At 43.2% G+C, this 72,089-nt stretch overlaps 1 protein-coding gene across 1 annotated transcript; it reads right to left on the bottom strand.

Annotated features, from left to right (window-relative positions):
* Nucleotides 1–39,362: 39,362 nt before the first annotated feature.
* HHIPL2 (HHIP like 2) lies at nucleotides 39,363–64,609 on the bottom strand. Its single transcript, XM_069767890.1, has 9 exons — nucleotides 64,250–64,609; nucleotides 60,724–61,373; nucleotides 60,339–60,482; nucleotides 51,535–51,866; nucleotides 48,105–48,231; nucleotides 47,263–47,408; nucleotides 46,676–46,757; nucleotides 42,010–42,092; nucleotides 39,363–40,849 (listed from the first exon to the last, which is right to left on the bottom strand). The coding sequence occupies exons 1-9, from the start codon at nucleotides 64,550–64,552 to the stop codon at nucleotides 39,696–39,698; spliced, it is 3,021 nt and encodes a 1,006-aa protein (XP_069623991.1). The 5' UTR covers nucleotides 64,553–64,609; the 3' UTR covers nucleotides 39,363–39,695.
* Between the last annotated feature and the right edge of the window lie 7,480 nt (nucleotides 64,610–72,089).

The following is a 72,089-nucleotide window of genomic DNA, read 5'->3' as shown; positions in this document are numbered from 1 at the left end:
TAAATTAAAAAAAGTAAAAAAACAATGCTTCATCATCATACTGCCGAACAAAAGTGCAATATAATGTGATCAAAAACACGGATATAAATAACCATCGCACCGCTGAAAACGTCATCTTGTCCCGCAAAAAAAAAAGCTGCCATACAGCATCATCAGCAGAAAAATAAAAAAGTTATAGCTCTCAGAATAAAACGATGCAAAAACAATTAATTTTATATAAAATAGCTTTTATTGTGTAAAAGTGCCAAAACATAAAAAAAAGATATAAATGAGGTATCGCTGTAATCGTACTGACCCGAAGAATAAAGCTGCTTTATTAATTTTACCAAAACAAAAAGAGGGGGAAGCCAGCCTATGGTTAAAACGCAATACATAAAGTGCAAATGCACATATTGATTTCTAACTGTATTTTCAAAATGAGACATTTAGAAAAACAATTGATCAATTCTTTGAGCTACCCCGCGTTTTTTATCAATTTTACCACACGCGGAACGGTATAAATGACCCCCTAAAAGAAATTCAGGATTTGCTGGTTGTTGTTCATTCTGCCTCGGAATAAAAAGTGATCAAAAAATGTCATGTGCCCGAAAATGGTACCAATAAAAACGTCAAATCGTCCCGCAAAAAACAAGACCTCACATGACTCTGTGGGTCAAAATATGGATAAAATATAGCTCTCAAAATGTGGTGATGCAAAAACTATTTTTTGCAATAAAAAGCTTCTTTTAGTGTGTGACGGCTGCCAATCATAAAAATCTGCCAAAAAAAAAATGCTATAAAAGTAAATCAAACCCCCCTTCATCACCCCCTTAGTTAGGGAAAAATAATAAAATTTAAAAAAATGTATTTATTTCCATTTTCCCATTAGGGTTAGAGTTAGGGTTGGGGCTAAAGTTAGGGTTTGGATTACATTTACGTTTGGGATTAGGGTTGGGATTAGGGTTAGGGGAAACTAGACCCCCCAAGGAACTTATCTAGATGTGTGGTGAGAACTTTGAATGCCAAAGTGCTCACCACACATCTAGATAAGTTCCTTAAGGGGTCTAGTTTCCAAAATGGTGTCACTTGTGGGGGGTTTCCACTGTTTAGGCACATCAGGGGCTCTCCAAACGCGACATGGCGTCCAATCTCAATTCCAGCCAATTCTGCGTTGAAAAAGTAAAACAATGCTCTTTCCCTTCTGAGCTCTCCCGTGTGCCCACACAGGGGTTTACCCCAACATATGGGGTATCAGCGTACTCAGGACAAATTGGACAACAACTTTTGGGGTGCAATTTCTCCTGTTACCCTTGGGAAAATACAAAACCAGGGGCTAAGATATAATTTTTGTGGAAAAAAAAAAGATTTTTTATTTTCACGGCTCTGTGTTATAAACTGTAGTGAAACACTTGGGGGTTCAAAGTTCTCACAACACATCTAGATAAGTTCCTTGGGGGTCTAGTTTCCAATATGGGGTCACTTGTGGGGGGTTTCTACTGTTTAGGTACATCAGGGGCTCTGCAAACGCAACGTGACGCCCGCAGACCATTCCATGAAAGTCTGCATTCCAAAACAGCGCTCCTTCGCTTCCGAGCTCTGTCATGCGCCCAAACGGTGGTCCCCCACATTTGGGATATCAGCGTGCTCAGGACAAATTGGACCACAACTTTTGTGGTCCAATTTCTCCTGTTACCCTTGGTAAAATAAAACAAATTGGGTCTGAAGTAAAAATTTTGTGAAAAAAAGTTAAATGTTCAATTTTTTTTAAACATTCCAAAAATTCCTGTGAAGCACCTGAAGGGTTAATAAACTTTTTGAATGTGGTTTTGAGTACCTTGAAAGGTGCAGTTTTTAGAATGGTGTCACTTTTGGGGATTTTCTGTCATATAGACCCCTCAAAGTAACTTCAGGTGTGAGGTGGTCCCTAAAAAAATGGTTTTGCAAATTTTGTTGTAAAAATTAAAAATCGCTGGTCAACTTTTCACCCTTATAACTTCCTAACAAAAAAAATTATGTTTCCAAAATTGTGCTAATGTAAAGCAGACATGTGGATAATGTTATTTATTAACTATTTTGTATGATATGACTTTCTAATTTAAGGGCATAAAAACTTAAAGTTTAAAAATTGCTAAATTTTCAACATTTTCACCAAATTTCCGTTTTTCACAAATAAACGCAAGTCAAATCAAAGAAATTTTACCACTATCATAAAGTACAATATGTCACGAGAAAACATTCTCAGAATCACCAGGATCCGTTGAAGCGTTTCAGAGTTATAAAGTGACAGTGGTCAGAATTGAAAAAAATGGCCTGGTTAGGAAGTTGAAAACAGGCTTCGGAGTGAAGGGGTTAAGGACCGAATTCCCCGCTCTGACCTCCTCTCATGTAAAGTTGTGTGATCAACCGGAGGAGCAGCAGCAGAGGTCCCCTTGATGCTGTATAGCTCACCTCGGATGTCCCGAATCTCTTGGCGTATCTCTTGTACCCAGTCGGACACAGTGCGGGTTGACTCAGGGGTGACCACTTCATGACTCCAGACAGCGATGGTGAGAACAGGGGTCTCCCTTTCCAAGACTCTAGCTTCAGTCCTGATCTGAAAGAAGCCCAGTTCGGTATTCAGGCTTATCCGCTTCTTTAAGATCTGCTTCAGAGAGGGAGCCTTCAGTCCAGCAAAGAGTTGGCCCAGCAGCACCTCCTCCGTCCAATGGATCCAGTCCTTGGTGCCTGTCTTAGGTCTTCTTGGCAAAATGGGCCATCGCTTCCTGCAATGCATTAACATACTGAGCTATAGTCTCACTTTCCCTTTGGACCTGCTGGAATAAACGCATATGTTAGTGCACTAGGTCCATGGTGTCACCATGCATGTCCTGCAAGATTTTTATCACCTTTTCCACAGTGTCACGATCCCTTGGAGGGTGGTACATAAACCCGTCAAGGGTCAGGAGGGCTAACTCAACCTGAACAGAAGGGGATACATGCGTAGCATGCTTTTCAGCCTCTCTACCCAGTTCTAACATGACATGCTGCTCCCCGTGAACTTGGGAAGATTGCTCAGCATAGCCCTCAAGGTCTTGGTCACAATCTGGTCCGCGATCTCTGTGTCTGAATGTTGCTTCCTGCCGACTACGTAAAATGTGATGGAGGTGTCTGGATGCAACGTAGAGAGATCACGAGGTGGGAAACAGTCAGGGATTGATATAATTCTTTTTATATACAGCAGTGACTTTAAACAATTAGTGTTAGTAACTATGCAATTCAACAGTAGAATGAAAACAATAAGGTTAGAATAACCAAGAGCCTCCCATGCTCCAACCGGCCTCCTCCCAACCTGTAATCCTAGTCCTAGCTGACCGCGGTACCGTAGTTGATAGCTGGACGTGACGGCCCTGCTCACTAGTGCTGTTCCTCCATAGTTGCAGGCAGGCCTCGCCTGTCGCAGTCTCTTCACGAATCTTCTTGGCTTGACCGTCGGTGGAAGCCTCTTATACTCGGAGCGGAGAGGACTCGGCAGCAGCTTCTGACAGGCGACGTTGGGCCTCAGAGACTTGACCAGTGCAGAGCGCAGATCCTGGTTCTGACCAGATTAGAAGGTACTTGGAGGTCTCCTGCGGTGAATGTGGACCTTGCCAGCTAGCAACTGGCACCTGGGTGGCGTAGACTTCCTGCTGAGGCCTGTCATGCTGGTCTCAGAAGTGTCTCTGGAGCACGTCTGCTCCACTCTCTTCCCTGGCACCAAATCTCCTCATTGTTTGGCATGCAGGGCTTTTATATCAGGGAAGTCCTTTCTGTGGGTTACTTGATCCAGTCCAGGACCCGTGATCGCACCCCCTGCAAATCTTCCAGCACAATTTGGTTCCGCTTGATTTCTGCTGGCCAGCAGATGGAAGTCTCTCCTCACTAATGGCACATTCTGCAAGAGTTTTGCAGAGGCATCATGGCTTCTTATTACACTACCTTACCCCATTTTGGAGAGCCTATGGTGATCTGGATAAATGCGCTCTATGCTTGGAAAGCCAAGACAATGTAAATAGGGCCACAGTGACTCACAGGGGCCCACACACACATAGTCTCTTCTCTTCACAAAAGTGTTAGATGTTGCTAAACTCTGAAGATCTCTATGATGGTCTCAGGCTTCATACAATATTGTGAAGCTGCTGTTGAAGTCAGCACTTTCCCTACTGAGAAAATCCACATTTTATCTAATACATATGTAAATGAATTCCAGTCTGTGACTTTTTCATTAAACGATTGCATCATTGCTGTTCCTAATCTTCAAAAGGATTTCCAACTCTCTGGATTTTAAAAAGCTTGTCAGCACTGCTTCCCCTTATCAGCGCACAGCTGCAAACAGCACATCACAGAGGCGATCACAGTCACATTTATATTTAAAGTGTTTCTCCAATAAGTCAAGATTAATTCATTGTAGTACACACATAACCTCACTGCTAACTAGTCCTCCCTGACTGTACACATAACTTCAATGCTAACTAGTCCCCCCTAACTGTAACACATAACCTCACTGCTAACTAGTCCTCCCTGACTGACTATACACATAACATCACTGCTAACTAGTCCTCCCTGACTGACTATACACATAACATCACTGCTAACTAGTCCTCCCTGACTGACTATACACATAACATCACTGCTAACTAGTCCTCCCTGACTGACTATACACATAACATCACTGCTAACTAGTCCTCCCTGACTGACTATACACATAACATCACTGCTAACTAGTCCTACCTCACTGTGCTCAACCTCACTGTTAACTAGTCCTCCCTGACTGTTCACATAACATCGTTGCTAACTAGTCCTCTCTCATTGCTAACAGGACCTCTGACTGCATACATAACATCACTGGTAACTAGTCCTCCCTGACTGCACAAACTCCCTGCTAGCTAGTCTTCTCTGACGATACACATAACATCACTTCTAACTAGTTCTCCCTAACAGTGCACCTAACTTCTTAGTAACATAGTAACATAGTTAGTAAGGCCGAAAAAAGACATTTGTCCATCCAGTTCAGCTTATATTCCATCATAATAAATACCCAGATCTACGTCCTTCTACAGAACCTAATAATTGTATGATACAATATTGTTCTGCTCCAGGAAGACATCCAGGCCTCTCTTGAACCCCTCGACTGAGTTCGCCATCACCACCTCCTCAGGCAAGCAATTCCAGATTCTCACTGCCCTAACAGTAAAGAATCCTCTTCTATGTTGGTGGAAAAACCTTCTCTCCTCCAGACTCAAAGAATGCCCCCTTGTGCCCGTCACCTTCCTTGGTATAAACAGATCCTCAGCGAGATATTTGTATTGTCCCCTTATATACTTATACATGGTTATTAGATCGCCCCTCAGTAGAGTTGAGCGACCTTGACCTTTTTAGAGTCGAGCCGGGTTTTGCGAAACCCGACTATGTCCAAAGTCGGGTCGAGTGAAATCGGCCGATTATGACGTAAAGTCGGGATCGACCGAAACACGAAACCCAATGCAAGTCAATGGGGCAGCATAGTCGGCAGTGAGTGGGGGCCAGGAAAACACCTAGAGTGGCCATTTTAATGTCAAAACCATCCATTCTTCTTAATGAAGCTTGTCAAGCGTAATTTACCTTATAATAATTGGAAGGCATTTGAAATTGGGGGTCATTTGGCTAAAGTTGTGGGGGGTAGGGCTGGTTCAAGTAATTAGTGGGCCCAGGAAATCTGGACCACGTCACGGCAGTGGAGCAGGGAGAGGTAAGTATTTCAACTTTGCAAGTGCTGTGAACCTGAGCAAGCAGGGGGGGCCCACTCGTTGGCATTGGCACTGGCACAGGGCCCCTCAAAGTACAGCGGTGTGTTTGCACGGCGGGGGCGCCTCCCACCGGCAGCAACACTTTTGCGTACTATGAGAGGCCCTGTGCCAGTGACGTCGCCAACTAGTATTCCTCCCCCCACCTGATGAAGGAACCTGCACTTTCATCTGCACCTTCCTCTTTGTCCCCGTGTAAGGTGGTATGGTATGCGGGAAGAGCAACCTGACTTTCAGCAGGGTCACAATGTTGTTGTGTAGCGTGCACGGGGAATGTTGCGTTATGGGTCAATGTACCAGCAGACTCATCTATCACTGGCTGGGCAATGGGCACGATGAAGTGGAAACACAGATATAGGCCCAAAGAAGAAAGTGGGCTAAATGCAGTTCAAAATTGGTAACACAGGAATAACCAGGGGGCATTGCAGTGGAGGACAACTGGAATGAGAGGCTGACACAGAGAGTAGGGCCAAATCAGTAAGTAGTCGAAATGCAGTTCAAAATTGGCAACCGTAGTAAACAGGCGGCACAGCTTTGTTCAGTGGAGGAGAACAGCAAGGAGTGGCAGACACCGATAGTAGGCCCCAAACCAACTAGTACGCCAAATGCAGTTGTTCCATTTAACCACAATTTAATGAGAGCCTGAAGATAGAAGCTCAGGAAAGGCAACCTGGGGAACACCTTGGAGTGTAACACACCATCTCTCTCCACCCCATACCCATTTTGTATGGCCTAATGCAGTGTACTTTTCTACAACTACTAAACGAGAGTCGGAAGACCGAAGCAATGGCAAGGAAACCTGGGGAACACCTTAGAGTGTAACACACCCTCTCTCTACACCCCATACCCAATTTGAAGGCCTAATGCAGTGTAGTTTCCAAGAACTACTAAACGAGAGCCGGAAGATCGAAGCTCAGGAAAGGCAACCTGGGGAACACCTTGGAGTGTAACACACCCTCTCGCTACACCCCATACCCAATTTGAAGGCCTAATGCAGCGTAGTTTCCAACAACTACTAAACGAGAGCCGGAAGATCGAAGCTCAGGAAAGGCAACCTGGGGAACACCTTGGAGTGTAACACACCCTCTCGCTACACCCCATACCCAATTTGAAGGCCTAATGCAGCGTAGTTTCCAACAACTACTAAACGAGAGCCGGAAGATCGAAGCTCAGGAAAGGCAACCTGGGGAACACCTTGGAGTGTAACAAACCCTCTCTCTACACCCCATACCCAATTTGTAGGCCTAATGCAGCGTAGTTTCCGACAACTACTAAACGAGAGCATGAAGATCGAAGCTCAGGAAAGGCAACCTGGGGAACACCTTGGAGTGTAACACACCCTCTCTCTACACCCCATACCCAATTTGTAGGCCTAATGCAGCGTAGTTTCCGACAACTACTAAACGAGAGCCGGAATATCGAAGCTCAGGAAAGGCAACCTGGGGAACACCTTGGAGTGTAACACACCCTCTCTCTACGCCCCATACCCAATTTGTAGGCCTAATGCAGCGTAGTTTCCGACAACTACTAAACGAGAGCCGGAATATCGAAGCTCAGGAAAGGCAACCTGGGGAACACCTTGGAGTGTAACACACCCTCTCTCTACGCCCCATACCCAATTTGTAGGCCTAATGCAGCGTAGTTTCCGACAACTACTAAACGAGAGCCGGAATATCGAAGCTCAGGAAAGGCAACCTGGGGAACACCTTGGAGTGTAACACACCCTCTCTCTACACCCCATACCCAATTTGAAGGCCTAATGCAGTGTAGTTTCCAAGAACTACTAAACGAGAGCCGGAAGATCGAAGCTCAGGAAAGGCAACCTGGGGAACACCTTGGAGTGTAACACACCCTCTCGCTACACCCCATACCCAATTTGAAGGCCTAATGCAGCGTAGTTTCCAACAACTACTAAACGAGAGCCGGAAGATCGAAGCTCAGGAAAGGCAACCTGGGGAACACCTTGGAGTGGAACACACCATCTCTCTACACCCCATACCCAATTTGAAGGCCTAATGCAGAGTAGTTTCCAAGAACTACTAAACGAGAGCCGGAAGATCGAAGCTCAGGAAAGGCAACCTGGGGAACACCTTGGAGTGTAACACAACGTCTCTCTACACGACGGAAGGGCTGATTCTTAGGAAGGAAGGCTGTTGGAAATAAGCATTGCGCGTCCGAGGGTGATTATATTCTTATTAGGTATATACTCACCCTCGGACGCGCCCTGCTTCTTTATTTGGAATGAATGTTTATTTGCAATGTGGTGTTGACTTTCTCTATTATTTTGGTAATTAATGATTTTATTATTTTCATTATTTTGCATCTTCTCGGCAATAATATAAAGAAGACGCGACAGGACAACACTCGGTGGATGCCATATGTGTGTTTTCAATTTAAAAAAACTTTCAGTTAACTACTTGCAGGAGAAAGTAATTGTAGCTGGTGGCCATTTTTAGTACTGTACCAGATTAGAGTTGTGTGTTTGTTTTTAATGTTAAAATGTCTGCATTTGATATCTCACCAGTATTTTCTTTTTTATAAGCAAAATACTTATTTTTATATTTTCTGATGTTGGTTCCAGGGGTACACGGCCAGCAGTGCCCTGGTCAGTGTAGTAGTAGTTGAAAGAATGGACCGCAGACAGGCATCGAAGGCCTAAAATAATAACACATGGCTGTAGGCAATTTTAAATTGGTTCCAGGGGTACACGGACAGCAGTGGTGTGGTCAGTGGAGGCCTAGTGGAAGGAGTGACCGCAGACAGGCATCGAAGGCCTAAAATAATAACACATGGCTGTAGGCAATTTTAAATTGGTTCCAGGGGTACACGGGCAGCAGTGACCTGGTCAGTGTAGTAGTAGTTGAAAGAATGGACCGCAGACAGGCATCGAAGGCCTAAAATAAAAAAATTGGGCTGGCTGTAGGCAATTTTAAATTGGTTCCAGGGGTACACGGGCAGCAGTGGTGTGGTCAGTGGAGGCCTAGTGGAAGGAGTGACCGCAGACAGGCATCGAAGGCCTAAAATAATAACACATGGCTGTAGGCAATTTTAAATTGGTTCCAGGGGTACACGGGCAGCAGTGACCTGGTCAGTGTAGTAGTAGTTGAAAAAATGGACCGCAGACAGGCATCGAATGCCTAAAATAATAACACATGGCTGTAGGCAATTTTAAATTGGTTACAGGGGTACACGGACAGCAGTGACCTGGTCAGTGTAGTAGTAGTTGAAAGAATGGACCGCAGACAGGCATCGAAGGCCTAAAATAAAAAAATTGGGCTGGCTGTAGGCAATTTTAAATTGGTTCCAGGGGTACACGGACAGCAGTGGTGTGGTCAGTGGAGGCCTAGTGGAAGGAGTGACCGCAGACAGGCATCGAAGGCCTAAAATAATAACACATGGCTGTAGGCAATTTTAAATTGGTTCCAGGGGTACACGGACAGCAGTGGTGTGGTCAGTGGAGGCCTAGTGGAAGGAGTGACCGCAGACAGGCATCGAAGGCCTAAAATAATAACACATGGCTGTAGGCAATTTTAAATTGGTTCCAGGGGTACACGGACAGCAGTGACCTGGTCAGTGTAGTAGTAGTTGAAAGAATGGACCGCAGACAGGCATCGAAGGCCTAAAATAAAAAAATTGGGCTGGCTGTAGGCAATTTTAAATTGGTTCCAGGGGTACACGGGCAGCAGTGGTGTGGTCAGTGGAGGCCTAGTGGAAGGAGTGACCGCAGACAGGCATCGAAGGCCTAAAATAATAACACATGGCTGTAGGCAATTTTAAATTGGTTCCAGGGGTACACGGACAGCAGTGACCTGGTCAGTGTAGTAGTAGTTGAAAGAATGGACCGCAGACAGGCATCGAAGGCCTAAAATAAAAAAATTGGGCTGGCTGTAGGCAATTTTAAATTGGTTCCAGGGGTACACGGGCAGCAGTGGTGTGGTCAGTGGAGGCCTAGTGGAAGGAGTGACCGCAGACAGGCATCGAAGGCCTAAAATAATAACACATGGCTGTAGGCAATTTTAAATTGGTTCCAGGGGTACACGGGCAGCAGTGACCTGGTCAGTGTAGTAGTAGTTGAAAGAATGGACCGCAGACAGGCATCGAAGGCCTAAAATAAAAAAATTGGGCTGGCTGTAGGCAATTTTAAATTGGTTCCAGGGGTACACGGGCAGCAGTGGTGTGGTCAGTGGAGGCCTAGTGGAAGGAGTGACCGCAGACAGGCATCGAAGGCCTAACATAACAAACTTGGGCTGGCTGTATGCACTTTTAAATTGGTTCCAGGGGTACACGGGCAGCAGTGGTCTGGTCAGTGGAAGTCTAGTGGAAGGAGTGACCGCAGACAGGCATCGAAGGCCTAAAATAATAACACATGGCTGTAGGCAATTTTAAATTGGTTCCAGGGGTACACGGACAGCAGTGGCCTGGTCAGTGTAGTAGTTGTAGAAAGAAGGGACCGCAGACAGGCTTCGAAGGCCTAACATAACAAAAATGTCAAAACAATGGTATTGTCAGTGCCAGGCATTGAAGGATGTCAGCGGCTAGACTACACATTGGTGAAGCTGTGAGAGATAATTTTGCTAGTGGTAGAGCACTGTTTGAGCTGGGGGGGGGAACTGTCTTGTGGCCGGCGGTACAGGCACAGGGCCCCTCATATTACAACGGTGTGTCTGACGTTGGGTGCGCACCACCACCGCCAGAGACACTTTATTGTACTATGAGGGACCCAGTGGCAGTGCCGTCGACCAAAAGCGGCCACACCCACCTCTTCAGACAAACAGCACTCTCAAGGGTCCAAGCGCAAAGTGGCGATAGCACGGCCCCGTGTGGGGAGTTTGGCCATTTCGTGAGGTGGAAACATGTCGTATGCTGGATAATCAGGTGAAGAAAATTACGAGATTGGAAAAGTCATTCAGAATAGTCCACAGGCAAGACCTTTTCATAGGAAAGCTAGGTGTCAGCCGGGCAGGGTGGGGCAAAAGATTTTGAAATCCAGTTGTGGTTCATTTTAATGAAGGTTAGATCATCTACATTTTGGGTAGCCAGACGAGTCCTTTTTTCTGTTAGTATTGAACCTGCAGCACTGAATACTCTTTCTGATAGGACACTAGCTGCCGGGCAAGCAAGCTCCTGCAATGCATATTCTGCCAATTCTGGCCAGGTGTCTAATTTGGATGCCCAGTAATCAAATGGGAATGACGGTTGAGGGAGAACGTCGATAAGGGATGAAAAATAGTTTGTAACCATACTGGACAAATGTTGTCTCCTGTCACTTTGAATTGATGCTGCAGTACCTGTCCTGTCTGCGGTCATAGAAAAATCACTCCACAACCTGGTCAGAAAACCCCTCTGTCCAACACCACTTCTGATTTCTGCCCCTCTAACACCTCTGGTCTGCTGGCCCCTGGAGCTCGTGTGAGAACGATCACGGGCGCTGTGTGCAGGGAATGCCAGAAGCAAACGGTCAACAAGAGTTGATTGTTTTGTTGCTAATATTAGTTCCAAGTTCTCATGTGGCATAATATTTTGCAATTTGCCTTTATAGCGAGGATCAAGGAGGCAGGCCAACCAGTAATCGTCATCGTTCATCATTTTTGTAATGCGTGTGTCCCTTTTGAGGATACGCAAGGCATAATCCGCCATGTGGGCCAAAGTTCCCGTTGTCAAATCTGCGGTTGTGCTTGGTTGAGGGGCAGTTGCAGGCAAATCTACGTCACTTGTGTCCCTCAAAAAACCAGAACCCGGCCTTGCCACGCCACCAATTTCCCGTGCCCCCGGGAAAGCTTCCTCATTAAAAATATACTCATCCCCATCATCCTCCTCATCCTCCACCTCCTCTTCGCCCGGTACCTCGTCATGTACACTGCCCTGACCAGACAATCGCTGACTGTCATCAAGGCTTTCCTCTTCCTCTGGTGCAGACGCCTGATCCTTTATGTGCGTCAAACTTTGCATCAGCAGACGCATTAGGGGGATGCTCATGCTTATTATGGCGTTGTCTGCACTAACCAGCCGTGTGCATTCCTCAAAACACTGAAGGACTTGACACATGTCTTGAATCTTCGACCACTGCACACCTGACAACTCCATGTCTGCCATCCTACTGCCTGCCCGTGTATGTGTATCCTCCCACAAAAACATAACAGCCCGCCTCTGTTCGCACAGTCTCTGAAGCATGTGCAGTGTTGAGTTCCACCTTGTTGCAACGTCTATGATTAGGCGATGCTGGGGAAGGTTCAAAGAACGCTGATAGGTCTGCATACGGCTGGAGTGTACAGGCGAACGGCGGATATGTGCGCAAAGTCCACGCACTTTGAGGAGCAGGTCGGATAACCCCGGATAACTTTTCAGGAAGCACTGCACCACCAGGTTTAAGGTGTGAGCCAGGCAAGGAATGTGTTTCAGTTGGGAAAGGGAGATGGCAGCCATGAAATTCCTTCCGTTATCACTCACTACCTTGCCTGCCTCAAGATCTACAGTGCCCAGCCACGACTGCGTTTCTTGCTGCAAGAACTCGGACAGAACTTCCGCGGTGTGTCTATTGTCGCCCAAACACTTCATAGCCAATACAGCCTGCTGACGTATGCCAGTAGCTGCCCCATAATGGGAGACCTGGTGTGCAACAGTGGCAGGTGCGGATGGAGTGTTTGTGCGACTGCGGTCTGTGGACGAGCTCTTGCTTCTGCAGGAGGACGAGGAGGAGGAGGAGGAGGGGGTGCGAACGGCTACAGACAACTGTTTACTAGACCGTGGGCTAGGCAGAACTGTCCCAAACTTGCTGTCCCCTGTGGACCCTGAATCCACCACATTTACCCAGTGTGCCGTGATGGACACGTAACGTCCCTGGCCATGCCTACTGGTCCATGCATCTGTTGTCAGGTGCACCTTTGTGCTCACAGATTGCCTGAGTGCATGGACGATGCGCTCTTTAACATGCTGGTGGAGGGCTGGGATGGCTTTTCTGGAAAAAAAGTGTCGACTGGGTAGCTCGTAGCGTGGTACAGCGTAGTCCATCAGGTCTTTGAAAGCTTCGCTTTCAACTAACCGGTAGGGCATCATCTCTAACGAGATTAGTCTAGCTATGTGGGCGTTCAAACCCTGTGTACGCGGATGCGAGGCTAAGTATTTCCTTTTTCTAACCATAGTCTCATGTAGGGTGAGCTGGACTGGAGAGCTGGAGATCGTGGAACTAGCGGGGGTGCCGGTGGACATGGCAGACTGAGAGACGGTGGGAGATGGTATTGTTGCCGCCGGTGCCCTAGATGCAGTGTTTCCTACTACGAAACTGGTGATTCCCTGACCCTGACTGCTTTGGCCTGGCAAAGATACCTGCACAGATACAGCAGGTGGTGCGCTAAATGGTGGTCCTACACTGCCGGAAGGGATGTTGCGTTGATGACTAGCTTCATTGGCCGAGGGTGCAACAACCTTAAGGGACGTTTGGTAGTTAGTCCAAGCTTTCAAATGCATGGTGGTTAAATGTCTATGCATGCAACTAGTATTGAGACTTTTCAGATTCTGACCTCTGCTTAAGGAAGTAGAACATTTTTGACAGATGACTTTGCGCTGATCAATTGGATGTTGTTTAAAAAAATGCCAGACTGCACTCTTTCTAGCATCGGATACCTTTTCAGGCATTGCAGACTGAGCTTTAACCGGATGGCCACGCTGTCCTCCACCAGGTTTTGGCTTTGCCACGCGTTTTGGGCAAGATACGGGCCCGGCAGATGGAACCTGTGGCGATGTTGATGCCTGCTGCGGCCCCTCCTCCTCCTCTGCTTCAGAACTGCTGCCGCCTGCACCCTGTTCCCCCAATGGCTGCCAATCGGGGTCAAGAACTGGGTCATCTAATAACTCTTCTTGTACCTCCTGCGCAACTTCGTCTGTGTCACCGTGTCGTTCGGTGGTATAGCGTTCGTGATGGGGCAACATAGTCTCATCAGGGTCTGATTCTTGATCAGCACCCTGCGAGGGCAATGTTGTGGTCTGAGTCAAAGGACCAGCATAGTAGTCTGGCTGTGGCTGTGCGTCAGTGCACTCCATGTCAGATTCAATTTGTAATGGGCATGGACTGTTAACTGCTTCACTTTCTAAGCCAGGGACGGTATGTGTAAAGAGCTCCATGGAGTAACCCGTTGTGTCGCCTGCTGCATTCTTCTCTGTTGTTGTTTTTGCTGAAGAGGACAAGGAAGTGACTTGTCCCTGACCGTGAACATCCACTAACGACGCGCTGCTTTTACTTTTACCAGTTTCACGAGATGAGGCAAAAGAGCTAGAGGCTGAGTCAGCAAGATAAGCCAAAACTTGCTCTTGCTGCTCCGGCTTTAAAAGCGGTTTTCCTAATCCCAGAAAAGGGAGCGTTCGAGGCCTTGTGTAGCCGGACGACGAACCTGGCTCCACAGCTCCAGACTTAGGTGCAATATTTTTTCCCCCACGACCACCTGATGCTCCACCACTACCACTACCCTCATTACCAGCTGACAATGAACGCCCCCGGCCACGACCTCTTCCACTAGACTTCCTCATTGTTTTAAAAACGTAACCAAACTAACGTTATTTGTTGCAGTCACACAACTTACACGGTGAGCTATAACTTCAGTATGATTTAGCTACCCCTTTACAGGTTGGTGAGACCACAGCGAAAATCAGGCCCAATGTTACACACTCTTTTTTTGGTGGCTGCAAATTAGAGAGATGCCCCACACGCAGGACTGTCACTGAAGCACAAATGTTAATATTAATGTCACACTATTATTTTTTTTTTATTTTTATTTTTTTCAGGAACACTTTAGAAACCCCCCAAAAAAAAAAAAATAGATTTTTGCAGGGAGAATTTAGAAAACAAATGTAACAAACTATATGCTTTCTATGGGCCACTGAGTGAGAGATGACGCACACAGGAATCAGGAGTGGCACACAAGCCCAGAGGCCAATATTTTTCTACCAATGATTGATGGAGTTATTTTCTCTGGTAGATTTTGGAACCCAAATCAAGGAAAAAAAATGTAGGCTTTCTATGGACCACAATTGGAGAGAGAGAGAGAGAGAGAGAGAGATGGCACACCCAGGAGTCAAGACTGGCACACAAGCAGAAAGGCCAATATTAATCTCCCACTGTTTTTTTTGGTTGTTTTTTTTTTTTTTTTTTTCAGGGAGACTTTAGAAAAAAAAATAATAAAAAAAATATGATTTTATCAGGAAGAATTTAGAAACCAAATAAAATAAAATGATTTTTTCAGGGAGAATTTATAAAACAAATAAAACCAAAAATAGGCGTTCTATGGCCCACTGACTGAGAGATGACGCACCCAGGAGTCAAGACTGGCACACAAGCAGAAAGGCCAATATTAATCTCCCACTGTTTTTTTTGGTTGTTTTTTTTTTTTTTTTTTCAGGGAGACTTTAGAAAAAAAAATAATAAAAAAAATATGATTTTATCAGGAAGAATTTAGAAACCAAATAAAATAAAATGATTTTTTCAGGGAGAATTTATAAAACAAATAAAACCAAAAATAGGCGTTCTATGGCCCACTGACTGAGAGATGACGCACCCAGGAGTCAAGACTGGCACACAAGCAGAAAGGCCAATATTAATCTCCCACTGTTTTTTTTTTTTTTTTTCAGGGAGACTTTAGAAAAAAAAATAATAAAAAAAATATGATTTTATCAGGAAGAATTTAGAAACCAAATAAAATAAAATAATTTTTTCAGGGAGAATTTAGAAAACAAATAAAACCAAAAATAGGCGTTCTATGGCCCACTGACTGAGAGATGACGCACACAGGAGTCAGGAGTGGCACACAAACCCAGAGGCCAATATTTTTCTACCAATGATTGATGTAGTTATTTTCTCTGGTAGATTTTAGAACCCAAATCAAGGAAAAAAAATATAGGCTTTCTATGGACCACAATTGGAGAGAGAGAGAGAGAGAGAGAGAGAGATGGCACACCCAGGAGTCAAGACTGGCACACAAGCAGAAAGGCCAATATTAATCTCCCACTGTTTTTTTGGTTGTTTTTTTTTTTTTTTTTTCAGGGAGACTTTAGAAATAAAAATAATAAAAAAAATATGATTTTATCAGGAAGAATTTAGAAACCAAATAAAATAAAATGATTTTTTCAGGGAGAATTTAGAAAACAAATAAAACCAAAAATATGCGTTCTATGGCCCACTGACTGAGAGAGAGAGAGAGATGGAACGCTTAGTACTGGCACACAAGCCCAAAGGGCAATATTAATCTCCCTTTTTTTTTCCAGGGAGAATTTCTGAAACCCAAAAAAAAAATAAAATAGGCTTTCTATGGCCCACTATTTGTGAGAGAGATGGGACGCTCAGGACTGGCACAGATGGCACGCTCAGGACTGGCACAGAAGCCCAGAGGCCAATATTAATCTCCCTTTTTTTCTGGGAGAATTTATAAAACCAAAAAAATATTTAAATAGGCTTTCTATGGCCCACTATTTGTGAGAGAGATGGCACGCTCAGGACTGGCACAGATGGCACGCTCACAACTGGCACACAAGCCCAGAGGCCAATATTAATCTCCCTTTTTTCAGGGAGAATTTCTAAAACCCAAAAAAAAAATAAAATAGGCTTTCTATGGCCCACTATTTGTGAGAGAGATGGGACGCTCAGGACTGGCACAGATGGCACGCTCAGGACTGGCACAGAAGCCCAGAGGCCAATATTAATCTCCCTTTTTTTCTGGGAGAATTTATAAAACCAAAAAAATATTTAAATAGGCTTTCTATGGCCCACTATTTGTGAGAGAGATGGCACGCTCAGGACTGGCACAGATGGCACGCTCACAACTGGCACACAAGCCCAGAGGCCAATATTAATCTCCCTTTTTTCAGGGAAAATTTATAAAACAAAAAAAAAAATTAAATAGGCTTTCTATGGCCCACTATTTGTGAGAGAGATGGCACGCTCAGGGCTGGCTGGCACAGATGGCACGCTCAGGACTGGCACACAAGCCCAGAGGCCAATATTAATCTCCCTTTTTTTCTGGGAGAATTTATAAAACCAAAAAAATATTTAAATAGGCTTTCTATGGCCCACTATTTGTGAGAGAGATGGCACGCTCAGGACTGGCACAGATGGCACGCTCACAACTGGCACACAAGCCCAGAGGCCAATATTAATCTCCCTTTTTTCAGGGAAAATTTATAAAACAAAAAAAAAAATTAAATAGGCTTTCTATGGCCCACTATTTGTGAGAGAGATGGCACGCTCAGGGCTGGCACAGATGGCACGCTCAGGACTGGCACACAAGCCCAGAGGCCAATATTAATCTCCCTTTTTTTCAGGGAGAATTTATAAAACCAAAAAAAAAAATAAATAGGCTTTCTATGGCCCACTATTTGTGAGAGAGATGGCACACTCAGGACTGGCACACAAGCCCAAAGGCCAATATTAATCTCCCACTGTATTTTTATCAGGGAGAATTTATACACCCCACAAAAAAAAATACAGAAAAATGAAAAGGCTTTCTATGGCCCACTATGTGAGAGAGATGGCACACACAGGGATGGCACTCTAGCAGAAATGCCAAATTGCCAATCTTAATCTCCCACCAAAAAAAAAAAAAAAAAAAAAACAGGGAATGTCCTACAATTACTATCTCCCTGCCTGCAGTAATCTCAGCCAGGTATGGCAGGCAGCTACTATCTCCCTGCCTGCAGTAATCTCAGCCAGGTATGGCAGGCAGCAATAAGGAGTGGACTGATGCACAAATGAAATAAAAAGTGTGGACAAACAAAAAAGATAGCTGTGCAGAAAGGAAGGAACAAGAGGATTTGTGCTTTGAAAAAAGCAGTTGGTTTGCACAGCGGCGTACACACAGCAATGCAGCTATCAGGGAGCCTTCTAGGGCAGCCCAATGAGCTACAGCGCTGAGGGGAAAAAAAAAAAAAAAAAAAATTCCACTGTCCCTGCACACCGAGGGTGGTGTTGGACAGTGCAAATCGCTGCAGCACAAGCGGTTTTGTGGTTAATGGACCCTGCCTAACGCTATCCCTGCTTCTGACAAAGCGGCAGCAACCTCTCCCTAAGCTCAGATCAGCAGCAGTAAGATGGCGGTCGGCGGGAACGCCTCTTTATAGCCCCTGTGACGTCGCAGACAGCAAGCCAATCACTGCAATGCCCTTCTCTAAGATGGTGGGGACCAGGACCTATGTCATCACGCTGCCCACACTCTGCGTTTACCTTCATTGGCTGAGAAATGGCGCTTTTCGCGTCATTGAAACGCGACTTTGGCGCGAAAGTCGCGTACCGCATGGCCGACCCCGCACAGGGGTCGGATCGGGTTTCATGAAACCCCGACTTAGCCAAAAGTCGGCGACTTTTGAAAATGTTCGACCCGTTTCGCTCAACCCTACCCCTCAGTCGTCTTTTTTCTAGACTAAATAATCCTAATTTCGCTAATCTATCTGGGTATTGTAGTTCTCCCATCCCCTTTATTAATTTTGTTGCCCTTCTTTGTACTCTCTCTAGTTCCATTATATTCTTCCTGAGCACCGGTGCCCAAAACTGGACACAGTACTCCATGTGCGGTCTAACTAGGGATTTGTACAGAGGCAGTATAATGCTCTCATCATGTGTATCCAGACCTCTTTTAATGCACCCCATGATCCTGTTTGCCTTGGCAGCTGCTGCCTGGCACTGGCTGCTCCAGGTAAGTTTATCATTAACTAGGATCCCCAAGTCCTTCTCCCTGTCAGATTTACCCAGTGGTTTCCCGTTCAGTGTGTAATGGTGATATTGATTCCTTCTTCCCATGTGTATAACATTACATTTATCATTGTTAAACCTCATCTGCCACCTTTCAGCCCAAGTTTCCAACTTATCCAGATCCATCTGTAGCAGAATACTATCTTCTCTTGTATTAACTGCTTTACATAGTTTTGTATCATCTGCAAATATCGATATTTTACTGTGTAAACCTCTACCAGATCATTAATGAATATGTTGAAGAGAACAGGTCCCAATACCGACCCCTGCGGTACCCCACTGGTCACAGCGACCCAGTTAGAGACTATACCATTTATAACCACCCTCTGCTTTCTATCACTAAGCCAGTTACTAACCCATTTACACACATTTTCCCCCAGACCAAGCATTCTCATTTTGTGTACCAACCTCTTGTGCGGCACGGTATCAAACGCTTTGGAAAAATCGAGATATACCACGTCCAATGACTCACCGTGGTCCAGCCTATAGCTTACCTCTTCATAAAAACTGATTAGATTGGTTTGACAGGAGCGATTTCTCATAAACCCATGCTGATATGGAGTTAAACAGTTATTCTCATTGAGATAATCCAGAATAACATCCCTCAGAAACCCTTCAAATATTTTACCAACAATAGAGGTTAGACTTACTGGCCTATAATTTCCAGGTTCACTTTTAGAGCCCTTTTTGAATATTGGCACCACATTTGCTATGCGCCAATCCTGCGGAACAGACCCTGTCGCTATTGAGTCCCTAAAAATAAGAAATAATGGTTTATCTATTACATTACTTAGTTCTCTTAGTACTCGTGGGTGTATGCCATCCGGACCCGGAGATTTATCTATTTTAATCTTATTTAGCCGGTTTCGCACCTCTTCTTGGGTTAGATTGGTGACCCTTAATATAGGGTTTTCATTGTTTCTTGGGATTTCACCTAGCATTTCATTTTCCACCGTGAATACCGTGGAGAAGAAGGTGTTTAATATGTTAGCTTTTTCCTCGTCATCTACAACCATACAACTCATAACTTCAGTGCTAACTAGTCCTCCCTAACTGTACACATCTTTGCAGTCACTGCGACGCAGTGTTAACTAGCCTTTCCTAACTGTACACATAGATGCAGCACTCACATTAATTTTTTTCTGCAGTATTATGGCTCTAGCAGGGCACAGTGTGTCCTCTCCTTCACTACAAATGGTCTAGGCCCAAATGGCCACACCTTGGAAGCAGTTGATTCAGAGCAGACGTGGGTCTTCAGTTGTGATTTATCATGAAACCAGCACCGTCTAGTGGACAAGGACCAAAGATCTTCATCCCAGATTTCGCCTCCACTTTGGCCTCTGAGGCCTGTGCACTTCCTCCCCCTCCAGTTCTTCAGTAGCTCCAGGAACCACTACCTCCTTCTTCCCACAATGGGCCTCGGGGGTTTCTATCTCTCCCTGCTCCACTAAGTCACTATGGATCACGGGTCGAAGGGATTTCTCTAACTCTCCGTACTTCAGCTCTTTTTCTTCTCTCACTTCAGTGCAGGGTTTTCAAGGGCCGCTTTGCTCATCTGAATGATACACATGGTACTCGTGTACCACCAGTACCGCACTTCGGCCTCATCATATGTCCCCTTAAACTCGGTTTATAGTCGTGACTTCGGTGTTCTCAAGGCAGATCATGCCCTCTTAGTCTGCGGTCAGGCAGTCAATCACAGTCTCTCTCCTTGTAGTCTTGCTGCAGCGCGGTCACAAGCGGTCTTGCTATGCTTCTTCTCCTGCACATGTTGCAGCAAGAATGGTACTGGCCTATGACTCTCTTCCAGTGGGCCGACTTCGCCTCTTCCTGGGCTGGCCATCTGACGCGGACACTGCGTCGCTAGTCACTCCAAGCCACTCCGCTTTCTGCCGCTCCCCTTGCGCACATCGCCTCTTACCCGATGGGCCGTTCTTCATTTTGAGCCACACCCTCTTCCAGAACACAACTCCCTTTCTGGGCCACACCTTGGCTTATGGACATCTCTCTCTTAGGGCCAGCATTCCAGTGGGTTGGGAATATTTTTGTGCCTCTGTGCGCCGTCTCTGCCTCCGACAGGTCAATCTTCTCCACCTGAGACTGCCGGTGGCCACCATCTTGGGACCCATGCTGCTAGCTGCCATCTAGGGATTACTGTGGTTGCCCACCATCTTGATTGGTACGTATTCCATTAATTTTGATTCCTTTGGTTTTTGTCTTCAGGTACTTCAACTGCGCCAGAGGCATTTTTTCTAAGGTCCATATTCAGCGTTTTCCTGTTTGCGCCACAGGTCCTGTTCACCCCACTATTTGGATGCGAGGACTACTTATCCTGCCGACTATGCCAAATGTAACGGGGGGGGCAGGGTGGTAGCCATGGTCGGGTGGCACGTCTTTGAGACCCTGGTCCGCTACAAAAATAGGGGAATCCTTGGGTCTCTCTGTGTGTGTGTGTGCTGTGGTGTTTCAATGGATGACATATTTGTATTCACTTCTGGTTCCCCATCTGTGACGCCATTTTCCTTAGTCTTCAGAATGAGGAAGCCACACCAGCTTAAAATTGTAAAGTCGTTTTTACTAACAGCAACAGTCAAACACAGGGAATAACATGTGACATAGTTTCCTTGCTTTTTTCACTTACCTTTTCAATGTTGATGGACAGAAGTACAGATCTTAAAACAAAGAAGATTGCAGAAGGGTAACTCCATTTTCCTGGAACCTGTACATAAGGCAGCTCCTGCTACCACCCTACTCTTTCCGCTCCTTGACTTTCTTGGATCTACCTTGCAGATAGGCCTGTCCAGTTCCGGCACGTATGTGAAGTTCCCAAATTGGCCTCTTCAGGTAAGATTGTTCTGATTGTTCCTATTCCCTTGGAATTTGCCACACTCACCCATCTTTTCCTTTACTCCTGTCTTCTCTGAGACTCGCAAACTAACTAACCAAGATGGATTCCAAATTCTCCCAGTTATCCCTCAATAAATCTACCACCCACCTAAGGGCCGGCCTAACTAGACCATGGGTACAGCTAAAAGGATATACAGGAAAAAGCTGTTACATTATAAAAGCGCACTGCCATCTTGTGGCCATATAATAATAATAATAATAATAATAATTTTATTTATATAGCGCCAACATATTCCGCAGCGCTTTACAAATTATAGAGGGGACTTGTACAGACAATAGACATTACAGCATAACAGAAATCACAGTTCAAAACAGATACCAGGAGGAGTGAGGGCCCTGCTCGCAAGCTTACAAACTATGAGGAAAAGGGGAGACACGAGAGGTGGATGGTAACAATTGCTTTAGTTATTCGGACCAACCATAGTGTAAGGCTCGGGTGTTCATGTAAAGCTGCATGAACCAGTTAACAGCCTAAGTATGTAGCAGTACAGACACAGAGGGCTAATACTGCATAAACTGTATGAGAACATGATACGAGGAACCTGATTATGTTTTTTTTTTTATTTTTTATGATAGGCCACACAGGGATTGTTAGGTTAATGCGTTGAGGCGGTAGGCCAATCTGAACGAATGAGTTTTTAGGGCACGCTTAAAACTGTGGGGATTGGGGATTAATTGTATTAACCTAGGTAGTGCATTCCAAAGAATCGGCGCAGCACGTGTAAAGTCTTGGGAGACGGGAGTGGGAGGTTCTGATTATTGAGGATGCTAACCTGAGGTAATTAGCGGAGCGGAGGGCACGGGTAGGGTGGTAGACTGATACCAGGGAGGAGATGTAGGGTGGTGCAGAGCCATGGAGTGCTTTGTGGATGAGGGTAGTAGTTTTCTACTGGATTCTGGAGTGGATGGGTAGCCAGTGTAATGACTGGCACAAGGTAGAGGCATCGGTGTAACGGTTGGTGAGGAATATGATCTTGGCAGCAGCATTCAGGACAGATTGGAGCGGGGAGAGTTTGGTAAGGGGGAGACCGATTAGTAGAGAGTTACAATAGTCCAGACGAGAATGAATAAGTGAGACAGTAAGAGTTTTTGCAGAGTCGAAAGTAAGAAAAGGGTGAATTCTAGAAATGTCTTTGAGGTGCAGATAAGAAGAGCGAGCCAGTGATCGAATGTGGGGGGTGAATGAAAGCTCGGATTCAAGTATGACCCCAAGGCAGCGGGCATGTTGCTTTGGAGTAATGGTGGAACCGCACATGGAGGTGGCAATGTCAGGCAAAGGTAGGTTAGTAGAGGGAGAAAACACGAGGAGTTCAGTTTTTGACAGGTTCAGTTTCAGATAGAGGGAGGACATGATGTTAGAGAGCGGTAAGACAATCACTGGTGTTTTCTAGAAAGGTCGGCATGATATCAGGAGAAGAGGTGTATAATTGGGTGTCGTCAGCATAGAGATGGTACTGGAACCCAGATCTACTGATTGTTTGTCCAATAGGGGCAGTATACAACGAGAAGAGGAGGGGGCCTAGGACTGATCCTTGAGGAACCCCAACAGTAAGGGGAAGGTGAGAGGAGGAGGAACCAGCAAAACATACAGTGAAGGATCGGTCAGAGAGATAGGAGGAGAACCAGGAGAGAACGGTGTCCTTGAGGCCGATGGAGCAGAGCATAGTGAGGAGGAGCTGATGATCCACAGTATCTAATGCTGCAGAGAGATCCAAGAGAATTAGCATGGAGTAGTGACCATTAGATTTAGCTGCTAGTAGGTCATTAGAGACTTTAGTGAGGGCAGTTTCAGTAGAGTGTAAAGAGCGGAAGCCAGATTGAAGAGGGTCGAGAAGAGAGTTATCTGAGAGATAGCGGGTAAGACGGGAGTGGACCAGGTGTTCGAGGAGTTTAGAGATGAAGGGAAGATTAGAGACAGGTCTATAATTAGCGGCACAGTTTTGATCGAGGGATGGTTTTTTAAGTAATGGATGTATGATGGCATGCTTAAATGAGGAGGGAAAAATACCGGAAGTGAGAGAAAGGTTGAATATTTTTGTTAGGTGAGAGGTGACAGCCGGGGAAAGGGACTGGAGGAGATGTGACGGAATGGGGTCACTGGTGCAAGTGGTTGGGCGAGAAGATGCAAGGAGCCTGATTACTTCTTCTTCTGTAACTGGTTCAAAGTCAGAGAGTTAACTGGATGCAGTGGAGGAGGGAGGACAGTGCATGGTATGAAGAGATTGGGAGATGATTTCCTGTCGAATGTGGTCAATTTTTTCTTTGAAGTAATTGGCCAGATCGTCAGCGCGGAGATCTGTGGTTGGGGCCTGCACTCTTGGGTTGAGTAGGGACTGTAAAGTGTCAAAGAGACGTTTAGGGTTATTTGACAGTGAGGTGATCAGGGTGTTGAAATAGGTTTGTTTGGAGAGGTGAAGGGCAGAGTTGTATGTTTTTAGCATGAACTTATAATGGATGAAATCTTCGGGTAGATTAGATTTTCTCCACAGACGTTCGGCGCACCTGGAGCACCGCTGCAGGAAACGTGTTTGCAGCGTGTGCCAGGGTTGTCGCTGTCTGTGCTGAGTTGTTCTATGTATAGGAGGAGCAGCTTCATCCAGGGCACTTTGCAGGGTTTCATTGTAATGCTTCAGAGCAGAATCAGGACATGAGATGGAGGAGATTGGGGCCAATGAGGACTGCAAGTTCTTCATAAGTTTCTGGGTGTTAATGGCCTGTATGTTTCTATAAGTGTGGAAAGTGGGGGTGACCTGAGCGGGATGGCCATATCATAAATAACATATTTTATGTTAAAACACAAAATAAATAGTTCCAAAGGGGCCTGGGAATCTTGACCACCCCTCACCCCCTAACCACTGTAGAAGGATCAGCTTTATTCTCATTTGCACAAGGACAGACTAGAAGCAATGGGATGAAACTGAATGGGAGTAGATATTAGAAAAAACTTTTTGACAGTGAGGGGTGAGGGTGATCAATAAATTAAGTGGCACAGGCTGCCATGAGTTCTCCTTCAATGGAAGTCTTCAAACAGAGACCCCTTTCAACTCTGACATTCTAGGATTCTAGGACTCTATGATTCTATCTGATCTGCTTTGCTTGTGTCCCATCCACATGCAAAGTGCTGTTGCCTGAAACCGATAAGAGCGCACCTCTGTATGAAACAATTTGGAGAGAAAATTTGCCTTGTTTTTATGAGCGTGCTTGGTGTTGGTGTCTTGAAGTCTAATGGACCTGGTGAGGAGTGCAATGGGACTGGCCTGAAGGTGAAGGTACTAATAGTAACACTGGTAGCATACACCCACATCCAGAACTCTCGCTTTGTCTGTAACGTGACGGGTTTTTGGACTCATGCCACTCGCCTTTGGCTAGCACCCTGGACACCATTACACTATACGAGTTGATGCTATTTCATCTTTTCTACCATACAGTTCTAGAAATTATGTGGTCACATTTTTTTTTTTATCTCGGTCCCCCTCACCTATGTATTATCTGTTTTCTTCTACTACTGATATGAGATTTTTTCTCATCTTTTGATATGCAGTTAAATGGTGTTTACTCCTTTTTTTCTGACTTTATATGGCTTTTGTTTAGTGATGAGCAAGCGTGCTCGGATGAGGTGTAGTCTGAGCATGCTCGGGTCCTAACCAAGTGTCTTCGGCATGCTTGGCATGTCTCGCTGCTTCTTGACAGCCGTAACACATGCAGGGATTACCTGTTTGCTAGGCAATCTCTTCATTTGTTGCTGATTTCTAACAGCAGCCGCGGGGACTCGAGCATAGTATTCGAGCATGTCGAAGAAACTGGGTTAGGACCCGAGCATGCTCAGATAACACCTTATCCGAGCACATTATCTCATCAGTACTTTTGTTCCCTGCTCTTTGTGACCATGGTGTAGTCACTGCATGTATGTGTTGTCACAGTGTAGCGGTGTCTGGCAGCCGCGGCCACAGCGACTGTCACTCTTTCCCTCTGCATCGTGTGCGTACGGCAGTGATTGCAGCTGCAGGCGCCGGGTGACAAGTATGATTACTTGTGTTTCTGCTGATGGTTTATTTACTTCGGTGCCCTGTGGTCTCGGACAGATTTGAAGTTCATAGAGAATGAACATGTTGCATACAAAGCAGCCTCCGCTTCCCAGAACATCTTCAGCGATTCTCCATGTTTCTCCCAAATCCTTATAATCAGCCAACGAGGGATGCAGGAGGGTCATAAAGGGGGTTCCAGACATATATATTAATGGCGCACTCCTAGGCTGTTAGGCTGTGTTCACACGTTGCATTTTTGCAGCGTTTTTTAAATGCATTTTTTAATGCAAATTTTCAGCTACGCTTCACAGAACCAGCAAAGTCTATGAGATTTCAGAAATTTTTTTTTTCCTTACTGTTTAGTCAAAAATCTCCATTTTTGAAAAATGCAGCATGTCACTTCATTCAGCGTTGTTCGATGTTTTTCACCCATTGACAACAATGGGTGGTGCAAAAAATGCAAGTGTCAGGTTTTGCTGTGTTTTTTGGTGCCTAAAACCTGCTAAAGTTAAATAAAAATTTTTTTTAGACACTAAACTTTATCAGCATGCACAAGAGACAAATGTACCCTGAGAAAAACGCATTAAAAAATGCGCCAAAAAATGTAGCAAAGAGAAAACGTTACAAACACGCAGGTAAACCTACTTTTTTGACGTTGCTTAAAAAAACTCTGCAAAAATGCAACGTGTGAACATAGACTTAACGTGTGATTGGTGAGATCTGAAGCGTCAGCCATGATACTTAATAGAGCACTTCATTCATTAATTTCAGAATTAGTGGTGTTCCTGAGAGACAGACAACCAGACCACCTCCTACTATTGTGTATATATACACTGCTCAAAAAAAATAAAGGGAACACTTAAACAACAGAATATAACTACAAGTAAACCAAACTTCTGTGAAATCAAACTGTCCACTTAGGAAGCAACACTGATTGACAATCAATTTCACATGCTGTTGTGCAAATGGAATAGACAACGGATGGAAATTATTGGCAATTTTCCAGACACCCTCAATAAAGGAGTGGTTCTGCAGGTGGGGATCACAGACCACATCTCAGTACCAATGCTTTCTGGCTGATGTTTTGGTCATTTTTTAATGTTGGTTGTGCTTTCACACTCGTGGTAGCATGAGACGGACTCTACAACCCACACAAGTGGCTCAGGTAGTGCAGCTCATCCAGGATGGCACATCAATGCGAGCTGTGGCAAAAAGGTCTGCTGTGTCTGTCAGTGTAGTGTCCAGAGGCTGGATGCACTACCAGGAGACATGACAGTACACCAGGAGACGTGGAGGGGGCCGTAGGAGGGCAACAACCCAGCAGCAGGACTGCTACCTCCGCCTTTTTGCAAAGAGGAACAGGAGGAGCACTGCCAGAGCCCTGCAAAATGACCTCCAGCAGGCCACAAATGTGCATGGGTCTGCACAAACGGTTAGAAACCGACTCCATGAGGATGGTCTGATGGCCCGACGTCATGTGGCTGGAGTGTGTCAGCAGTTCCTGCAAGATGAAGGCATTGAAGCTTTGGACTTGCCCGCTCGTTCCCCATAGCTGAATTCGATTGAGCACATTTGGGACATCATGTCTCGCTCCATCCACCAACGTCACGTTGAACCACAGACTGTCCAGGAGTTGGCGGATGCTTTAGTCCAGGTCTGGGAGGAGATCCCTCAGGAGACCATCCGCCGCCTCATCAGGAGCATGCCCAGGCGTTGTAGGGAGGTCATTCAGGCACGTGGAGGCCACACACAATACTGAGCATCTTTTCCTTGTCATGAGGCATTTCCACTGAAGTTGGATCAGCCTGTAATTTGATTTTCCACTTTGATTTTGAGTATCATTCCAAATCCAGACCTCCATTGGATATTAATTTTTATTTACATTGATAATTGTTATGTTTTATTGTTATGAACACATTCCACTACGCAATGAATAAAAATTTGCAGCTGGAATATTTCATTCAGAGATATCTAGGATGTGGTATCAATGAAAATCCATATAGCAATATATTCGCCAACTTTGAAGAATTTCTCTTTTTTTGGAGGCTAATGAAAACATACTTTTCCACACAGGTCACAACAATCCTCCAGGCCCCTTCACCCTATCAAAAACGCTTCCATTTGGTTTAATAAGTGCATTTTGACACCAGAACTCCTTCTGATGACCGAGCATCCTGGCGCCTAACACAAGAAATATTGTATCTACCCAAAAATTATCCCAAACTACAAAAAATAAAATAAAGTTACAAATCTCAGGAAACCGCAACAGAAATCAAATTTATTCTCTTATTTCTGAATGTTCTTGAACCACTAAAAAAAAAAAATTATTAGAATAGTTTGTTTTCACGAATCATGGCGCCAGGTCATGTTCACCGCACAATGAACGACATAAAATTAAAACCCAAAAACTATTACCAGCGTTACTTTTTTTTAACCATTTCACTGATTTTTTTTTTCCTCCCATTTTTAGCACATTATGTGGTGAAATGTAGGGTGTCATTCAAGACTACAGCTCGTCCTACAAAAAACAACCATCCGTATGGTTTTCGATAGTGAAAATAAAGGGTATGGTTCTTGGAAGAAGAGGTGGGGGGGGGGGCCAAAAATGAAAATTGGATGAGGCGGCCGGAATGCTGCAATCGGACCTGATCTCTCCTTGTCCTGCGAATCAGCAACAGGATCACCACGGATGGGGCCACTGTGGCGACATCATGAGACCCCGGTCCATGGTCTGATGCCTTTACCAAAATTTTGATGTAGTAAGTCAAGGAGCCCAAACATATTATTACGGTAAGCCATATAGAGAGGTTAATATTCCTCTACGGAAGATTAAAATCACATCTGTCCCTTTAATTCCTGTGTGTTTGACATTTCTCGACAGTCATTTTCTATTCAACGTAAACTGTCTCCATCTTCTTCTTTATCCTCATTTTTAACTCTTAAGATATGTTTCTTTTGAAATCCTTAATAAGTTAAACATGTCCAGGTAATGAGCTTTGTTCGAGCGACGCGCGTCGAGGTTGTGGTGTGAACGCTGAGGATAATAGATTAAGCCGGGTGAATACTTGAAATTGTTGTACACCAGGGATGTGTCCTCGATGAAAGCTGCAGAGCAAAGAGGGAGAAGTAATTACTGGAGGTTTATACTACGGTGGAGATGGCAGGCGGACGATAGAGTTAATCCATGCAAGAATGATTAACTCGACTTACTGCCGGCGTCATTGTCAACTGTATGGAAATCATATTGAACCGTGTCACTGTCATTAACTGAGTGAAGGAGGTGAGAGGGGCACCGCGTCTTATGGAGAGATCTAATCTATGAAAGGGTTAAACTTTTAGTTCTTCTTGGAAATATGCGAGGACAGACGAGTTTTATTAGCTCCTACAGGGCTGAGGACATGTTGCAGACTAGAGGATTTTCAGGATACGTTCAGACTGTGCTGGGTTTCTCAAGCGGATAACACTTAATGAACGGCTTCTATGTCGCAATTTCTAGACCTTTATTATTATTATTATTTTTATTATTATTTGCATTTTTTCTGTAAATTTTTTAAAGCATATTTATTATTACAGTTTTGTACCATTTTTCTTAAATCCATCAAGCAATGAATAAAACGACTCAAAAACTCTTACTGAGAGAGATTAAGAAATAATAAGTTCAAAATATTATCTCCCCCCCCCCCCCCCACCCCCTACCCCTGCCAAAAAAAAGCCCTGGAAACTAGAAAATGCCACCAATAAATCCTTTACTAAAGAAAGCCCTAGAAAATGTCACCCCTTAAAAAAAATATTTAGGAACCACATAAGGAAATGCCACCCCAAAAAAAATTACAAAAAAAGCCCTAGAAAACGTCACCCCCAAAAAAACTTTACAAAAAAGCCCTAGAAAATGCCACCCCCTAAAAACGTTAACCAAAAAAGCCCTAGAAAATGCCACCCCTAAAAACGTTAACCAAAAAAGCCCTAGAAAATGCCACCCAAGAAAAGCTTTAAAAAAAGCCCTAGAAAATGCCACCACAAAAAAACCTTTACCAAAAAAGCCTGGGAAAATGCCACCCCGTGAAAACCTTTTTCAAAAAAGTCCTAGACAATGCCACCCAAGAAAGCTTTAAAAAAAGCCCTAGAAAATGCCACCCCCTAAAAACGTTAACGAAAAAAGCCCTAGAAAATACCACCCAAGAAAGCTTTAAAAGAAAGCTCTAGAAAATGCCACCCCAAAAAACCTTTACCAAAAAAGCACTGGAAAATGCCTCCCCCCCCCCCCCAAAAAAAAAAAACCTTTATAAAAACGCTTTAAGAAGCGACGGGAAAAAAGCAAAAATATCAATGTTTCATGAAGCAGTTTCCACTTGAAAACCTAATTAGTTTCGCCCATCTGTAAAAGATGTTGTGTGCACATATCCACTTATTTTACTAAATTTCAAGAAAACGGGGCATCTAAAATAAAAATAATAAGGAAAAAGACGTCTTTGTTGCCCATAGCAACCAATCACAGAACAGCTTTCATTTGACCAGAGCTGTTTACAAAATGAAAGCTGTGCTGTGATTGGTTGCTATGGGGGACAAATACCAGTTTTTCCTTTAGATAGTTCTGATTAATGAGGCCTCGTCTCCTTACAGGGGTATTCCCATCTCCTAGATTTATATCTTACTAGCTGAAGAGCCCGGCGTTGCCTGGGCATAGTAAATATCTGTGGTTAGTTATAGCACGTCACTTCTCTTATTTTCCCATCACGCCTCTCATTTTCCCAATCACATCTTTAATTTTCCCCCTCACATCTCTCATTTTCTCCCTCACACCTCTCATTTTCTCCCTCACTCCTCTCATTCCCCCCTAACACCTCTCATTTTCTCCCTCCCTCCTCTCATTCCCCCCTAACACTTGTCATTTCGACCTCACATCTGTCATTTTCCAATCACTCCACTATTTTCCCTCACTCCTCTCATTTTGCACTCACACCTTTTCATTTTCACCTCACACCTCTCATTTTCACCTCAGTATATACATGTTTGTCATCTCCCTTATATATAGTATACACCTATATGTCATCTCCTGTATAAAGTATATACCTGTATGTCATCTCCCCTGTATATAATATATACCTGCTGTGTGTCATCTCCCCTGTATATAGTATATACCTGTATGTCATCTCTTCCTATATATAGTATATACCTGTATGTCATCTCCTTCTATATATAGTATATACCTGTATGTCATCTCCTCCTGTATATAGTATATACCTGTGTGTCATCTCCTCCTGTATATAGTATATACCTGTATGTCATCTTCTATATATAGCATATACCTGTATGTCATCTCGTCCTGTATATAGTATATACCTGTAGGTAATCTGCTCCTGTATATAGTATATACCTGTGTGTCATCTCCTCCTGTATATAGTATATACCTGTATGTCATCTCCTCCTGTATATAGTATATACCTGTATGTCATCTCCTCCTCTATATAGTATATACCTGTGTGTCATCTCTCCTGTATATAGTATATATCTGTGTGTCATCTCCCCTGTATATAGTATATACCTGTGTGATCTCCTGTATTAGACCTCGTTAACACGTTATTTGCTCAGTATGTTTACCTCAGTATTTGTAAGATAAATTGGCAGCCTGATAAATCCCCAGCCAACAGTAAGCCCTCCTCCTGGCAGTATATATTAGCTCACACATACACATAATAGACAGGTCATGTGACTGACAGCTGCCGTATTTCCTATATGGTACATTTGTTGCTCTTGTAGTTTGTCTGCTTATTAATCAGATTTTTATTTTTTAAGGATAATACCAGACTTGTGTGTGTTTTAGGGCGAGTTTCGTTTGTCAAGTTGTGTGTGTTGAGTTGTGTGTGGCGACATGCATGTAGCGACTTTTGTGAGATGAGTTTTGTGTGGCGACATGCGTGTAGCAACTTTTTGTGTGTCGAGTTGCATGTGACAGGTTAGTGTAGCAAGTTGTGTGCAGCAAGTTTTGCGCATGGCGAGTTTTATGTCTGGTGCCTTTTGAGTATGTGCAAGTTTTGTGTGAGGCAACTTTTGCATGTGTTGCAAATTTTGTGCATGTGGCAATTTTTCCGCATGTGCAAGTTTTGCGTGTGGCGAGTTTTCCATGAGGTGAGTTTTGCACTTGTGGCGAGTTTTGCGTGAGCCTAGTTTTTGCATGTGGCGAGTTTTGCGCGTGGCGAGTTTTGAGCGGCGACTTTTGTGTTTCGACTTTTATGTGGCGAGGTTGGTGTATGTGTGGTGAAAGGTGTGCTGAGGGTGGTATATGTGTTCAAGCTCGTGGTAGTGTGTGGCGCATTTTGTGTGTGTGTTCATATCCCCGTGTGTGGTGAGGATCCCATGTCGGGGCCCCACCTTAGCAACTGATCGGTATATACTCTTTGACGCCATCGCTCTCACTCTTTAAGTCCCTCTTGTTCACATCTGGCAGCTGTCAATTTGCCTCCAACACTTTTCCTTTCACTTTTCCCCATTATGTAGATAGGGGAAAAATAGTTTGGTGAATTGGAAAGCGCGGAGTTAAAATTTCACCTCACAACGTAGCCTATGACGCTCTCGGGGTCCAGACGTGTGACTGTGCAAAATTTTGTTTCTGTAGCTTCGACGCCTCCAACACTTTTCCTTTCACTTTTTCCCCATTATGTAGATAGGGGCAAAATTGTTTGGTGAATTGGAACGTGCGGGGTTAAAATTTCACCTCACAACATAGTCTATGACGCTCTCAGGGTCCAGACGTGTGACTGTGCAAAATTTTGTGGCTGTAGCTGCGACCGTGCAGATGCCAATCCCGGACATACATACACACACACACACACACACACACACACACACACACACACACACACACACACACACACACACACACACACACACACACACACACACACACACATTCAGCTTTATACAGTAGAAGAATAGACATGTGGATCCCACCAAAAGGTCCATTCTATGACACCTTAAAGGATATGGACACCTTTTTTTAAAAAAACTTAAATGCATGTATCTTGGCCTAAAAATAATTTTTGCATTTGGGTATCATTAAAAATTTTGCACCGTTTTGCTTTTAGGGGATTTTTGTTTCCCCTGCAGAATTTTTTGGGCTGATTTATTTCCACATCAAAGTTCAATTCAACTTTCACATGGTCAGAAATCAGCACAGAGGATTTCAGAGAAAAGACAGATACGCACACTCAAGAAAAAGCTCACTGTTGGACCCTCAGTTAACTCATTCTGCAGCCATTCCGAAAGCCAAATGATGGAAAATGTTTAATGATACCCAAAAGATAACATTTTATTTTGTAGTCTGTAGTTATGGAAATGCATAGCTCTGCATTGGAGCTGTGAGCACAAAACGGTGGTAGATTTTTCTTTAATCGTCACAAATTACAAAGATGTTTGTTTTTTTTCTTTTACTGCAAAGGCATTTCAACAGTAAGAATTGCAAAGATGGACATTGCATTTACGGGCGCCCTATATACTGGTTTTGGACAGGGGGGCGAATGGGTATTGGGGGGCGGCCGAGGTGAAGGCCAAACCTTGTACAAGTCATTTTATTTATGCTGAATACAATGTCCTCTCCCATTCATGGACAAAATTAGGGACGTGAATGGGTAGAAGCCTTGCACCTCCACTGCCCCCGTTTTTGTGCTGCATCTTTAAATCGCTGCACTCCAGATTATATTATTATATACTATATTATTATATTATTAGGATTGAATCCGGCCCATGCATCATTTTATATTCTCTTTCTAGATTTTTTTTGGAGCATAAATTAATTTTTGATTCACAATGCAACTATCCCAGCAGTGATCCTGCCATCTGCTCCGGTGCGGAGCGCTGTGCGCTGCGCCTGCTGGATCCTATTCTCTGGTCACTGGCAATGCACAAAGCCTCACGGAGCAGGAATAGGACAACAGAGCCCCCTAGTGTCCCCGCATGGGTATTACACACTCTCCTGAAAACAGGATGCTCCCCTTATGTTATACAGGTCACAATCATTCCAAACACATAATTACTGTTATTAAAAATTTTGTCAAGTAATGGAAAATCTTAAGCGATGTTATAGATACATACATATATATCGAACAGTGCAGCAAGATGTATGCAAAACATTGAATAGGTGAAAAGTAACCTGCATTACTGCTGAATAGACTAGACTTAAATCATTAAGGTATGTCGCTGGCAAATTGGCAAATTCAGCCATGACAAGGTGACCTTTCTTTGATAGGACCTGTTCTATCAGACATGCCTCTAGCGCTCCGGCGAGAAGCTATTTCTATCGTCCCCGACTGGGTTTACAAATTATTGTGCAGCCAGGGTCTGATTTATGCTGCCCGTGGTCTGGGCAGAAAGAATTGACTGACAGGTTCCCTTTAAAAGGGCATGTAGGATCCAGCACTAATTGAAAAGGTAATGTGTAGTCAGGGGTGGGGTCAATTTGTTTTTAACCACTCCCCTTTGGTTGTCACACCCATTTTCTTGCCACACCCATTACCAAGCACACCCATAACCACAAAATACAAGTAACGGTAACTAAAAGTAAAGGAGTTTTCCCCTTCTTACCCCACTTGTAGCTTCATTTCTAGTCTCATTGCCTCCTTGTCCCAGTCACTGTCTGTCGCTTCTTAGTATATAGTATATAGTGTGTAGTATTAAAGGAGTTTTCTACAAGTTTTGAAAATTAGTGCTAAAGGAACTCTGCTCAAATTGGAAAGGACATCATTAATTTCTGGTCTCAGTTGCCACAGTTCAAATATGTGTGAGATACCGCCACATCATTACCAGTCCACATATTACCACCACATAGTGACCAAATAATACTACATCCAAGGGAGAAATACTGCCACACTGTGGCCAGACCGCATATGAACACCACATAGTGAAAGAATAGTATACCACTGATCATTAATAAAAACCACAATACTAATATTTCCATCAGTGACATTATACGTAGGAGCTGTGTAGATAGTATATATTGTATAGTTTACAGATAATACAGGGATCACCGGAGACATTATGCACAGGTGTTCTTTATATAGGGTCAGTGTACAGAAAATACAGTGATCACCAGTCACATTATACACATGAGTGCTGTATAGACTATATAGTGTATAATACATAGGTAATACAGTGTTCACATGTGATATTATACACAGGAGCTCTGTATATAGTGTACAGGTAATACAGTGATCACCGGTGATATTGTGGTGCCCCTGAGGTCTGGTCGCCACAGAGGTACTGCACCTCATCCAGAGGTGTGGGAGTCCGCTCTTGGGTAAGGAGGGGGCACTAACCGGGACTCCACACCAGCATCTAACACCACAACACTCCAGTCAGGGCATTTGGGTGTACTGTAAGGGAGGATGGGCTCATGCCAGTCTGGAGAGGGTAACTAAGTAGAGGGTGTGGGTGGAGCCAGTAGTTAGGAGAGGAGCTAATTAGGTGGGAAAGAGAGGAGAACTGTGTCCTGATATAGCTGCAAGAGAGAACCCCCAGCCTGTAACGGAGTGGACTTGTGAGATTTGACAGACTTTTCCGGGTGCAGCGAGGGTGGCTGTCCTGTTTTAGTTCGAGGAGCCACGAAGATACCGAGACAGGGATTTACAGTTTCCAGGAGCACCTCCAGGACCCAGAAGCAAGGAGAAGACCACGTTTCCCGGAGCTGACAGAAAGCCGTGCGCACCACCTTACTAGACTGTTGGGGCCCCCCTGAGAATGGATCTGAGTCCCCAACATCACCGTGAGTTTGTTCCTGTTTTGTGCACATGTCAGGGCCTAGTGTAGGCTTCAATAGTCAGAACACAGCAGCCGTGTGGCCTGCCTAGTAAAAACCAGGGAGCTTATACGTAGAGTAGCACCATTCTTTGTTTATTGTTTGCATTTACTAGTGGGACATATATTGAGTCTGTAATAGCACCGTGCTATTTTACGGACAAGCTAAGGAATATAACTCTTGTAAATTATCTTTTGCCATTGCATACCCGTTTTCATCTTCCTCCTCCACTTCATTCCTTGCCTTCCAATAAATCTACCCTTTGTTGTTTGCACCTCATCTTGTGTACAGTAGTCTTCCTGCACCGTGGTGGTTCCCCGGCCATCCCTGTTGTGAATTCTGTTGTTGGGCTCCCTCCTGTGGTCATGAATGGTACTTCGGCTGGTTCTGTCCATGGACTTCCTCTGGTGGCTGTGGGTGTTTCTGAGTTTCCTTCCACAGGTGACGAGGCTAAGTCGTTAGTGGGCTGCTCTATTTAACTCCACTTGGATCTTTGCCCCATGCCAGCTGTCAATGTTGTACTATTGGTCTAGTTTGCTCCTGGATCGTTCTGGTTACCTGTTATTTCCAGCAGAAGCTAAGTTCCTCTTTGCTATTTTCTTGTTTGCTATTTTTTCTGTCCAGCTTGCTATTGTGAATATTGCCTTGCTTGCTGGAAGCTCTGGGACTCAGAGGGGCGCCTCCGCACCGTGAGTCGGTGCGGAAGGTTTTTTTTTCCCTGCACTCTCTGCGTGGCTTTTTGTAGGATTTTGTGCTGACCGCAAAGTTGCCTTTCCTATCCTCGGTCTGTTCAGTAAGTCGGGCCTCTCTTTGCTATATCTATTTCATCTCTGTGTTTGTGATTTCATCTTACTCACAGTCAATATATGTGGGGGGCTGCCTTTTCCTTTGGGGAATTTCTCTGAGGCAAGGTAGGCTTTATTTTCCTTTCTTTAGGGCTAGCTAGTTTCTTAGGCTGTGTCGAGTTGCATAGGGAGCGTTAGGAGCAATCCACGGCTATTTCTAGTGTGTGTGATAGGATTAGGGATTGCGGTCAACAGAGTTTCCACTTCCCAGAGCTTGTCCTGTATTTTTGTAGCTATCAGGTCTTTTCCGGGTGCTCTTGACCATCAGGTCCATTCTTGTCCTAACCACCAGGTCATAACACATCCCTTCAGAAATGTCCTCCTTGATTGTATAGGGTGAGGTGGATTAGCTATATAGTCCAATGTATGTGTGTTCCAGATGACTGGTACTCACCAGGGTCCCTTGTTATCATTGAGGGACCTGGCTTAGCCCCATCCACAGTTCTTGACCTTCTGGCTGTGTGCTGTCAATAAGTAATGACCCTCTGGCAATAGGGTCAATAGGTCCTCACCCTCTGGCATACAGCCATTCACAGACTGGAAGGTCAGGCTTCTTATCATAGAGTGAGGAAGCTAATGTAGTGACCATTATACAGTTTAGGGGCTAATGTGGGGGCCATTACACAGTTTGGGAGCTAATGCAGAGACCATTACACAGTTTGGGGGCTACAGGCCATTATACAGTTTAGGGGCTAATGTGGGAGCCATTATATAGTTTGACACCTACTGTGGAGGCAGTCAAACAGTGTGGGGACTTCTGTTTGGGGCCATCATACAGTGTAGGGGACTCTCATACATTGTAGGGACATCTGTGCAACTCCTCAAAGTTTGGGGGCCATTATACAATGTGACAGATAATGTGGGGGTCATTATACAGTTTAGGGCTATCATACAGTGTGGGAGCTAATTTGGGGACCGTCAAAGAATGGGGACTACTGTGGAGGCAATTATACACTGTGGGTTTAACTGTGGGGGCCATTGTACAATGTGAGGGCTACTTTGAGTGAGGGTTATTATACTGTGCAGCGGTGACTTCATACTATAAGGAAGCTGTGGGTCGAACATACGGTGTATAGAGGAGCTGTGGGGACATCTTACTGTATATAGGGGACCTGTGGGGGCAAAATACTGTACATAGGGGAGGTGTCAGGGTGTCATTCTGTATATAAGGGACCTGAGGGGACATCATACTGTATATACTATGTATGGGTGAGCTGTGGAGGTATTATACTGTGTTTAGCAGAGCTGTGGGCCCATCATATTGTCTATAGCGAAAACCATACTGTATATAGTGGAGCTGTGGGCCCATAATACTGTATGTAAGGGAGCTGTGGGGACATCATTCTGTGTATAGGGGAGTTGTTGGCTCACCATACTTTGTTTAGGGGAGCTGTGGGCCTATCATACTCTGTATAGGCAAGTTGTGGAGGCATTATTCTGTGTATAGGGGCAAAATATGGACATTATTTTCTAAGGCGTTTGCACAGGGTATTAATATTTTCTAGAAGGCAATTTTACCATCTTGAGGGCACAAAAGAGGCATTATTATTATGTAAAGGGTGCAGTGGTGGGCACTGGGCATTATTATGTGGAGCAGTTAAAGGAGCTGTTATTGGGCCAAACAGCAGGTGCAGTAATAGTGACACATAAAGCAGCAGCGGTTAAGTATTTGGGTATCAACAGGATGAGGCATTTGTGCAGATTGGGAATAGATGTAAACAGTGCTGGAAACGTGAAAAGTCAGGTGATTCCTGGCTGGAAGAAGTGGTGATAATGGTCTGGGCCGGAGGGAGAAGAGAACGACTCCATCACAAAGAGTGTCAGCTGTAGGTTTCTATATATAACTGTACGGTGATCTCTTATACACCGTATGGCGTTAATATCGGTGTTGGTCTTTGTGTAGAGATTTATAATAGCATACTCATCTGCTGATGTTCCCCTATATCCACAATCAAGGTGTGCCATCATAGTTATAATGAGGGGTAGCGGTAAGGGACCAACTCAGATATTTCGCCCCCTCTTCTCTGAGCTGAATCTCTCGCTACGTCTCTGGTTTCTTTTCCTTTCATTGCAGATCAGATACATTAATAAAAAATTCCCAATTCATTGATATAAATTAGACATTTATTACCCAAAATATGAATGCAGACGAGCAATGATCTATCTATACAAACATGTTACTAATATATACAGGTCATTTCATTCATACTAATATAGATGGGAAAACAAGTCTATATACAAAAAGATCATGCTGTACATTTAAAGGGGACCTGTCGCATGCCTTGAATATGTCATTCTTTTCATCTGGTGTTAGAGCCGTTGTTCTCCTGAGTTTGGGGACCCGAAAACCCAGTCTAATTACGGAAGAATTAAGAAGAAGAAAACATGTCTAGGTGATAGGATGAGCTAATAATTAAAAAAAGGGGTAAGGTCCATTTTATGATAATAAATTAGCATTATTCATCAATTTGGGATTTTTTTTGGCACAATTTCATAGATTGAGATCTTAAGAATGCACCGTACTTTCTTATTTTCTTTTTGTTCAAAAAACTTTCTTTAATCCTACAGTGGTATAGAAGATGCTAAGCACAGCCTAAATAGGGGAGGTGCACAGTCATAGGTGCCCAAACCTGAACGTATACAATATAAAGTGACTAGCACACTCCAGGGTGTTGTGATGCAAAAAAGTGGGGATTTATTACATACAGTAAATCACAAACGTTTCGGTCGATACTGGACCTTCATCAGTGTGCTAGGTATAATTGTATACTTTTATGGCCCCAAAAACAATAGAATACTCGGATTTGCATCAATCAGACATGCTGGAAGAAAGCAACAAGCCGGGAAGAAACAGAACCAGGCTGGTCAACTGACGGTGAGTCAAAATAATGGGTGGCGCTGAGGCTTAAAAGAGCTGTCAGTACGCCGGGACACTAGGGATAAATGCGGTATCCACCGCTAATAGAGTGTGGATACCGCATTTATCCCTAGTGTCCCGGCGTACTGACAGCTCTTTTAAGCCTCAGCGCCACCCATTATTCTGACTCACCGTCAGTTGACCAGCCTGGTTCTGTTTCTTCCCGGCTTGTTGCTTTTTTTCCAGCATGTCTGATTGATGCAAATCCGAGTATTCTATTGTTTTTGGGGCCATACAAGTATACAATTATACCTAGCACACTGATGAAGGTCCAGTATCGACCGAAACGTTTGTGATTTACTGTATGTAATAAATCCCCACTTTTTTGCATCACAACACCCTGGAGTGTGCTAGTCACTTTATATTGTAATCCTACAGTGGGACTTGACCACTTGATTGCTTGGTCACATCTATAATAATATTTCTGTTCTTGTCAGAAGCTGGTCCTCAAAGAAGAGCAAAGACGGCAGACTCGGAGGAGCCTTCTTTAGTCCCCTGGCTGCCATGGAGGTCCATCTGCTCCTCACGAAGGCACCAGTGCCGGATGAGATCCTCTAACTCTATCTGACCGCTTAGATGCTTCAGCCGTGATTTACTACAGCATCTAAGGTGTTATATAGCTGGGAATGGAGCAAATTCCATGTTTTGCGCTTACAGAAAACTGTGAGTTTAAGGTGGTCATATCTATTTTATGCTCAGCCAGGAAGGAGTTACGTTTCAAAATGAATCTGTGCTGAGGATGCCTCAGTGGGCTGAGGTGTTGTGTTAATTTTTTTCTTGTTTGGGGTTTTGAGTTTCTCCTTTTTTCCATGTTTGTCCTTGTTTGCAACAATTTGAGATTTCTTTTTTTGAGATGCAGCTGGTTTCGAGATTTTGAGATCTTTTGCTTTTAGAATTTTTACAGGCTTGACTTTCTTGGAGGTCTTGGCTGGAAAAGATTTTTTTAAAGAAGGCAGTGTGGACACCGAGGGCTTTGCCGTTTCACTGGGTGAAGGTGTAGTCAACCCGCCCTCAACCGGCTTCATCGTTGACCAGGACAGGGATTCTTCTCTCTCGTCAGTTTTTGTATTATTTGTGTTTCTTTTATTTGCTTTCTTTCTCGGGGAAAATGCCAAGTTGTTTTCTTCCAAAGACGGTACAGCAGGTTTAGTTGTTTTTGTTTTCTTTTGTTTTTTTGTATTAACCTTCATGAAGATTTCACTTTTTTCTTTGTGATCGACTTCAGATTTACTTGGTTTCAGCTCGTATTGTTTTGACTTCTTATCTTTTTCTTTATGCTTTAGACTTATAGTTGGCTTGATTTTCTTGGAGGTATTAGTGGGTGTAAGATTTTTTAAATCTGACTCAGAAAGTGATAAATTATTTTTGTTCACCGATGGCTGGTTAACTGTGTCCATAGTGAGCGGTATGTGCTCAACATATGGTGGTTTAGTCAATGGCTTCTCTGATGGCCTTTTAGGTTGTCTGGTTAGAGATGGCTTCTTGATCACATCCATGTAAGGCTTCTTTGTTTGTGGAGTAAGTGTAGGCTTTTGTTTAGTTTTAATTAGCTTTTTATCCTTAGCTGATGATGTTGGAACTTTGGTAGGTTTTAAAGGCTTCTTTAATCTGTCCTTGGTAGATGGTAGCTGGGTAATAGTCACAGGGGACATCTCTGATTCTTGAGTCGATTCTATCTCATTGAGAGACATCTCTGTAGACCTCTTTATGGTCTCAGTCGGTGAAGGTTGAGTTGCAATGGGTTTTTTTGGTGTTGTGGCCTTCATGGGCGCTTTTGTGGTAGTTTTCTGTTGTTTCGGAATTACATTAAAGGGTTTTTTGACTGCTGGTTTAGTTTCTTCGCTGAGTATTTCAAGAACAGTCCCTGGAAAATAGTAAAATGTTGATCTAAATTGGTCGACTGTAAAGTGATAAACATGAAAATTGTCTGAGGATAAACATGATAACAAATTTCAGCATGTGAATCGATGACAGAACCTTCCTACTAATATTGGATTATAATCACATCCCTACGTATGACACGTCAACCCTGAAAGCTCATTGGCTTCATGCCCTGCCCATTATAGGACACTGCCCCGTCACATGAACCCCACTTGTCACTACATGATCACGGAAGAGGACTAATTGCATGAACTAAGCAGCTGGAGGACTCTAGTTCTTCCATGATCTACTTGATGTTCTAACGCTATTTTCTGATACTGCTGCTCACATGCAATCCTGCCCTCACAAAAGCTGGCCATTCACATTAGTTAGCTGTTGAATAAAAACAAAGGGAGCTCAAAATTATAAAGGGACATCCACACCATATATACTTGAGGTATGTATATATACATATACACATGCAGAAATCCTGCCACTTAAAGCCTTGGCTGCTATCATTGAGATTATTAATGTTCTTCTGAGGAATGTTCTGCTTCTGAATCCACTTGGGCAAATCATCAAGATCCGCTGCTGGCAGCTCCTGTGTAATGTTCAACTAATGACGTCCAAGATGTGCTTGATGGGAGACAAGTCTGGAGACGCTGCAGCCACGGTAGCACATTTAGGCCATTTAGGCTGCTCACAGTAGCACAAGCAACATGCAATCTGGTGTTGTCATGTAGAAAAACTGTCTACAGAGAAAAGGCAGCACCTCTGGTTCTTCGACCCAATCAATGTAACGCTGAGCTTTTAGTGTACATGGAATGAGGGGTCCTAGAGGGGGTTCGGCTACCATACATTATGCCATCCCACACTATAATCCCTTGAGTAGGACCAGTGTGAGCAGCCTGTGTGGCCTAATCGGACTACCATGGCCTACAGGGTCTCCAGACTTGTCTCCCATCAAACACATCTGAGACATCATTGGTCGGTGATTGTACAGGTGCTGCCAGCAGAGGATTTTGATGATTTACGTGTCCAAATGCATTCAGCGTGCCAGAACAATCCGCAAACGACCATTTAATTTTTTTTGTTCAGTGTTTAGTTCTGATAGGGTTCTTTAAAAAAGAATGGCTATGACTCTCTTCCATGAAATCTACTTACTTTCACGTGGGACCAATGGAACCACTTTGCTTCTTATCCTCACTGGCGCAGGATTATTTGTACATTTTCCAGGGGGCGCTCTCCTAAAATAAACGAATCGAGAGGATACTATAATTTTATAGACTGAAAGCACAGGTACAATTATCAGAACCGGCTCTAATGTTCCTACCCTCGGTACGTGGATTGACGGCCATAATGACAAATCATGGCTGAAAACATCTGTATGTATTTTTCAGCAAAGAGAAATGATTTGAAACCATCTGAGAACGTAATTGAATCCTTGTTATTGATTCTCCTAAACTGCCTGGAATTACTATAGCAGGAGGAACACATTAAATAACGCAGGAGGCCTCTAATCAATGGAGGCCTCTAAACAGTGGAGGCCTTCTGCAGAGATGAGGCTTTTTTTTCTCGATTTTTTTTTTTTTATAGAAATATAAAAGACAAAGGAAGACAAGTTTTTGTAACATCACAGGAGACTTAGCTGCTGAACACCTCAAAGAGGACCTCACTAGGTCAAAAGTGACCAGTTTTTGTTCTTATTTTATTCCCGCAGCTCCCCCGGAGTTTTATGTTGTTTGTCTTTTTTTTATCCGCCATACTGTTACAGAGATTTAGGCCTTTTTATTTAGTGCTACTATATATGGTCATCCAACTGGGCGGGGCTCACAGGAAACTTATGCAGAGGAGCCTAAAGACACGCCCCTGAGGACACTGTGAGCCGCAACTTCTTTGTAAAGACCATAAAAATTAGCGCCAAATAAAAAGGCCCATATTTATGGAACTGTATGGCAGATTTAAAAAAAAAATACCCAGAATACTTAGGGGAGCATCAGTAATAAAATATAAGCAAAAAATGGACACTTTTGACCTGATGACAGGTCCTCTTAAAAGTAGATTAGTTCCAATAGTTTACAATACAAACTGCACACATAACTAATGAGATCTAATTTAATCTGATGAGGCAGGTGTACTTACTTTGAAAATTCATGTGGGAATAGCTTTTAAAAAAGGTATGCCTTTAAGAACCTGACCATTTTACATTGTAGTTCTTTTATTTATTTTTTTTCAACCATACCCTTTTTAATTCAGTCAACATAGCAGTGCAAGGGCTTGTTTTGTTTTTTTTTGTTTGGGGGAATCCAAGTGGGGGGAAATGGAGAAAAAAAATGAATTTCGTCATTATTTTTGGGGTTTTGTTTTTCTGGTTTTCAGTATGTGGTAAAAATGACCTGGAAACGTGTGAGAATGATGACGGCGATATCTAACTTATAAGGTGTTTTATATATATTTTAGAGGTTTTAAAAAATTCACAAACTTGTAAAAACTTGTTTTTTGGGGGGGTAACCCAAAAAAATGGCAATTCTGGCATTTTGCTCTATTTTTGGCATTTAACGTACAGCCTAATTAATTTTATATTTTGAAAGATTGGACTTTTATGGACTTGATGATGCCAAATATGTTTATGGGGATGTTTTTTTGTTTTTAATTTATTGGTTTTAGAAGGAGGAAAAGAGGGATTATTTAAACTTTTACAGATTTTTTATTTAAAAAAAATAAATAAATAAAAAAATTTACTTTATTTTTTTTTTTTTGGATCTCTTAAGGGGTCTTAATCTCCGATTGGTTTAAGTTACTTTTTTTTTAACCACTTGATGGTTTCTGGACAAAACAAAAAAGTAAGAAAAAAAACTGAGCACGTGCACAGCAATATCATTTTGTCATTGCTGTGCATTATGTTCATTTTACGGTGGTTTCGCTGCGCTTTTTCAGGGGAATCCACCTGAATAAGACGTTGTGTGCACATACTCCAAAAATGATTGGAAAAACTCTTCCTGGTAATTCCTGTTCATGTGGATTTTTTTACTGGGTTTTTTTCTGATGAAGATTTGAAAAACGCCTGGTCAGAAAAAAAAAATTCATATAACTTCTTTAAATCGGATCTTTATGAAAATTGCTCCAAAATAGGCATGATTGCAAAAAAAAACATTCAGGAAAAAAAATCTCCTTCAAAAGCTTTTCAGGAAAATAAAAACTTCCTCCAAAAACAATTTCAACTTGAAAAAGTCATAGTTTTTGAGCGTCTCAAAAAGTGTGTGTGCACACGTTACGTTTTCGCAACGTTTTATTTTTCTGCTCTCATGGCAGCAAAGAAACAGTTTACAAAAAAAAACAAGTTTTACTGCATTTTTATGCCTTTTTTGGGTGCATTTTTGTTGCTGATTGTGTCACTTGTCTATAGCTCATGTTTAAAAAAAAAAGTTAGTTTCATCATTGCTTTTCCTCCTTTTATTCTATGGACTAAAAAAAAACCCCTGAAATAATTGACTTGTTACAAATGTCAAAAACGCAGAAATTTTCCAATTTAGTCAAGGGAAAAAAAGAAGCAAGTACGGTATGTGCATGAGATTCGTGAAATATTCAAAGCATTTGCTGGCATTGTATAAAAAAAGCAGCTTTTAACTTGCATTAAAAAAAACAACAAAAAAACACATAAAAAAATGCTGCAAAAACGCAACATGTCAATATAGCCTTGTAGTGAAGGGTTGTTTTGTATTGTATTGTTATTATTTTTGTGATATCGATGAGCTCATTGATAACAATTTGGGGAAAGAAAATAAATATGGAAAAGTTACGTCCCCTATTATCTTAGGTTTACATCATCTCCTTTCATATTTCTCTTTTTCTTTTTAACAAAATTGCAGCAACATGGAAAAAATTGTGGAAAAAAATTTGCCACAATTTTCCAAACGTTAGATAAGGGTAAAAAAAAAAAAAAGACAAAGACACTTGTGATTCAAGCCCAACCTAAAACCTTACAATGCTGATCCAGAAGAAGTCAAAAACACCAAGAGCCGATGACCATTTGCCCCATATTAGGGGGAAAATTCTTCTCCGACTCCTAATATTGTGGGTCGATGACCCATCTGCAGTATCTAGCACATAGAACATGTGGTTTTATCACTTTTAAGAAATGCATCCAGGCCCTTCGTGAACTTGTTGAATGAACCAACCTTCACAACATAGCTTGGCAACAGCTGTCTGACACTGTTACAGGGGATGTAGCATCAGAAAAAATTGATTTTGTTTTAATCGTAATTTATAACAATATTTTGGCAATGTTTTTTTTTCTAATCACAATCGGTATTAAAAATAAAAATAATTATGGTAAATCTTGCAATTCTCATACCAGCCACTGGGGCTTTTTGAGATTGTAACTTCCTGTGGTTTCAGGAAATAACACATGTTCTTCCTGTGGTTTCAGGAAATAACACATGTACATTAGCCACAATGGTCAGATCCGGAGCCTGTCTTTGATATTAAAGGGACTCAGAATGACTGTTTAAACCAAGTACAGGCACTTGGTGCACCATGACGTGCCCAAACACTTAAGTAGACCTTCCCACCTGCTTTTTTTCCATCTATTTTCACAATTCTCTGGCTGTATGAAACCAGAGCTGTCAATCAAAAGAGAGGTGGGGAGTGGAGATAGAGGGAAAACAAGTAGATGGGAAGGTGTAAAAATGTTTGACCACGCCGAGTGCCTCTACTTGGTTTGAACAGTCATTTTCTGCTGACAGACTCCATTTAAACTGTCTACAGGGAGGAGGAGGAGGTGAGCTGTGACAATGCCTACTGTGATTGGTGAATCCTGTGCTATCAGTTGTGCATAGAGGTGTTGTGAGTAGAGATTAGCGGACCCATGGAAGTTCGGGTTCTGATACCTGACTCGAACTTTATCGAAAAAGTCCGGTTACCAGAACTGTACCCGAACTTGAACCAGGGCCCAAACCCCATTGAAAACTATGGGGACCTAAACTTTTTACCTGGAAAATTCTCTCTCTTTCTCTTTCTCGATCTCTCTCCTCCCAGACTTTCCCCAAGACTGCGAACATTGCAACAGACTTACAGGAGAAGTCTATGTTCGGCTTTTAGCAACAGACACTAACTGTCCAGTAAGAGCCCCGAACTTTTAAGTTCGGGTTCGCTCATCTCTAGTTATGAGTTATTGTAAACTTGCCTCTGATGATTAGGAAACTGCTGAAAACTCTTCATGGAAATAGAAAAAGTATGAGTCTAGAACAGGCCCCGTGGCCAGTGTGAAAATTGCAAGATTGTTAATTAAGTTTGACACAAAAGTCTGATTTAAACATTAGGTAATTTTCTTATGACACATTCCTTATACGTTTTCGGTCCAATAGTCCCAATTTTGCCAGGACAATAATGGGGCCAGAACTGTGAATGGTCAGGGTTTATGCAAACTTGACCAAAAACTAGGAGTTCCTGAGCATTTTGGGGGTGTTTCTTGGTGGTTCATGGATGGGGTGGGCTTTAGAATGTTGGTAAGTGTGAGGTCCACCATATCCTCACGTCTCTTTCAGTGGCAATGACCAAAAAAAAAGACTTATTAAAAGAGATGAAGAGTGAATGTGAAATAAAGAAGCTTGTCAACCATTGCCCCAAGACATATTCACAGTGACCAAATCTACAAAATCCCATCAATATGGAACAGAAAAGGACCTGCACAAATGTTAAAATGGGTAACAGAAGGGCGATGGATTTCCCAATTCTCCCAATTATTCGTTGATGGACCACTGGGTACAAAAAATATTGAAGGTGTCAATAGTGAGGAAAACAATAAAAATAACTTATTAAATGTACAAACCTGGAAGGATCCACAAGTTTATATAATGTCCCATACGGGGATAAAGATGTCGGGTCCGATGTGGAAAGAAAATACAGTTCCCCTGTGAAAATTACAGAGAATTTACAAAAATTATACATTTGAAAAAGAAAAGTCATGTTTTAGGAGGCAGGTAACCAGTGTCAGACTAGGTTGGCAAAAACCCACCAGTAACAGTGATTCTTGGGGAGCAAGAAATCTACTTTTGCCTCTATGTAATAGTAATTTGGCTAGGTTGTTTATGAGATGATAAGATGATACTTTTTTCGACACTATTTATTAGCACGTCTTAGCAGGGGCCTACCGGAGAATTCTCCGGTTCTCCTGTGGGTCAGTCCAAGCCTGCAGGTAACCACCAATTTTAATACATTTTATGACTTAAGGGGTTCTCCTGGACTTAAACTTTTCACTTTGTGAATAATACTTTGCCACAGTTCGGTGATTACCATATATGTGCTTAGATCCCTACATTTGCCATTTTTCCTGCTTCCAAAACTTCTCGACTGTTCACCTGCTGCCAAATATATCCCACCATTTTCAGCGGTATATGTGGTACTACATGGAATTACCGGCTTCATCCTCTCCGAAAGAGATAATGAACTTGTTGTAGGTGTTGATCAGCTTCGGGAATGCACACACGTTTTTGTCCCCCATACAGATATCCTGCTTGGTCCATTGTTTGGTGGTCTCATCCTCGCGTAACGCCATCAGCCGTCTACAGGGAGAACAACGCAAACACTTAGAATCTAATTCCGTTTATAACAATACTGAGAAGTCTATAATATCTGCAAGGAACAAGCTTTCAGAAATAGAAGTGTTATTATTTTACTTTTATCAATTAACAAATTGTAAAACGCATGAATAAAAGAGAAATCTCCATCCCATCAATATTTGGTGACCACCCGTCGCCTCCATCAGTTCTTCTAGGTACTTGTTATTTACACACAGTTTTTGAAGGATCTCGGTAGGAGATTATTCCAAACATCTTGGAGACCTGACCCCAGATCTTCTGTCTATGAGGCTTGTGTGGATTCATCGGTCTTCATGTGATCCCCTCGTATCTACCGTATGTGTCATCAGATATGTATCTGTGCATCAAATATGTCACTTCCTATGTATTTACCTACCTTCATTTTTTGCATCTGTCGACACTTTCTGTCTGTTTCTATCCGTCATCTTATCGATTCATTTATCTATGGATCCTCAGATTTAGGCATGTACAGACTTTTCTATTTGTTTTGCAAATCTATCTAATTACTTTATCAATTTTTTTTTATATTTTATTATTTATTTAGGAATCTTCTCTTTATCAGTATATCTTTCTTATTTTTTTTTTAATCTATTTATCTATCGATCCTCATCAGATTTAAATAGCATTTTACTACCTTCCTCACGTTTCCTGTAAACATACCCATTCATGAAGTCCCCGAAGATGTACAGTCCATTCAGATTTGGATATTCACAACCTCGATACACATAGCCGCCGGTGACCGATTTACCAACATTGTGGCCATAAGCAAAAATTGGTAGAGTATCATCTGTTAAAGAAAAATAATTATAGCCTCAAAAATATACTGTATATCCATAGATGGTGACAGAAGGTGACAGAATTCAGTAGTTGTAATCAGTTACTTCTAATAAAGAATTCTATCTATCTATCTATCTATCTATCTATACAGTATATTATCTACTATCTATGTATATATTATCTATTATCTATCTATCTATCTATCTATCTATCTATCTATCTATCTATCTATCTATTATCTATCCCTGTATCTATTATCTATATATTATCTATCTATCATCATTCTATATATTATCTATCATCTATCTATTTATCTATCATCTATCTATCTATTCTCTATCATCTATCTATTATTCATCTATCCATCTGAGATTAACAATTATACTTAACAATATAATAATAAATTAGAATGATGTGTTATAATTGTAATAATAGCACAATCATATTTAATGATTGATATCATTTTCTTTTGGTAGATAATTATCCTATATCTCATGTGCTATATATTCTTCCCAAAATACAGGAAAGATATATATTTAGTTACCGTGTTAGCCAGTGGATAGAAATATAGAAGAGTCTGGAAATATAAGCTGATGATGACCTTTGACACACTCAGTGCAGGAATGAATGTGTCGCATGGATTTATGTCTTTTTACATCAATTAAGGAATTTGCTCCTCAGACCATGTGGGGTCATCACAACATAGAACCAGACTCCAATCAGAGGATAATAAAACATTCACACTCCTTATCTATGAACTATTCCAATATTTATGGACATAAACATTTTAGTACTCTCACATAATGGTAGTTCTGCTTCACGTCACTTGTCTTATCTATGGCATTTTTCTGTGCTGTGTTGTGCATAAATATGTGATTCTTCAGAATTTCTTTTAGTCTATGCCTGATGAAGAGAGCTAAGTAGTCTCGAAAGCTTGCAGTCTGTTACCATCTTTTCAGTTACCCATTAAAAGGTATCAACCACTGAGGACTCTCAATTCTAAATATTTTTCTTCCCAAAATACATAAATCATTAATAAATCTCCCTGGTAGAACTATTGTTTCAGACAGCAACATCCTATATTTTGGCCACCATGGATTATTTATTTAAAGACAAATAAAAAAGTGACATAATTCTTGCTTATTTTGATGTAGCTTCACTATACAGTTCATTTAGTCATTCTAAAGGTTTAACAGTGATTAGTCAGAGCTTGAATAAAACAACATATACATCTGTTAGTATTGAATTCATGATGGATCTACTTCAAATTGTGTTGTACAACCATTACTTTCTATTTGGTGATGATTTTTACATACAACAATGAGGGACCGCGATGGGTGCCAATATGGCACCTGCTTATGCTAATTTGGCCATGATGTCATTGCTATGTATTCCAAAGCTTTTCCCACATGCTCAAGTGGCAGAGGTACATAGATGATGTATTCCTCCTTTTAGTAACATAGTAACATAGTAACATAGTTAGTAAGGCCGAAAAAAGACATTTGTCCATCCAGTTCAGCCTATATTCCATCATAATAAATACCCAGATCTACGTCCTTCTACAGAACCTAATAATTGTATGATACAATATTGTTCTGCTCCAGGAAGACATCCAGGCCTCTCTTGAACCCCTCGACTGAGTTCGCCATCACCACCTCCTCAGGCAAGCAATTCCAGATTCTCACTGCCCTAACAGTAAAGAATCCTCTTCTATGTTGGTGGAAAAACCTTCTCTCCTCCAGACGCAAAGAATGCCCCCTTGTGCCCGTCACCTTCCTTGGACGTCACCAATCCTTTTGGATTGTTTCTATTTCTAAACTATGTGAATTTTCTGATTTTCTTAATAAGCTTGATTCATATATTAAATGTACATTGTCCTATTCCACTAAGGAGTTACAATTTTCTGGACGTACAGATCTTACAAAATTCTGTTCAAATAACCACTCCATTATATGGGAAACCTATTGACAGAAACAATCTTTTAAGATTTGATAGTAATCATCCTAGGAAAATGATTAATTCCTTACCATACAGTCATTTTTATGTGTTAATAGAAGAGTTAGTGATACAGATGTTAGGAAAGTTTCACCATGGTTAATAAATTTAAGGATAGGGGGTTACCCTTGTTCGGTGGTAAATAAATGTGAGGAATTGAATAGTGATCTGACTACCCTACTGATAGCTAAATCACACGAAAAAGAATTGCGATGTATTCCATTTGTCTAAACATATAGAGAGTCATGAAATAGCTAAGATTGTCTAACAACACTGGCCAATGTTGGATAAATGTTTGCCCGGCATTGTTGAGTTTACAGCCCACCCTCTTATATCATATAGAAAAACTAGGAATCTTTATGCTAGACTAGTCCATTGAGATATTGGTCCTTTGAAGGTGCATACTCAATCTACTCTCACAGGTAAGCCTCACAAAGACTATTTTACCTGTCTAAGTTGCATTAATTGCAACAACAGGATCAAGGGTAATGAAATTAAACATCCTATGATCCAAATTCCTTTTTTTTTATAAATCATTTTCTTACTTTCAATTTAGATTATGTAATTTGAATACTTGAATATCCATGAAAACTCTGCTATGTAGGAGAGACTACCTGGGACTTCAAAATTAGGATTAATCATCATTATTCGTAAGAAGTGCCTTGATTTGCCCAAATCTAAATATTTCACTGAATTTAGAAATACCGAAAATCAGTTGAAGTTTCGCTTAATTGATCATCATATACCCCAGCCTCGTTAGAAGAGGTGGAGATACAGGTAAAATGTTAAAAAAAAAAAAGACTTGATATGGATTTCAGTTGAATGTACTGAGACCCAATGGCCTTAATATGATAAACAAAATGAATTGCATCTTATAATGGGATGTGTTTCTGCAATTGTCTCTTTAATATTCTCCTCTAAAAACCTGTAGCGTATTTTTAGCGATTTTAATCTTTCTTTTGGGTGAATGCACGCATGTGCACTGCCACCTTTAACCTTATCCAAGATGGCGCCGGTAACTTCATACCGCTATTGTGCATGCGCGAAAATGTATTAATACCTGGCGCTTTCTGCTGTCATGCGCACTAAGTTAATTAGAACGCCACGTGTGGCTGTTTTGATCTGTAAAGGTTCCTTGTTCTATGGGGGGAATCATCTAGGTCTAATTAATGTCCTTTCCTGCACCTGGATTTTACTTGAACTGTTAAGCACTTCTGCACTTTATTGTACATTATTATGCTATTTTTTTCATCCATCTAAAAGCAACCGCAATATAAAAAATAAAACAAAGGTTTCTGTGAATACAATAGTGACTTACGTAAGGAAGAGTTGAGGCAAAGCATTATGTCAAAGCATTCAAATCCTTCCTTGGCTCGCCAGCCATAGTTTCCACCTTTAGCAATGATGTCAATTTCTTCGTAACGACCTTGACCAACATCGCCACAGAAGATTCTCCCTCTTCCTTTCCCAGTCACTGGATCTCCTTGGTCAACAGAACATCTCCACATATTCCTTACTCCATAGGCGTAGACCTCGGGAGCAGCGTGACGCTCTGAAACAAAGGGATTATCTGGTGGGATGCCGTAGGGTTTTCCAGCAGCTCTTTCACCATCTACATCAATCCGGAGAACTTTACCCAACAAGGCGCTTCTAGAAACAGAAAGCAAAATAAACATTCAAGATTTACAAGGTGACAAGTCTTAGGTTTGGAGCATTAAGGGTGGTATTAAGAACCCTGGGGAAAAATAGTTCGTTGGGATACCCATCCAACCCTTGGGCCTCCACCTGACTACCCATAACAACCACATACAGAAGAGAAGAACTTTCATGTGGCCCTTTTTCTTTGACTTTTATGGACATAAACGGGAAAATCACATCTAGACTGGGTCATGTGGACCATCTAGATCCTGAAGAATGTGGAGGTCCCGTGTGCCTTCCTATATTCTGACCATAGATTTAGGAGTTTGAACGGTGTGTCTAAATCTTGAGCTTCTTGGGCTGTGATATCTGTTGTGAATGGTGGACCCTGGGTTATCTACTGTATATAGAGGTGTTATTAGTCATTGTACAGGAGGAGGAGGTGAGCTGTGATATCTATTGTGAATGGTGGATCCTGTGTTATCTACTGTATATAGAGGTGTTATCAGTCATTGTACAGGAGGATGAGGAGGTGAGCTGTGATATCACCTATTGTGAATGGTGGATCCTGTGTTATCTGTTGTGAATTCTGTGGCAGAGTTCACTCCTGTGGTCACAAGTGGTACTTCGGCTGATTCTCTCTGGGAGCTTCCGTTTGTGGAGGAAGTGGTACTGCAGCTTCTGAGTTTCCTCCCTCAGGTGATCTGGTGAGCTCGTTAGCTGCTTCTCTACTTAACTCCACCTAATGCTTTGATCCATGCTTCCTGTCAATGTTCCAGTGTTGGACTTGTGTATCTCTGGATCATTCCTGTGGCCTGCTGCTCTGCATAGCTAAGTGCTTCTTTGCTATTTGTTGCTATTTTTTCTGTCCAGCTTGTCTATTTGTTTTGCTGGAAGCTCTGGGACGCAAGGGGTGTACCTTCGTGCCGTTAGTTCGGTACGGAGGGTCTTTTTGCCCCCTTTGCGTGGTTTTCTTTAGGGTTTTGTGTAGACCGCAAAGTTATCTTTCCTATCCTCGTTCTGTCTAGAATATCGGGCCTCACTTTGCTGAATCTATTTCATCCCTACGTTTGTCTCTTCATCTTACTCACGTCATTATATGTGGAGGGCTGCCTTTTCCTTTGGGGTATTTCTCTGAGGCAAGGTAGGCTTATTTTTCTATCTCCAGGCTAGTTAGTTTCTCAGGCTGTGCCGAGTTGCATAGGCAGAGTTAGGCGCAATCCACTGCTGCCTCTAGTTGTGTTTGGAGAGGATCAGGAATTGCGGTCTGCAGAGTTCCCACGTCTCAGAGCTCGTTCTATTATTTTGGGTTATTGTCAGATCACTGTATGTGCTCTGATCGCTATGTACATTGTGTTACTGAATTGCCTATCACAACAGTACAGGAAGCCAAAAGTACTAATGATTCTCAATAGAGGGAAAAAAGAAGTTCTGAGACCATTTATTTTCCTTTGCACTGTGATTTGTCTTTTTTTTTCCCCTAGACATTTGGGTGCTTCAGGACACAGGTGTTACAATGGACATTAAAGGTCTGTCTTCATGTGTAGATCAGCTCACGGCAAGAGTTCAAGATATTCAAAATTTTGTGGTTCAGAATTCTTTGTTAGAACCGAGAATTCCTATTCCAGATTTGTTTTTTGGAGATAGAACTAAATTTCTGAGTTTCAAGAATAATTGTAAACTGTTTCTGGCTTTGAAACCTCGCTCTTCTGGTGACCCAGCGCAACAGGTTAGGATCGTCATTTCTTTTTGCGTGGTGACCCTCAGGACTGGGCATTTTCTCTTGCATCAGGAGATCCTGCATTAAGTAATATCGATGCGTTTTTACTGGCGTTTGGATTGCTGTACGATGAGCCTAATTCAGTAGATCAGGCAGAAAAGAATTTGCTGGCTCTTTGTCAGGCTCAGGATGAGATAGAGCTATATTGCCAGAAATTTAGAAAATGGTCCGTGCTCACTCAATGGAATGAATCTGCGCTTGCAGCAATATTCAGAAAGGGTCTCTCTGAAGCCCTTAAGGATGTCATGGTGGGATTTCCTATGCCTGCTGGTTTGAATGAGTCTATGTCTTTGGCCATTCAGATCGGTCGACGCTTGCGTGAGCGTAAATCTGTGCACCATTTGGCGGTATTACCTGAGATTAAACCTGAGCCTATGCAGTGCGATAGGACTATGACCAGAGTTGAACGGCAAGAACACAGACGTCTGAATGGGCTGTGTTTCTACTGTGGTGATTCCACTCATGCTATCTCTGATTGTCCTAAGCGCACTAAGCGGTTCGCTAGGTCTGCTGCCATTGGTACTGTACAGTCAAAATTTCTTCTGTCCGTTACCTTGATATGCTCCTTGTCGTCGTATTCTGTCATGGCGTTTGTGGATTCAGGCGCTGCCCTGAATTTGATGGACTTGGATTATGCTAAACGTTGTGGGTTTTTATTGGAGCCCTTGCAGTGTCCTATTCCATTGAGAGGAATTGATGCTACACCTTTGGCCAAGAATAAGCCTCAATACTGGACCCAGCTGACCATGTGCATGGCTCCTGCACATCAGGAGGTTATTCGCTTTCTGGTGTTGCATAATCTGCATGATGTGGTCGTGTTGGGGTTGCCATGGCTACAAGCCCATAATCCAGTATTGGATTGGAATTCCATGTTGGTGTCCAGCTGGGGTTGTCAGGGGGTACATGGTGATGTTCCATTTCTGTCAATTTCGTCATCCACCCCTTCTGAGGTTCCAGAGTTCTTGTCTGATTACCGGGATGTATTTGATGAGCCCAAGTCCGATGCCCTACCTCCGCATAGGGATTGTGATTGTGCTATCAATTTGATTCCTGGTAGTAAATTCCCAAAAGGTCGACTGTTTAATTTATCCGTGCCTGAGCACACCGCTATGCGCAGTTATGTGAAGGAATCCTGGGAGAAGGGGCATATTCGCCCATCATCGTCGCCATTAGGAGCAGGGTTCTTTTTTGTAGCCAAGAAGGATGGTTCGCTGAGACCGTGTATAGATTATCGCCTTCTTAATAAGATCACTGTTAAATTTCAGTACCCCTTGCCATTGTTATCTGATTTGTTTGCTCGGATTAAGGGGGCTAGTTGGTTCACTAAGATAGATCTTCGTGGTGCGTATAATCTGGTGAGAATCAGGCAAGGCGATGAATGGAAAACTGCATTTAATATGCCCGAGGGTCATTTTGAGTATCTAGTGATGCCGTTCGGACTTGCCAATGCTCCATCAGTGTTTCAATCCTTTATGCATGACATCTTCCGTGAGTACCTGGATAAATTCCTGATTGTGTACTTGGATGACATTTTGATCTTCTCGGATGATTGGGAGTCTCATGTGAAGCAGGTCAGAACGGTTTTTCAGGTCCTGCGTGCTAATTCTTTGTTTGTGAAGGGATCAAAGTGTCTCTTTGGTGTGCAGAAGGTTTCATTTTTGGGGTTCATCTTTTCCCCTTCTACTATCGAGATGGATCCGGTTAAGGTCCAAGCCATCCATGATTGGACTCAGCCGACATCTCTGAAAAGTCTGCAAAAGTTCCTGGGCTTTGCTAATTTTTATCGTCGCTTCATCTGCAATTTTTCTAGTGTTGCCAAACCATTGACCGATTTGACCAAGTAGGGTGCTGATTTGGTCAATTGGTCTTCTGCTGCTGTGGAGGCTTTTCAGGAGTTGAAGCGTCGTTTTTCTTCTGCCCCTGTGTTGTGTCAACCAGATGTTTCTCTTCCGTTCCAGGTCGAGGTTGATGCTTCTGAGATTGGAGCAGGGGCTGTTTTGTCACAGAGAGGTCCTGGTTGCTCAGTGATGAAACCATGCGCTTTCTTTTCCAGGAAGTTTTCGCCTGCTGAGCGAAATTATGATGTGGGCAACCGAGAGTTGCTGGCCATGAAGTGGGCATTCGAGGAGTGGCGTCATTGGCTTGAAGGAGCTAAGCATCGCGTGGTGGTATTGACTGATCATAAGAACTTGACTTATCTCGAGTCTGCCAAGCGCTTGAATCCTGGACAAGCTCGTTGGTCGTTGTTTTTTGCCCGTTTTGACTTTGTGATTTCGTACCTTCCGGGCTCTAAAAATGTGAAGGCGGATGCTCTGTCTAGGAGTTTTGTGCCCGACTCTCCGGGTTTATCTGAGCCGGCGGGTATCCTCAAGGAAGGAGTAATTGTGTCTGCCATCTCCCCTGATTTGCGGCGGGTGCTGCAAAAATTTCAGGCTAATAAACCTGATCGTTGCCCAGCGGAGAAACTGTTTGTCCCTGATAGGTGGACGAATAGAGTTATCTCAGAACTTCATTGTTCGGTGTTGGCTGGTCATCCTGGAATCTTTGGTACCAGAGAGTTAGTGGCTAGATCCTTTTGGTGGCCATCTCTGTCGCGGGATGTGCGTACTTTTGTGCAGTCCTGTGGGATTTGTGCTCGGGCTAAGCCCTGCTGTTCTCGTGCCAGTGGGTTGCTTTTGCCCTTGCCGGTCCCGAAGAGGCCTTGGACACATATCTCTATGGATTTTATTTCTGACCTTCCCGTTTCTCAAAAGATGTCAGTCATTTGGGTGGTCTGTGATCGCTTTTCTAAGATGGTCCATCTGGTACCCTTGTCTAAATTGCCTTCCTCCTCTGATTTGGTGCCTTTGTTCTTCCAGCATGTGGTTCGTTTGCATGGCATTCCAGAGAATATTGTTTCTGACAGAGGTTCCCAGTTTGTTTCGAGGTTTTGGCGAGCCTTTTGTGGTAGGATGGGCATTGACTTGTCTTTTTCCTCGGCTTTCCATCCTCAGACTAATGGCCAGACCGAACGAACCAATCAGACCTTGGAAACATATCTGAGATGCTTTGTTTCTGCTGATCAGGATGACTGGGTGTCCTTTTTGCCTTTGGCTGAGTTCGCCCTTAATAATCGGGCCAGCTCGGCTACCTTGGTTTCTCCGTTTTTCTGCAATTCTGGGTTCCATCCTCGTTTCTCTTCGGGACAGGTTGAGTCTTCGGACTGTCCTGGTGTGGATACTGTGGTGGACAGGTTGCAGCAGATTTGGACTCAGGTAGTGGACAATTTGACCTTGTCCCAGGAGAAGGCTCAACTTTTTGCTAATCGCAGACGCCGTGTGGGTCCCCGACTTCGTGTTGGGGATCTGGTTTGGTTATCTTCTCGTCATATTCCTATGAAGGTTTCCTCTCCTAAGTTTAAACCTCGTTTTATTGGTCCGTATAGGATTTCTGAGGTTCTTAATCCTGTGTCTTTTCGTCTGACCCTCCCAGATTCTTTTTCCATACATAACGTATTCCATAGGTCATTGTTGCGGAGATACGTGGCACCTATGGTTCCATCTGTTGAGCCTCCTGCCCCGGTTTTGGTGGAGGGGGAATTGGAGTATATTGTGGAGAAGATTTTGGATTCTCGTGTTTCAAGACGGAAACTCCAGTATCTGGTTAAATGGAAGGGCTATGCTCAGGAAGATAATTCCTGGGTTTTTGCTTCTGATGTCCATGCTCCCGATCTTGTTCGTGCCTTTCATGTGGCTCATCCTGGTCGGCCTGGGGGCTCTGGTGAGGGTTCGGTGACCCCTCCTCAAGGGGGGGGTACTGTTGTGAATTCTGTGGCAGAGTTCACTCCTGTGGTCACAAGTGGTACTTCGGCTGATTCTCTCTGGGAGCTTCCGTTTGTGGAGGAAGTGGTACTGCGGCTTCTGAGTTTCCTCCCTCAGGTGATCTGGTGAGCTCGTTAGCTGCTTCTCTACTTAACTCCACCTAATGCTTTGATCCATGCTTCCTGTCAATGTTCCAGTGTTGGACTTGTGTATCTCTGGATCATTCCTGTGGCCTGCTGCTCTGCATAGCTAAGTGCTTCTTTGCTATTTGTTGTTATTTTTTCTGTCCAGCTTGTCTATTTGTTTTGCTGGAAGCTCTGGGACGCAAGGGGTGTACCTCCGTGCCGTTAGTTCGGTACGGAGGGTCTTTTTGCCCCCTTTGCGTGGTTTTCTTTAGGGTTTTGTGTAGACCGCAAAGTTATCTTTCCTATCCTCGTTCTGTCTAGAATATCGGGCCTCACTTTGCTGAATCTATTTCATCCCTACGTTTGTCTCTTCATCTTACTCACAGTCATCATATGTGGGGGGCTGCCTTTTCCTTTGGGGTATTTCTCTGAGGCAAGGTAGGCTTATTTTTCTATCTTCAAGCTAGTTAGTTTCTCAGGCTGTGCCGAGTTGCATAGGCAGAGTTAGGCGCAATCCACTGCTGCCTCTAGTTGTGTTTGGAGAGGATCAGGAATTGCGGTCTGTAGAGTTCCCACCTCTCAGAGCTCGTTCTATTATTTTGGGTTATTGTCAGATCACTGTATGTGCTCTGATCGCTATGTACATTGTGTTACTGAATTGCCTATCACAACAGTTATCTACTGTATATAGAGGTGTTATCAGTCATTGTACAGGAGGAGGAGGAGGAGGTGAGCTGTGACATCACCTATTGTGAATGGTGGATCCTGTGTTAGCTACTGAATGTGGAGGTGTTATTAGTCATTGTACAGGAGAAGGAGGTGAGCTGTGACAACACCTATTGTGAATGGTGGATCCTGTGTTATCTACTGTATATAGAGGTGTTATCAGTCATTGTACAGGAGGAGGAGGTGAGCTGTGACATCACCTATTGTGAATGGTGGATCCTGTGTTATCTACTGTATATAGAGGTGTTATCAGACATTGTACAGGAGGAGGAGGTGAGCTGTGACATCACTTATTGTGAATGATGGATACTGTGCTATCTACTGCATATAGAGGTGTTATCAGTTATTGTACAGGAGGAGGAGGTGAGCTGTGACATCACCTATTGTGAATGGTGGATCCTGTGTTAGCTACTGAATGTAGAGGTGTAATCAGTCATTGTACAGGAGGAGGAGGTGAGCTGTGACATCACCTATTGTGAATGGTGGATCCTGTGTTATCTACTGTATATAGAGGTGTTATCAGTCATTGTACAGGAGGAGGAGGTGAGCTGTGACATCACCTATTGTGAATGGTGGATCCTGTGTTATCTACTGTATATAGAGGTGTTATCAGTCATTGTACAGGAGGAGGAGGTGAGCTGTGACATCACCTATTGCGAATGATGGATACTGTGCTATCTACTGTATATAGAGGTGTTATCAGTTATTGTACAGGAGGAGGAGGTGAGCTGTGACATCACCTATTGTGAATGGTGGATCCTGTGTTAGCTACTGAATGTAGAGGTGTTATCATCAGAGGCAAGATTACAATGATGGATATTAGACTGCTGAAAAGTGTTCTGTGCAGAATTTAAAATGTGATTTTTTTTTTATATTGATATAGTGATTTCCACAAGTGATAATTTTCTGATGACACACTGATGTATATTCATGTATGAACATGTACCTATTTCTTGGGGGGCATGGCTAAGTATTAGACGTATTTTTTACTAGTTGTTAACAAAACGTAGAACCATAAAATTACACAAATTATACCACTTCCAAGCTGGCAAGGATTGATGTATATACACGTAATACGCTGCCTCTCAACTCCTCTCATGTCGCTTCCATGTTGCTGCAGAGGATCTGTTCACTTTTCTTTTTTGTCCCCAATTTTTGGTGCATTTCAATTATTAATTTTGGAGCACAATGCAAATTATAAAGACAATGGGGTTGTCTGCCTTTGGGGACAATTTTTTTCTTCCTGGAAGAGAACCTGTCAGCACGATTTTGTAATGTAAAGTATGGACAGTAATGGCGCTGTAATACATATTATATTGATGCATTTGGTGAAGAAATCCGCTTTGTGTTTCTTCTTTAATCATCATTTGTAGTTTTCTGCTAATTAGATTTCGGTGCACAGGGGCCGGACTGTGCACTGGATCTCCTTCTCCCTCTGTGATTGCCCGGACCCTCCGCCTGCCTCCGGTCTGTGAATGATCTTCCTCCTTTGCATGAAATCTCATCAGAGACTTGTCATTCACAGACCGGAGGCAGTCGGAGGTGGCGGGGGAATCACAGACAGGGAGGAGGAGGAGGTCCAGTGCACAGTTCGGCTCCTGTGCACCAAAATCTAACCAGCAGAAAACTTCAAAGGCTGATTAAAGAAAAACGACAAAGTGTATTTCTTCACCAAAGGCATCAATTTAATCAGTATCAATTGATCAGTGTTACAACGTCTTTATTTAACACTACAAAATCACGCTGACAGTTTCTCTCTACTGGTTTAGCTTCCGAATGATTTAACTGAGAATCTGTCAGTGAGCACCTTCTGATGATCCAATAAAAGAATTCCTAACTTTTCTATCTGTCTATTTCTGAGCTCCTCTCCCCAGAGGTGGACAACTTAAAAATGTTGGTCCATAGTACACCAATTCTTACTTTTGAACAAATTTTAGGAATGTGTGGGTACTATAATCATAACAATGTCTAAAACTAAGACAGTGCAAATGTGGAGACTTTTCATAAACATGCCCTACTATCCATATATAGGAAAAATATTCTTGTCTCTTACTTGTTCTGTGCATTTCCGAATTCTCCATGTGGATCTCCAAGCTCCCCACCATCTCCTGTGAATATGTACAGATATCCATCCAAGCCAAAAAGTATTTGCCCTCCATTGTGGTTTCTGTACGGTTCCACAACCTCCAAAATAATTCTGTGGACAAGTAAAAAAAAATACATATATATATATTTAAAAGGGGCAATTTCATTGTCGAACAATACATGTCTTACATTCATCATTCCAAAATGTATCTTAAAGGGATCCTGCATTTTAAGGTGGTAGTTGCTGGACCCCTTACGTATTGGTCAGATATTTCCATAGCTCACTATATGACTAATCATTGATATTAATAGACGCCCATCAAATATACAATATACAATGCAGCTTTGCTTACCTTTCGGAATTTCGATCCGCCCTATTAATGTCATAGGGCAACACTCGGAATTCACTTATTCGTATTTTCTCCACGTATTCATCATCAAGAACGGAATAATAAACATAAAATTTCCCATTCCGTCGGAATTTTGGATGGAATGCCATTCCAAGAAATCCCCGCTCATCTCCATGCCATGGACTCGACACCACACTCTCCTGCAGGTATAGAAAGGGTTCTTCTAACCGGCCACCACTGGGTAGGTAGACCCAGACTATACCAACCTGCTCGGCCACAAACATTCTATGGGTGCCATCATTAGCGTGGATCATCAGCACAGGGTTCCTCAACCCATTGGCCACCTCAACTAGACACATTTTCAGGCACCCTTCTTGGTCCTCAACTACAGCCCCAAGGTTGTTATTCAAGTCCATGTTTTGTATCACTTCTGGAAAACAATAGTCTGGATCTGGTAGTTCAAGGAGATGACAAAACTGATCTCTGTCCTTCGCGGACTCCAATATTCTCTTGTCGTTTGTCATTAGCGAGATGGTGCTATGGCAGTTAAAATAGAAATCTGAGCAATATGGAAAACAGAGACCAGGGAGAGCCATGAGGGGTGTTCTTGGGTCTTCAGCATCATATAAATGGGCAGCATATGGAGAACATTCCTGAAAGAGATGGACAGCTAATCAACAACATATAGTATTGAAGGAATGTCAACAGTCTTTGAAGTCTCGTTGTCTGCAAGCTATTTCAGAACTTTTACGATTCATTTCATCATTTCTCTCAGGTGTTGTTTTGATTTTGAGAATATATGGTTTTATCAGGATGTGTCATCATGCCCTCTTTCTCCTCTGGTTTTCCCATGGCTGCAAGACCGGGCAGGAGTTGAATGGAGCCACTGGTCAGCCATGTACCCTACTGCTCCAAACCTCAAGGGTCTTGAGGCCAAAAGATAAACCAAGAGGCATATGGCACAATAACTCCTATGCTGATTATCATGTGGGTCATATAGACTTGTATTATTTCAATAATACTGGCAAGACCTCATAATTTAGACCCCAAATGAAATCTAATAATTCAGGTTCTAGAATAGATCCCAAAATTCAGACCCCATTATTTAGGCTTCAGTCCAAATCCAATAATTCAGATGCAAAAACAGAGTCCAAATTCATACCCGACCCCAAATCAGAGCTCATAATTCAAACCCCAATATTGAACCCCAATATTCTAACTCTAATATTCAAACCATAGACCAGACCCTAATATTCATGCCCTAAAAGCAGACACCAATATTCAGACTCCAGAACAGACTTCTTAATTTAGACCCCAGTCAAGATCCTAATATTCAGACCACAAACCGGATCCCAATATTAAAGCCTCAAATCAGACACCATTATTCAGACCCCAGAACAGACTCGTTTATTTAGACCCCAGAAAAGACCACCAAAATATTCAGACCCCAATATTCACACCCCAATCCAGACCGCGATGCTCAGACCCCAGACTAGACTCAGATCACAGACCAAACCCCAATATTCCAACCCCACACCACACTCCAATATTTAGACCCCAAACCAGACCCTAATATTCAGACCTCAAAATTCAGGCCCCAAACCAGACTGCAATACTCATACTCCAGAACCAAATATTCAGACCCCAGACTAAACGCCAATATTCAGATCCCAAACCAGACCCCAGAACGCAAATATTCAGGCCCCAAACCAGACTCTAATATTCAGACCCCAAAACAGACTCCTTAACTTAAACCACAGAAAACACTTCAATATTCAGACCCCAATATTCAGGCCAAAACCAAACAGCAATACTCAGACCCTAAAAAAAAAAACAATATTCAGGCCCCAAATCAGACCCTAATATTCAGACCCCAGAAGAGACTCCTTAATTCAGACCCCCAGAAAACACCTCAATATTCAGACCCCAATATTCACACCCCAATCCAGACCGCGATACTCAGACCCCAGATTGGACTCCAATATTCGGATCCTAGAATCACATATTCAGATCACAGACCAAACCCCAATATTCCAACCCCACACCACACTCCAATATTTAGACCCCAAACCAGACCCTAATATTCAGACCTCAAAATTCAGGCCCCAAGCCAGACTGCAATACTCATACTCCAGAACCCAATATTCAGACCCCAGACTAAACGCCAATATTCAGATCCCAAACCAGACCCCAGAACCCAAATATTCAGGCCCCAAACCAGACCCTAACATTCAGACCCCAAAACAGACTCCTTAACTTAAACCACAGAAAACACTTCAATATTCAGACCCCAATATTCAGGCCAAAACCAAACAGCAATACTCAGACCCTAAATAAAAAAAAAAAACAATATTCAGACCCCAGAAGAGACTCCTTAATTCAGACCTCAGAAAACAACTCAATATTCAGACCCCAATATATTCAGGCCTTAACCAGACAGCAGTACTCAGACCCCTGAACCCAATGTTCAGATGACAGACCAATATTCACTCTCCAGACTGGACCCCAATATTTAAGCCCAAAACCAGAACAAAATTCACAGACAACAGAACCCAATATTCAGACCCGGAACCAAACTCCAATATACAGACCCCAGACCATACTCCAATATTCAGGCTCTAAATCAGACCCCTGGAATTACAGTAACTCCCCTCACTCTCTTAGGCAGGATCAGTTCCCCATTAGCTCTTGGCAGTACCACCACACATGACATCTTAACTCGTGTCAAGTCATTGTGTAAGATGTAGCACAGTGCCATGACTTGGCCAAATCAAACTTCCAAAGATATAATTGCTCAATAAAGGTGCCAGATAAGGCACAAATCACTATATGAAACTGATATTCAGACACTGGGTACTTGTACCCTAAATTCTTGTGCATTACATTGAGGTGAGGGTCATCAACAAATGATACCACACCGGCCATGATAACATGTAAGGTCACCCACCATCTAAAAAATGTCAGCCTGGACAATGTAACATCACAAGGTTAGAGCAGGTGGTGTCCTACAGAACCCTAGTAGAGCATATGGGCAGAGCTGTAGCCATAGGTGGTGCAAGGGTAGCAGTCACTCATGGATACTGGTGCCCGTAAGGACAAAATACCCCGCTGCCAAATTAATAGACCCCAGTATAATAGTGACCCTGACCTGCATCCACATGAATACACACACAAAAACTCAGACAAGGGCTCACTCATATTATAGTACATCCTAAGGATATGACATAACTATAAGATGGGAGTACGACCTTAATTAAATCTTGTTTGGTTTATTCCCCAGGGAATTCCTGGAATCTGATTGGTCCATCTTGGACCTCCTGCACTTTTTTCCTTCAATCTCGTCAAACAATGTAAAATTTAAAAAAAAGTCCAAAAGGCGTACATGGGGTTTTTATAGACACTATAGTAAGGTACTTTTCGTAAAATCACAAGATTTTGAGTACAAAAATTGTAGCAGCAAAGCCAAAAAATTAGCGAAGTTCAGCACAATGCTACCTAAACAGCATAAATCTCATGCGTGATCAGTTACCTGGCACAAAATATCCTTGACGTATCCCCCGCACAGTTCTTGCTCCTTGTGGTCATAGTGGTCCATGATGGTCCAGTATTTCTCGGCTATGATGTTGTCCTTCTGTTGGTCGCAGCATCCAAATTCTTGATACTGGGAGCAAAATTCCAAGTGTATGGTTGGCTTGAAAGGAGGTCCAAAGTCCAAGCATTGGGGGTGAGCAACGACACCTGTCTGGAATATGACGGTGAAGACAGGAACCATGAGGAACGTTCTGAGGAACATCAGCCTTGACCATCTTGAGACTGGATGTGTAGTAGTCATCTCCACCCAGGATGAGATGCTCAAATGTTGCACTCCAGTCTCTTAAATCCTGTGGGTTCAGATATATCCCAGCCCCATACATTCCCCACCCCCACATCTTTATCACCTTTTTCTTTATTTTCCTCTGTGTCCAGCCCCTTCCAAACTCCAAGCTCAACTTCCACCACCTCCTTGGTCATTATACTTTTCGCCGTTCCTACTAATTTAGCCATATCAAGTTTCAATGGAAGGAATTCAGACAAATCTTCAACACCAGCTTCTCCTCGAAAGAGTGCAGGGGATTGTGAAATTAAGTTGTTGCAGACCCTTTCCTATATGAGAAACACACCACAAATCAGCAGCCGGAGGGCGCTCTCGGCATATGCTTTTATTTACTGTTTGATGAGGTTCTTTTAGATCATCTAGATTATATGATCTCAGAAGGAGATGTGGAACAAGTGGATTTCCTAGAAAGCTGCTCTATTTCTAGGAAAAATTTTGTATTTTATACGGAAATTGTATTTTATATTTGTCTTACTTTTGGGGCATTTTTTTATTGCTTTTTATCAATTTTGCTTACTTTTTTTCCCCCTAAAAAGAATGTATAAATATCCTTTGCGTGCTTAAGATTTTTTAGGTTTGTTCCAACTCGGATTTGATCACAAAACTGCACTTGCTGCCAAGCAGAGGAAGAAATACTAAGCAAAAATTGACAGTATTTCTCCTGCAGATTTATTTCATTGCAAATGTAAATCGTGCATTCATTCTAGTTACAGCATTGTCGGCATCCAATACACTGCGCCTGAACACATATTTATGCGGCACGCCCCCAAGGGCTATGGGTTACTCGGATCCGGGCCCTTCTTCTGTACTCAGTGGGGATGTCACGGTGGCTGACCCGGTCGGTGGCCCTAGGGGAACGTCCGCTATAATTGGTGGGGGAAAATCTTTAAAGGGATAATATTCATGACGCCACCTGTAATATTCGGTCAGGGTGACCAACGCTGCTGTGGGGTCCGCTGGGGTGATGTTATGGCAGCTAGATGGTATACCTTCCCACAGGTGAAGTGTGTCCCCAGGGCTTCCCAGAGTGTAGATGGTGGATTATGTAAGGCGCAGTGAAGAACGAGGACACAAGGTTGCAGTCTCTTTACCTTTACTGAAGGCTTCAGCATCCGCAGTCCAGGGTAGGGACCACAGGGTAGGCAGAGTCCGGCCGGTCTGAAGGCAAATCCAGAGTCCCTTTATCCAGGTGGAATTCAATAGCCTTCCTCTAGCGCCTGGGCGTTGTAGTACCTCCCTGTTGAGCAACTCGGTAAGGTCCTCACAACTATTGTAGATGTTAAGTCTCTTCCTCTTTGTCCCCCTGACGGATAGGACAAACCCATATGACTGGTGGCCTGAGGCTTTTTATAGGGACCCTAGAGACGCCTCGGCCCCCACAAGTTGCCACCCTGCCTCCTGGGTGTATGGTCGGGCAGCCAACGTGGAATCAACTGTCCTGCCAGTCTCTGAAGTAACGGCATAGAGGTCCTTACTCTCTCGGTATTCTGGCTACCGGTACTGCGCTTGCTATGACTTCGTTTATCACTCACAGCAACAAAATTCCTTTCAATGTCTCTTTCTTGGGATGCTGCCGCATGGGATGCAGGCGCAGCTCCGTGTACCCTCGCCTTCCGCAGGCCGCAGTCTGGAGCTGGCTGGAACCCACTCCAACCAGCCTCTGCCAAACTCGGTCGGGACTCACTGACTATCTCCTTCTCCCTCCAGTCAGCTTCTGTCTAACTTCCTAACCAACCCACCAGTTTTGCCTAAGTGTGAGGAGTGCCCTAATAGATAGAAGCATGGCTTCCCCTGGCAGACTGGAGTGTGAAGTGTGTTTTGTGGTTGTGATACCTGGACAGAAGATCTCCTTCATTGCCTTCAGACGTAACATCACTCCCCCTGGTGGAAGAATAACATTACTGCAACGACCAGGACTCTGGGGCGCTGCATTTACACTATGGTAATACTGATCGGATTTCACGTGGATTTGGATGCAAGTTGTGTGCTGAAATTTGTGTATGGCGTGGAAGGGATTTATGCAAAACTGTTCATATGCACTGGAAATATTTTGCGAAGCATTTCAAAGACAATAAGGAAAAAAATCAGCCTGGGAAATAATAACATGATACTTATCTCAATAGAATCTGTATGAAAAAAGGTTAATTCTAATGAATGACAAGTTGCTATGGCTCATGCTGATCCACAGAAGTGCAAATGGCAAATCTAAGGTTCAGCTCATACTTCTGCCATGGGGTAAGGAGATGGATGTATTGCCCTGATAGGCCAGGGTCACACTAGCAATGAAGACGGACGAGTGCTATGCGATAAAACATCGCATAGCACTCGGCCCAGTGTTCATCTATGGGGAAGCTCACATCAGCGTATTTTTTTCTCGGCTAATTTCAACGTGCAATTAAAATCGTAGCATGCTGCGATTGTCACCAACACTCGGCTGAGTCTCGGCTCACTCGCACCCATATAAGCCTATGGGTGTCATCCGAGTGATGTGCGATATACTCTGACCCCGGCAATGGAGGAGATGGAAAAATTTATTTCTCTGCCTCCTCCGCAGCTGTGCTCCGATCCGCTCTGTGCGAGAAGCTCGGAGCACAGACACGTATAACACTTGGCTCCCACTCACAACAGAGCAGGAGCCGAGGGTCATTAGCATATCGCATCCGATGCTCTCACATGCCATACGCTACTCTGACCCCGGCCTTAGGCTGCAAATACGCTAGCGATTTTAAAAATCAGTCCGATTTTGATGCAGGAGAGTCGGATGAGTGTAATGCAAGTGTCTTGTGTTTTTTATGCGAGTACAATCCGATTTTTCACACTTAGCATCCGATTTACATCAGAATGCAGTGCGATTGCTATCTGATTGCAATGCGATTTTTAACATGAGCTGTTACATACAGCAATTCTCTGTCATTTACACATCGTTTTCAAAGGAAATATTCTTCAAAACACACACATACTGTATATACAGTGGGGCAAAAAAGTATTTAGTCAGTCAGCAATAGTGCAAGTTCCACCACTTAAAAAGATGAGAGGCGTCTGTAATTTACATCATAGGTAGACCTCAACTATGGGAGACAAACTGAGAAAAAAAAATCCAGAAAATCACATTGTCTGTTTTTTTATCATTTTATTTGCATATTATGGTGGAAAATAAGTATTTGGTCAGAAACAAACAATCAAGATTTCTGGCTCTCACAGACCTGTAACTTCTTCTTTAAGAGTCTCCTCTTTCCTCCACTCATTACCTGTAGTAATGGCACCTGTTTAAACTTGTTATCAGTATAAAAAGACACCTGTGCACACCCTCAAACAGTCTGACTCCAAACTCCACTATGGTGAAGACCAAAGAGCTGTCAAAGGACACCAGAAACAAAATTGTAGCCCTGCACCAGGCTGGGAAGACTGAATCTGCAATAGCCAACCAGCTTGGAGTGAAGAAATCAACAGTGGGAGCAATAATTAGAAAATGGAAGACATATAAGACCACTGATAATCTCCCTCGATCTGGGGCTCCATGCAAAATCCCACCCCGTGGGGTCAGAATGATCACAAGAACGGTGAGAAAAAATCCCAGAACCACGCGGGGGGACCTAGTAAATGAACTGCAGAGAGCTGGGACCAATGTAACAAGGCCTACCATAAGTAACACACTACGCCACCATGGACTCAGATCCTGCAGTGCCAGACGTGTCCCAATGCTTAAGCCAGTACATGTCCGGGCCCGTCTGAAGTTTGCTAGAGAGCATTTGGATGATCCAGAGGAGTTTTGGGAGAATGTCCTATGGTCTGATGAAACCAAACTGGAACTGTTTGGTAGAAACACAATTTGTAGTGTTTGGAGGAAAAAGAATACTGAGTTGCATCCATCAAACACCATACCTACTGTAAAGCATGGTGGTGGAAACATCATGCTTTGGGGCTGTTTCTCTGCAAAGGGGCCAGGACGACTGATCCGGGTACATGAAAGAATGAATGGGGCCATGTATCGTGAGATTTTGAGTGCAAACCTCCTTCCATCAGCAAGGGCATTGAAGATGAAACATGGCTGGGTCTTTCAACATGACAATGATCCAAAGCACACCGCCAGGGCAACGAAGGAGTGGCTTCGTAAGAAGCATTTCAAGGTCCTGGAGTGGCCTAGCTAGTCTCCAGATCTCAACCCTATAGAAAACCTTTGGAGGGAGTTGAAAGTCCGTGTTGCCAAGCGAAAAGCCAAAAACATCACTGCTCTAGAGGAGATCTGCATGGAGGAATGGGCCAACATACCAACAACAGTGTGTGGCAACCTTGTGCAGACTTACAGAAAACGTTTGACCTCTGTCATTGCCAACAAAGGATATATTACAAAGTATTGAGATGAAATTTTGTTTCTGACCAAATACTTATTTTCCACCATAAAATGCAAATAAAATGTTAAAAAAACAGACAATGTGATTTTCTGGATTTTTTTTTCTCAGTTTGTCTCCCATAGTTGAGGTCTACCTATGATGTAAATTACAGACGCCTCTCATCTTTTTAAGTGGTGGAACTTGCACTATTGCTGACTGACTAAATACTTTTTTGCCCCACTGTATATATATATATATATATATATATGTATATACAGTATATATATATATATATATATATATATATATATATATACAGTATATATATGATAGATAGATGGGTAGATTAAAAGCCAGCAAATGGTCTGCGGGGTACAGTATAATCACACTGACAGGTTAGAATAGAATAGATAGATACACATAGAATAGACAGATATATATAGATGTCAGTGACATGCATTTATTTATTTATATATATATATATATATATATATATATATATATATATATATAGCGCCCCAGAGATCTGGTCGTTGCAGTAACGTCGCTCTGCCACTAAGGGGAGTGATGGTACGTCTGATGGCACTAAAGGAGTTCTTCTGACCAGGTATCACCTCACCAGCACACATTACACTTCACACTTCGGCCACTAGGGGGAGCAAAAGGTTTTATTTATTAGACCACTCCTCACACTGGTAAAACTAGGGGTTGGACAGGAAGTTAGTCAGAAGCTGACTGGGTTGGATTCAGGCATCATCCCGTGGCAGGGGGTGTTGCAGGGAGAAGATTCAGGGGGGTCCCTGCCAGGCGTGGGAACCTGGCAGGTACCTAGCGACAAGAACAGAACGTTACGGAACCGCGCCTGCACTACCCGCGGCGGTATCCTAAGAAAGAGACACGAAGCGAAGGATATTGTGGACAGTGAGAAACGAGATCAAGCACAAAGGAGAGCCAGTAGGAGTCGTGCCCGGAGAACGGCAACATCCTACTGAGGCGCGTAGCCGGTGGCCGGAACACCGAGGAAGTAACTGACTCTATGCCTTACTTCAAATACCGCAGGACAGTTAATTATAGGTTGGCTGTCTACCTTACATCACCTAAGCAGACATAGGGGGCAACGCGTGGAGAGGGGCATCTCTAGGGTCCCGGAAGAACTCCGAGCCTGCCCGTCAAACGGGCGCGTCCTAGCCATAACATACCCGGGGGACGGAGAACTAGAAAGAACTGGAACGAATTAGAACGAACAAGAATAGAGGTTGTGAGGACTATCCCGAATGCCCAGCAGGGAAGCACTACAACACACAGGCGCTAATGGTAGGCACTGATTTCCACCTGCAAAGGGAACTCTGGGTGTGCCTTCGGACCGGCCGGTCTCAGACAGCCCTGTTAACTGTGCTCTGGATTGCGGATCCTGAAGTCTTCAGTAAAGAGGTAAAGAGACTGCAACCCTGTGTCCTCATTATTGTCTGCACCTCACACCATCACCATCCACCTTACTGGGAAGCCCTGGGGACATACTTCACCTGTGGGAAGGTTTACCATCTAGCTGCCATCACATCACCCCAGTGGACCCCAAGCAGCGTCGGTCACCCTGACCAAACACCACAGGTGGCGTCACAAACCCTTGACAGACTCGTATCACCTTTCATTGGGCGCCCCTTAGCAGGGTCACAGACCGAGTCCAGCCACCGTGACATCCCCAGAACCAAGCCATCAGAGGACCGGTACCGAGTAACCCGCGGCCCTACGTCTGGGGGCGCTCCATATACTGTATTATCTTGATATTTCATAGACAGATAGATAGCAGAATAGCCGTAATTCATTTATCGGTTTCTGTAAAATCAATGCAGAAGCTGACAGGATAGAAGACATGGTTTACATACAGTAAATAGATGCAGACTAGGTAGCTATATAGATGTCAGTGACCAATCCAATTAGTATAGTGTGTGTGCAAATTAGGGGACATGTATATAATAAAAGATTCTTTTTGGAGAAAACAATGGCATGGGCTCCAGCACAATTTTTGGAAATAACAGAGGGAAAGCCATCGCCTGGGAGCTGATATTAATAGCCTAGGAAGGGACCATGGTTATTGCCCCTCCCCCCCCCTGGCTAAAAACATCAGCTCCCAGCCACCCCAGAAAAGGTGCATCTCTAAGCTGCCCCAATTCTGGCACTTAGCCTTGCTCTTTCCACTTGCCCTGTAGCGGTGGGGTAATAGTTGTGGGGTTGATGTCACCTTTGTATTGTAAGGTGACATCAAGCCCACGGCTTAGTAATGGAGAGGTGTCAATAAGACACCTCTCCATTACTAATTCTACAGTTGCTACTTGTTAAATAAACACACAGCCAGAATAAAGTATTTTAATGAAATCAAACACAACACAGTTTTCCCATTTTATTATTACTCCTAATCCGTGCGACGCCCTCGATCTCCTGAGAATAAAAATTAAAATAAAAACCAGCAATATATGATACCTGTTTGTCGTTGTGTCCCACGCCGTAATCCATATCTGAGGTAAATACACTTTTCAACTAGGACGGTGCTAAGATGCGACCGCCCTGCCTGAAAACCACTGGTGAATTGAGGAGATGCTGCGAGCGGAGCTTCAGTGACTAGCGGTGCCGTCACTGATGCTGTGCTGTCTCACAGCCTGACCTGCGCTGAACTCTGGACCGTGGGAAAATGTCAGTTCATTCCACGCTCCAGAGGTTACCGCAGTTCAGACTGTGAGGGAGCGCAGCTTCAGTGATGGCACCGCTAGTCACTGAAGCTCGCAGCATCTCCTCATTAACCAGAGGTTTTCAGCCAGGGTGGTCGCATCTGGTTGAAAACTGTATATACCCCAGATATGGATTACGGCGTGGGACACAACGATGGACCGGTATCGTATATTGTTGGTTTGTTATAGCCCTCACCTATCTCACCGTGCAGCCCCATTGTCTGGTCATCTTCTTCTGTCTGATAGACTCTAGTATTAAATGGCTTCTATGGTGGCTTTCGTGCTTCCAGCGCTGACTAACCCATGTTATGGCATCAGGTGAGGTCTATTATTAGTACAATTAATGATGGGCACTGCTAGAGGAGTCAAAGATGGAAGGCACTGGTAATGCCACTGAAGACCGGGCTGAAGAAAATGACCAGACTGTACCGAGACTGCGCA

The sequence above is a fragment of the Ranitomeya imitator genome, chromosome 5, assembly GCF_032444005.1.
Source record: "Ranitomeya imitator isolate aRanImi1 chromosome 5, aRanImi1.pri, whole genome shotgun sequence".
Classification (NCBI taxonomy): domain Eukaryota; kingdom Metazoa; phylum Chordata; class Amphibia; order Anura; family Dendrobatidae; genus Ranitomeya; species Ranitomeya imitator.
This window is presented reverse-complemented; position numbering and strand designations above follow the sequence as displayed.

What these genes read in the sequence shown, in the direction of transcription:
- HHIPL2 (XM_069767890.1), bottom strand. Translation starts at nt 64,552, where the DNA reads ATGACTACTACACATCCAGTCTCAAGATGGTCAAGGCTGATGTTCCTC. An exon ending in TTCGGGGACTTCATGAATGG is followed by an intron (nt 47,409 to 48,104) that starts GTATGTTTACAG and finishes TTCTCCCTGTAG; the next exon opens with ACGGCTGATGGCGTTACGCG. An exon ending in TCCATTGGTCCCACGTGAAA is followed by an intron (nt 40,850 to 42,009) that starts GTAAGTAGATTT and finishes ACTATTTTCCAG; the next exon opens with GGACTGTTCTTGAAATACTC.